Genomic DNA, 72,089 nt, shown 5'->3' with positions numbered 1-72,089 from the left:
TTAACAAACTGATCGAAATATACAAAGTATTTCCATTTAACCTTTTCCTATTTGACTAAAATTAGTAGCTTTAAGGGGGTTGTGTTGTTCTTTGGGGGTTGGTTTGTTTTGTTGGGTTTTTGTTGTGGTTGTTTGGTGTTTTTTGGGGGGGGAGGTGGTGTTTGGAACTTCTTGCTGTTGTTTGGGCATTTTGTTTGTTTGTTTTGGAGTTTTGTTTTGTTGTTTGTTTCTTTTAACCTGGCTTTGACAAGCAACCAAACATATGTACCACTGGCCACCTGAAACATCTGGCAGTGTTTTAGCAAGGACTGGAAATGTCAAGACCAAAAAAAAAAAAAGCCCAAACACACACCCAAAATAAAATCATGTTCCAATCTTTGGAACAGTAGGTGATGTCAACAAAACCAGATGTAATTTTACTTTTAATTCCAGAAGGTAACAGTTTCTCAGATCCAAATAGTTAGCAGTAAGGCTTGGAAAAGGGGTCCAGCCTCTCCAGGTACTTCATACCACGTGCACCACACTGAAATGGCACATCCAACCAACATCTAAGAAAACAATCAAGAATTTATTTGCTCCATCCTGTAGCAACAGGACTGCTATACATTAATATTCAAACAACAGTATGAGAGTCAGAAATAACCTTTCCATGAGAATATTAAACAAGTGCAGGAGAGATTGTGGGTAGCATCGAGAAGCAGAGGGCTCCCTGCAGACACAAGGGAAGAGAAGAGTTACTTCTGTGGCACTGCATTGGCTGGTGTTGCTCCTCGCTTCTTCTGTCTGGGAGATTTTGGTTTCATACCAGAAGACATTTTTAGAAAGATACAGAATAGGACCAGGGAAGAGATCCTAAACTAGACATCAGTTTGGTGAGATAATTTTGCCTTACTGCTGTGCACGTCAAGCTGGCAGAAAGCTTTGTCTGGTATTTGAGGCATGTCCCTCCTCACAGACCCTTCCTGTCCCACCTCCCCCAGCCCCCAGACTCGAGCAGAGCTTCCAGGAAGGCAGTCAGATGAATTATGGATGCTTGCCTGGCTACTGAGTCACTCAGCTGGAGGCCAAAGCCAAGACTGCAAACTGAGACTCTGCAAACTTTTCCCAGATCTGTTGCCAAACAGTATGAACAAATCCATTTTTCTGAGTCTCAATTTTCCCCACCTACTTACAAAATACTTTGAGAAATTTAGATGAAAGGCTATACAAGTCCTGCTCTCTTACCAGACACTTTTTCATCCTCTCTCAGGTTTTAATTTGCAACTGCTGCCTGAAAACGTGGGTATTACAGCATTTTTCATGGGTTTTTTTAGGTATACACACACAAATGCACAATGCCCAAAAGCGAACGCATTACTGGACCTGAATCTTGAAACTGTATCTTCAGCATTAGGTATTTTTGTAGTTAAGCTTCTATGTCTAGCCTCATTTCTATTATTCAGAGTGCATCTTGTCTTTAATAAGCATGTGTAGAATTCCATTTTGGCCACAGGATGGCAGGCAGAGTATAAAGGTACTTTTTTCATCTTCAGCTTCTACTCAGCAGGGTAAAGGTACACAAGACAAAGCACTTCTTTCCCCCCGTCTGTGTTTGCTCACGCTTTTAATTAACGAGATTAAATACTTTGACCTCTCCAGCAAATTACAGAAGAGAGTTTATAGAACAAACATTTGAAATTAATTTGGGAAAGGTTATTTCCAAGAAGCAGCTGAAGTCAGATGTGCAGTAAGGCAGCAGTTTGCAGGCACGGCTCTAAACCTAGAGATCTAGTTTTAGGGCCTTAGCTCTCACTATTTCAAGGTTCATATATATTCCTGCTTAAGTTGTGTCAAAATTCCTGTTAACTGCCTTTTCATTTAAAATATGTTTTAAGGTTGGTCTTGCAAGCAACCTTAAGTAATCCCCAAACAAATTTAATTACATTTCTTATGGCATATTTACTCAAAACATACTCAAGATTGCAAACTAAATTAACAGCAGACAAAAGGATATTTTGGGACTACCCAAAACTCACTCCTAAATATAATATGGATTTTTTCTTTTATTATTCTTAGTCTTATTATCAGCCTTCTGCCCCAACCTCTCAAGACTATATAACTCTTATAGCTGAGAGGTTTCTTTGAGCTTCATGGGTTACCATTTAGCCAAAGCACGACACACTGTAATTTGCAATTCAATTCAAAGAGTTACAGGGCTTCTTCAAATAATTTCCTGAGTACAAGACTGACTCTGGAAAGCCATTAGCCCATCACCTGTGCAAGTCTTTAGACAGTCCTAAACCTATTGCTGTTCTAAAAAGAAAAAGGCAGTTCTGTTTTGGCATTTGGTTTAAATATATTTACTTCTGAACCAAAGGAGGAATGGAGTCAAAGAGAGAAACTGGAGCATGGAGAAGTATTTATATTGCCAATAGTATTGGCTGTGTTGTTGGGAATGTTTTCCCCTTTACCACAGCACTCTACTAGAAAGAAAAACATACATCAATCAAAACATTGGAGGCTGGCAAGCTAGCTGAAAAGGATGAATATTCGCTTTATCAAGGTTCATTTTATACAGAAGGCTACCAATATGCCCAACTAAAGCCAGATGGGAATGGAGAAAGAAGCTCTGTATCTACAACCAGTTTCCAGGAATCTATGAGAAGTGAAATGTTTATTAAAAGTAGTAAGGAAGGACTGGAGGCATAGCTGTATTCACTTTACCAGTGGACCACAGGCATTTTGGAAAATACTGGATTCCAGATAAATTAGCATGAAGTATAGAGAAATGGCACATCTTAGTACTCTGCTTGGATCATGAGACTTTCCACCAAGCAATACACACAGAAGACAGCAGAGTGAAGGAAAAAAAATAATTACAAATGAATCAGAGTTATCTGAAAGTGTATGACAAAGAAGCATAAAAGTGAAATTTAAGATGGGAGTGAAGGGAACCCAAGTTTCTATTAGTTGCCTTATGAACAATCCTCAGTGTTTCAGCCAACCAAATGCAGTAACGACATCAGATATATTTGTTGTGGATTCAGAGTATTACAGCAGAAGATATAAAGACCACAGAGGATATTCTAACTTCTGACATGATCAATACTTCACTCTCCTGTATAGCTTGGCAACTGGATTGAAAAAAGACACTAGACAAGGCTATTTTTCTCATGAGCCTTAAACCACGATATGCAATGCTATTGCATCAATATTTCTATATTGCTAGCTTGATCAATTCCACAGTCTGGCACTTTTTCCCAAAACCCTTGCTATGCATGAAGATTAATAATTTCCTATACCATCACTTGGCTCCATTATAAAAAGAATTTTTTTTAGTGTCTTTCCTTGTGAAAAGCAAAACTGAATTCCCAACAAACTTTCCTCAGCAGTGTTTTTTCAGGATCTGCCAGCTTTAAAAGCAAGAAAAATCATTCTTAGGATTAAGCAATGAGTACTCATATCTCTTCTTAGATATTGTGAAGATAAAATTCTACTGAAGTTTTCTCTTAAGTTTTTACCATGGGCAAATACTCTGTGGAAGACCCTCAGTCCAAAAGTGCTTCCTTGGCTTGTCTTTGAAGTAAACAGGGAGCACTATAATACAGCATGCTGCAGATAAAATCTCCAGCTTGAAGATGAGCACATCAAAACCAAAAATGTAGAAACAGTATTTTTACATATGGGAAAGATAAAAGTCAACCTACACTTATAAAACAAGCCTAACTATACAGTAGTGGTATTTGTGTTAGAGAAAGATACTCTCACATTTGTTATAACTAAAGGATTTCTTCATGAAATAAGGAAATATTTTCCAGCCTTATGATACCATTCCTTTTGCATCAGCAAGTAGCTGCAGTTCTACTTTGTGCATATTTAACTAAAGATTCAGTTCTTGCACGTCAATACATTTCTACAGTTCTAGTGATTCACACTGCTTCAAGAACTGTATCAGTTTCCTTTATTCTCCAAGTTAAAAACAAACAAAATACTCCAACAAGCAAACAGCATAGTAGAACACCCCAGATCAATGCCATGAAGACAAACAAGTGAAAAACAGAGCACATAGAACCACAGAATCATTTTGGTTGGAAAAGACCTTTAAGATGATCCAGTCCAACCATTATCTAACTCTACCAAGTTTGGGGCAAAACCATTCCCTCAGCACCACATCTGTGCAGCTTTTAAACACCTCCAGGGATGGAGATTCACGCTACCAGTCTCCTCTCTTCCAGGAGCTTTGCTCTGTCTCAGGGCCTTTGTTTGGATTCCTGTGAAGCCCTGGTGTTATTCTACCAAAGCCAGCCTGCTCCTAGAGGTTCACAAGAAATGCATTAGAAAGACCTCTGTCTGGATTTCTACAATACCAAAATGAGAAGAGCTTCATTCACCTCTGTATACAAGGAAGGTGCCTTGAATTACAAATGATAAACCCCAGATTTCAGCATCCTTTGAGACAAGTCTTTCACTGAACAACTAACTGTCATCTTTATCCTAAATGTGGGGTTTGTCCAAGAAAACCAAGCAACCAGAATGGTGGACCAACGTCAGCTCAACCCTTGTTCATAGTGGTCTCAATATAAAATAGCACCACTTTCTTTGCAGGAAGCAGATTCTTTTGCATTTCAGTGGTAAGCATTTTGCAAACTGGTTAGCAGCCCTTGGGTACTTGAATGCAAAGAACGCTGAAGCCCTAAACACAGCTTTTGGCTGGCATCAATGCTGACATGGGCAACCTGCATTCACAAATGCAGTCAGTTTCAGTTCCTCCACGAAATCTGTTGAAAACCCAACTATTTCCACATTTGTCTATTTTTTCCCCTGTTAACTTAGAATAACTCACTTGTCATACAGTCTTAAAGCCAAGCATGGGACCTGGTAGACATCAGAACCACACACAACATTGCACACTGATCACTTCTCAGCTAAGGAATGATGCCAAGGATGAAAGTTTGACTGTATTTTTTGATAAATATGCTTTACTGGTATCTCTTACTTTTGGTTGTACATGAAGAGTCATCAGGAAGAAAGTCTGCACCTAGAAGCTTTTTTAGCTTCTTTTTTGGTAGTATTTTTAAAGAAAGTTAAATTTGTATACAAATTAAAATAGGTTTGCAGGCTGCAGTATTTTGATTACATTCCTCAGGGTTCTGGTCATAAAATACTCCATGCAAGGAAGAATTTTGTTGTCTTAATGGCTGCAAAGTTTCCCTCTCTTCTACAATATAATTCCCAGCATTTGAATGTTGATACAGCTTTATAATGTGCTTCTGTTCCCTTCAGACTAAAAGTAAATAAGAGTGAGAAAAAAACTTGCCAGGAACAGATACTTTTATTTGCTCAAACAGCATCTCAAGAACACCTGCACAGCTATTTTGGAAACATCCTGGTATCTCCACTCGGTCTTTCAGGCCTCGGTTATCCAGCTTCAGACAGATTATGTCTGCCTAATGATGAAAAAATGCACAGCATTTCCCACACCACTGTGTTCAGCTAAAGAACATCTCATATGCTAAAGAACATCTTGTATTATTTTGCAATCTGAGCAACTCCGACGGATCAATTACTTAACAGAAAGTTCGTATTCCCTTTGTGTCTGTGGTATTCAGAGAAAAATTAAGCCTTGCCAGGGCACTCTTCTGTGCACTATAATTTCTCAATAAGTAAAACACTTTTTTCTAGTCTGAGCAGCACAATGAGAAATTCTATTTGTAGAACAAGGCCAAGATACAGCCAGGCTATGGAAAAGAACAGGGATGAGTTTGTGTACGTAACACACACAAACTGATGGACTGAACAGCCTTCACCAGATACAGATCACAACAGTAAAACACTGCAGCAGTCACCTGTACCAATAGCCTCCAGCGATGATGCAGTTAAGGACAAATCACAGAATCTCAGAATTATTGAGGCTGGAAGAGACCTCTAAGATCATCAAGTCCAGCCTATGACCTAACACCACCACACCAAACAGACCATGTGTGCCAAGTGCCACACCCAATCTTTCCTAAAACACCTCCAGTGACAGTGACTCCACCACCTCCCCAGGCAGTCCATTCCAGTGTCCAATTACCCTTTACCATGAAGAAGTGCTTCCTATCATCCAACCTAAATCTCCCCTGGCACAGCTTCAGGCCATGCCCTCTCATCACAAGTTGACTGGGAAAAGAGCCTGACCCCACCATACAATAAGTTCCCTTCAGGTAGTTGTACAGTGTGATAAGGTCCCCCCTCCCGATTCTCCTCTTCTCCAGGCTAAACAACCCCAACTCCCTCAGCCTCTTCTAATAAGACTTTCCCCTGAGTCCCTTGACCAGTCTTGTTGCTCTCCTCTGGACCTGCTCCAGCACCTCAATAACTTTCTTGAAGTGAGGGGCCCAGAACTGTACCTGCAGGATCTAAGAACCTGCACTTGCCAGTAGCTCTCTGTACCCATCTCATCCTGCTGGCTGTATACACAACAATAACAAAATGTTAATAGGGAAACATTTTCTATGCTTTTCTATAGAGCACATATCTCACTTATACCACTGACATACAAATAGCTTCCTAGTTCTGGCCCTAAGGCACCTTTCATCACCACAGACACAGTAGTCAAAAAAATAATAATCTCCCTTTCAAGAACACTTTAAAATAACAATTCCTTGTCTCTGCCGCCTTTGCCCCTGCCTGCATTTATGCAAAAGCCAATCAGCCACCCATGTTCTTCTTTTTGTCCCTGCTGGAAAGCTGACATCTGGCAAACACATGAGACATGAAGGGGGCACAGTTTGGATAGAAAGTGACACGCACACAGATGTGTAAGTGACAGGGGTGCAGGCAAGGAGACTAAGAAAAAAAGAGTTTATACCTTTATGACCAAAATGCAGTCATGCAGATTAATGCATGGAGCTGAAGTACAAGAATTGAGTTTAGTACTTTGCTATCAAAATCATCACTCTACAATTCATGGTGACACAGCAAAGACAAGTCTGAGACAGATCTGAAAATTTTAAGGCAAAACATTGTTCGATATGCCAGAACCTGCACACCTTTTAGAGAATGACCACATGCCTGAAGAAGCTCCGTGCTGAATCGGTTTGCAAGAGTGATTCAGAGTCTCTAAATCTGGGTGTGCCAGAAGCTCACTGTTTCATTGTGCGTTCACCCAATATTTCAAGAGAAAAACTAGCTTTCAGTAGTTTACAGTTAACACTTTCTGCTTCAACTTCTCACACATTTGCTTCGTGCTGGGGAACCTCCCTTTTAAAACAGCTGATTAAGGGGCACCACTTATTACAGAAACACCTTCAGTTACCACCATGGCAAAGTCAGAAGCCTCTGTGTAAAAAAAAATAATAAATTAAGTTAAACCTGACATATTCTCATCTCCTGTAAGCTTAGACACTTGCTAGTATTCAGGATCTAAAACATCAGGAGTTTGTCCTTACAAAGCACACACTGTTTTCTTCAGACTCTTTATAAACATCCCATGGCAACTCAGCTGGATCTAACTACAGCAGCAAACCCCAAATTTCTCTATAAACAGTGTGCTGAGTGCAGCCAGCAACTGGAGCGGGATACAATTCACCCTTTCAGGTAGCCTCACCAGCTCCATCTCTTCATCCTCAATATTACCAGAGGATGGAGAAAGACTTAGTATTTAAATACTAACAGCAGTTAGTCATTCCTTTCCCTTGAAGAATAACAATTGTTATCAATCATCAAGTTACTTAAGGAAGAAAGACTTGAACAGTTCTTTTGCTAGTTCTGCTGCTGCATTACATGCAGAAGATAGTTTCTGTTATATGCTTGGAAGAATACACTTCTATTTAAAACTGAGAAATAAAAAAAGAGTGGCAAAGATGACTGTGGGTGACTATGCACTGTGAGTGGTTAGCAACTCTTGGTGCCATAGTCCAGTAGTCATGAAGTCTTGGGTGACAGGTTGGACTTGATGATCTTTGAGGTCTTTTCCAACCTTATTGATTCTATGATAAGCTATGATAAACTCAAGTCTGAGGAAGCTTGAAGCCCAATGCAAAGGGTAGGCCCTGACTGTCTTAAGGTATTCATGCTCTCTCTCTAGTACAGATATTGCAGTAAGGAAGTAGCAATACTTCCCTGCTCCTGCTGGCCACACTATTCCTGATGCAGGCCAGAATGCCATTGGCCTTCTTGGCCACCTGGGCACACTGCTGGCTCATGTTCAGCCAGCTGTCAATCAGTACCCCCAGGTCCCTTTCTGTTTGGCAGCTCTCCAGCCACTCCAACCCCAGTCTGTAGCACTGAATGGGGTAGTTGTGGCCAAAGTGCAGCACCTGCCACTTAGACTTGTTGAACATCATCATGTTGGACTCTGCCCATCTGTCCAGCTGGTCAAGGTCCCTCTGCAGAGCCCTTCGTCCCTCTGCAGAGCCCTTCTACCCTCTAACTGATCAACACCTGCACCCAACTTGGTATCATCTGCAAATTTACTGATGACTGACTCAATCCCCTCATCCAGATCATCAATAAAGATACTGAACAGGATGGGGCCCAGCACTGATCGCTGGGGGACACCACTAGTGACTGGCCTCCAGCACCATTCACCACCATTCTCTGGGCACGGCCCTCCAGCCAGTTCCTAAGCCAGCATACTGTCCAAGCCATGGGCTGACAGCTTGGCCAGGAGTTTGCACTACTTCCTTCGTCTCACTGCTCCCCACTCCTTAAAGACTGCAGAAACAAAATGGTGTAGTGACTGGTAACAGACCAAGTCCTTTTACAACTAAGCAAACTTCTGGAAAATAGAGAGGAATTCTGGTTTCAAGCCCAAAGGCTACCTCCTGAATAAATTTGTTACTGTGCATCTCCCTTGCCAACTTCTGGCATTCTGAGACATTCAACAACTGCAAACCAGTAGTAAGAGGGGCAGGGAAATGCAAAGGGAACAATATTCTGGACCCAATCACAAATGAGCTTTTTCAAGAGAACACTGATTTTGACTCATTAGGTGGCATGGCATCGCCCCAGTGTGCTGTTTCTGATATGGCCAATACACTCCGTGCTGGTCAGGCTCTCAGCTTTGCTACTTCAAGTTGCATTGATGCCAATAAAGGCTGTAACCAAATTAACTGAAATCCTACTTTTGAACTGTTGCCTTATTGTATTAAATGTCTTTAAAAGACCAGTTTTATGAGAAAGCTGGTCTGATATTTGATTACTGTGCAAAATCATCCTGAGGGGCACTGCTTGGTCCATAAAAATGACTTTCCAGAAACAGCACGTTAACAAGAGAAACAGAATTATGATCCTCTCTCTACATTTAGCAGCTTTAATTAACATCACACCAGGATAACAAACGGTTGTCAGGTCTCCTCCTGTTCGCTTACAATCAAGGTGCCAAAGAACACACTGTGCAGCTCTGCCAATAGGTGCAACAGGAGCAATTGCGTGGGGTAAATGTTGAACTTTCCTGAGCTTTGACCCACCCTGACCTCTTTTTGTGTCTTCTCTCCAGCCCTGAAAAGCACTACAGACAGCAATCATCTTGTGAGATGCATTTATACAGCTCTTAAAAGCTATGTCAAATGGGAAAAAAAAAGTAACAGGGGGAAAAAAATCCACCTCTTGCCCCCAAATAACAAATAAAGTATTTCACTGACAAAAACATTTCTTCCAAATTGTGATTAACATTTGATTTGTACACAAGAACAAGGTTCTTCAGTACTGCTGAGCAAGACTATCTGCTTTGTTAGACGCAGAACAGCTTTCTATATGAACATGCAGAAAGTATTTGGACAAAGTATTTGAGAAACCATGTTGGAAAGTCATTTGAAGTGGCACTTCCACCATTTGGGTATAACAAAATCCTGTACCATCAGTTCTCATTTCATTTTTACTGTTGGCTGGAAACTAATTTTCTGTCAGGACCATCTTTCTTGGCAGCAGCTAGAGGGAAGAAATAGAACATCTGGGACTTCCTGGCAGTCATAAATTTCTTACTTATTCCTGCAGCTCCACAATTAACTCCACCAGTAAAAATCTCAACTCTAGGAACTGCCTATATCAATTCCACAAATGCCTTTTCTAGAAAGGCTCTACCCTCTAATTCATGCTCTGCTATGGAATCAAAAAATCCCATGATTAAAAAAAAAAGTCATTCTTATACTTTGCAGCTCACAGTAAGACTGGAACATTAATCCTTTTGGGGGAAAAATTGCTATGACAAATACACACTTGTCATACAGCGCTATTAAAGATTAAGTATGTATAAAATACTACCAAATACCCTGAGCAGCTCTTTAGGAGTAGAGTTAGAATAGTTTATGGCTATGAAATAAATCCAAGCTACATTCAGTCAACTTTTGGTTAAAAATATTTTAAAAAAACCACTTGTCCATATACTGGTTTTCCTACCTCTTATCCACAATCTCTCAAGTATTTAACAGTGAAAAATGAAGGTAGAGGAAAGCAGAACAAATCAAATACTTTACAACATCTCATCTGTTGCAGAGCACCTTTATGTCCCTGTACTCCTAAGGTTTCCCCTACACTGCTGGAATTAAAGTTGCTGCTTTCTTCCTCATGCATGTGTCTTTTATGGCCCCAAACAAACTTTGCTAGCAGACACAGGAGTCTCTAAGCACTTTTAGAAATAATGAAAAGTTAAAACAGTTTCCTAAAAGTCACCACTCTGTTTAGATTGTATGAGCTCAGGTGCTCACATACCAAGAGTACAGCAAAGCTTTCAGAACTAATTCAAGTGAATTGTTAAGAATAAACTCTTCTATGTTATCTGTCAGTTCCTAAGTTAATGAGGACACTTCCATACACATTGCAGCCATCTGAAAAGCAAGTTAGCCTTTGCAAATACTTCATTTAAAGAAAACAAAATGAGAATGTTAGTAACATGAGCATGACAAACACATTTGCCCTTCCAACAAATATGCAGCACAATAAGAGCGGCATTGTGTCGCTACATGGAAGTGTTAATTGATAGCTGCAAACAGGAATTTAACAGTAAGTAAAGCCCTCATATGCTGAGGGGAAAAAGACACATTTAAAAGTGACTGAGTGTTAAAAAAATGCATTATTAAAGTTACAGAAAACAAAAATTCTGCAGAAGAGCTTCCCTGTGTGCTACAGGTCTGTATTCCTGTGGCTTTCTCCAAGAAAGATCCTCATAAAACTGTCTGTTAGTGACGCAGTGGTAAAAACATTGCTTAGCTCTGAGCTACTCTAAGAGATCACAGCCAAATGCACAGAAAAAGGTGATCAACAAAGGCTGCTTTCATTCTGAAAACCTGATTTTTTTTCTTATCTGTGAAGGGATCTTAAACACAGCCTATATAGAAAGGGACACTAAGGCAGAGGTGTTCCATGCCTGCCCATAAACAAATTTGAGGGTTACCAGTCTCCAAGTATTAGCCTGAAATGGAGAAATTTTGACAGCATAAAGAGAAAGAAATTAGAAGCAAAGAACTTCCTGTGAAATGTCATTCATTTTCAAACCTGCCCACTTCAGTGCATTCTTGAAATTACCACATTTTGATGCATTTGTCTCGGCACAACTTTAAGTACGGTTGCAACTCATTCCTCAAAACGGCAGAATGGGGAAATAAGCAAACACACTTCTTGCTTTTGGTAAAAGAACAATCTTTGAACTCCTCTCCCAGTCCTTTCAGCTCCAAATAAAACTTCTGTTTATGAAATGTAACATAAAGCTTCTTCAAATGCTGGCAGGGGAATTCCCATTTAGATCATAAAAAAGCTTCTACACAAAGAAAGGAAGGTTGGTACAGAAAACAAGACCCCGTCCTGCTGGGGTCGTCTGAAGGTGGAATGCAGAGTTAAAAATATTAAGGTGGTTGGTACACAGGCACCAATTCATTTAAGAAATCACTTCAATTACAACAGAGTTAACAAGCAAAAGACACTTGAAGAAACCTCCAGCCTAAATGTATCTACAGCTCCTTTAAAAGTATCCCTCAGTGAAGAGAGTTTCGGTAAGAACAATGGCAACATGCAAAGAAATTACTGCAGCCAAGTGAAGTTGTTATATTAACTTAAAATTACCCTTTATTTTTCACAAGTTTTTTTCCAACACACTGTGCATTTTGGCCTGGTAGACTTTGAGAAAGTTAGCTTCAAGTTTCTTTAAATTACAAACAGCAGATACAGTAGGAATATTTTAAATCCACTTCTTTAAAATAAACGGCAAGTTTAGACACTTCCGACTGTCATCGTTTCATTTTCCTGATACAAAATTCAAGTAATTTCAAGTAAGAGTAGAAAACTGTTCTTACAAAACATCATGTCATTAAAATTTACCAGCATTCTGAAAATAAACATTGAATTTCCAGTTGGGTACAAGTACACATTTAGAAAAATAACTCATTTTAAATGAAGGTCACTTGGTGAAGAGAAGTAAATTTTCCAAGAGGATGAGTTCTCAATGCGAATCATCAGCCATTTTCCACAGCTACATTATTTAGCTCCATCCCCACAACTAATTTCTTTTGTCTTCTAAAGGTGTGCATTTCAGCATTGATAACAAATTAAGCAAACAGGCTACTGAGACGTTTTCCCTTCACTGTATGCCAACACACAGAGTTGTTGTCCCCAACAACCCTACGCTGAAGATTCACTCGATTTTGGTTTTACCATTTGGCTGCCACCAAATATACACACCACGGAAAAGCTCAGCTGTGTCCCTTTACTAAATAAAAGCCACAGTAAGTGTTTAGATCATTTTGTATCTAGGGCTGTTTGTTACCTTTTTTGGTTTTTTGTCTTTCAATATACGTTTTCCAACAAAGAAATAGATTGTTTATAACATGCCTTTGCATTTTCCCTCCTTTTATGACTGCAGAACGGAAAATCAAGCAGGACATGTTAACTTTATGACTCAAGGCTCAGAGCAGATAATAAGAAATCTTTAATTTTAGACCTTTTTCCTTTTTTCATTCTTTTAGCACAAAGGGAGTTTGCTATCTAGGAACAGCAACTTAAAAGTTTCTTTTATCACCATCTTCCAGAAGGAATCTATAAATAAATGTTTATGTAAAGAGTCAAACACTGTTTTTCGAAGAGGGAACAAATAAAATAAAATTAAGGGTCAATAAATGATACTGCAATGTATCTTGTGCCATTCAAGATAGGAAGTCCTTCATGTAAATGAGTAAGTCTTCCTGGGTGCATGAAACTCCATCCTTTCCTGGGAGACTCAATGGAGCAGTTGTACCTAAGAAATTTACATCCACCTCCCTGTAGTAAAAACACAGCAAAATAAAAACCCAAACATGTACCTTGTGCTATAATAAACTTCCTTTTTATGCATCAACAACTTAAGATACAGTGCTACTATTAATAGATCAATAATTTGTTTTTCTTTTAATATCCATACTAGCAATGTTGATTAAATGACACTCTCTTCAGAGCAAAGCATCTTCAGACACATATTTGCAGTCAAAGATTTCTTTTTGCTTTGCTTTAGCACTCCCTGGATAACAACTAATTTAAGCAGCAACTCTGACAAACAGCTCTTCAATAACTTTATGTAGATGACATGAGAGAGCAGCAAGTCTTATCCACAGGTTGTTCTCAGGACTGCGTCCCTACCTAAGACAGCATTTAACACATCTTAAATTTATCTGGCTCTTCCTTCCAAATTGAAGGTGTGGGTTCTAAAGTAAGTTTGATGTACACATTTAAGGATGTTAGGAAAGATTGTGAATAACACAGGCCTAGAAATGAAATAAGTTTCTCTGAACATGACAGCCACTGCCCTACTTTATGCTCTGGGGACTGCTTTATCTGAATCAATATCAGAGTAGACGATAAATTATCTCAGGAAAAACAAACAAAAAAGAATGGGAACAACACTTGCAGTTTTTCATTCTGTGGCTAAGCTAAGAAAGAATCATTTAGAAAAAGACTTCAAGAACAGCCATTTGAGCCAACTGAAAGTGTTTTGAAAAAAATGACTAGAAAGAAAAATAAGCATTTCAAAATGTTAAAAATAAAACTGCTAACATCTCCAGTGCTTTGCCTTAAATCCCTTCCCCCCTACCACCTGCAATCATTTTGACTAATTCAGCTTGACTGCATCAATAGTTCCAGATCTTGCAATCAAGCAAATGTAGAACTTGTCAAAAAAGGCCAAGTAATAATACATCTGTTTAGCACAATCATGACAATCAGCTCTTTAGCATGATCTTTAAGTATATCCCTTTGGGCTCTGGTTTAGAAATGTTATTAGGCACTCAAAAGACAACACATTTTAATGAAGTTTGCCAGCTTACTTGAAAGTCCTCTCCTACTTTGTTGAGAGCAATATTGATTGTGAATGTAGAGGAGTCATGATGAGGTCTGAGAGATCGTTGTCTGTCAGGGCTGTATTTTACAACAAAATTCAGTAAGGCATACCCCTGAAACAAAAACCAGTCAGATTTCAACATAGGAACTTGCCAGTCACACACAGGGTCCTTGGGTTGGTTTTTTGGGGTTTTTTGTGATCAAAGCTAAGTTAACCATTACATATAAACTATATCACATCACATATAAACTATATCACATCACATATAAACTCCCTAACCAAACCAAATCAAACAAAATGCTTAGAATTAGTCACGCCATACCCGCAGAAGTTATAAACCCATACCTTGGTATAATAGCCAGCAAACACTTTGAGCGTTACTGGTGCAATGAACTCTCTGATGAAATGCAGCCATTCATTATCCAGTCCAATTTGCTTCATATGAATATCATCAGTGGGGACATTTTCATAACCTCCAGAAATACGGCTGTCCTAATGCAAACATCATAAACAGCCTTGAAATATGGACATGGAATACCTCTGGCATTTCTATGAATATTTATTTGAAGTCTGCAGAATCACAAAACTGCAACAAAGCAGTGCTTTAGTGGGTGAGTGAGGTCTCCCTGTACCACACCTTGAGCACTGTGTCCAGTTCTGGGCCCCTCAGCTTAGGAAAGATTGCTGGAATGTGTCCAGAGAAGTGCAACAAAGCTGGTGAGGGGTTTGGCACACAACCTGTATGAGGAGAGGCTGAGCGCACTGGGGTTACTTAGCCTGGAGAAGAGGAGGCTCAGGGGAGACCTTATGGCTGCCTGCAACTACCTGAAGGGAGGTTGTAGCCAGGTGGGGGTTGGTCTCTTCTCCCAGGCAACCAGCACCAGAACAAGAGGACACAGTCTCAAGATGCACCAGGGGAGGTTTAGGCTGGATGTTAGGAAGAAGTTCTTCACAGAAAGAGAGATTTGCAATTGGAATGTGCTGCCCAGGGAGGTGGTGGAGTCACCATCACTGGACATGTTTAGGAAGAGACTGGATGGGGTGCTTGGCGCCATGGTTTAGTTGATTAGATAGTGTTGGATGATAGGTTGGACTCGATGATCTCAAAGGTCTCTTCCAACCTGGTCTGGTCTACAGTAATTTCCCTACAGTAATTTCACAGCTAACTGCTGTGAAAGGAAACACCCTGAGCTATCAGATGAGCAAAACTTGGACATTTTTTAAAAGGTGAGTCAATATTTGGATGTGTTGGCTGTAATAAGGCCGTCCTGGGGTAGCAGTTTTATTCACCGAGATGTAGATGCAACTGAAGTAGTATCAGATCAAGAGAACAGAGGCCCCAACTTCACATGCTATAAACTCTGAAATAATTTGAAGATTAAAGTATGTTAAAATGCCCTCTGGAGGCTCTTCCCCGAGGCAAAATAATGACTTTAACTTATCTTTCTTTCTAAGAAAGGAAGATAATTTGTGAATATGACAAACATTCTTCTGATTTTAGATGATGAATACCTTTATCTTTTGCACACATAACATTTGTGACTAACTTCTAAGGGAACCAATCTGACAAATTAGTACTTAACAGGTAAACAAGGAAACCTTCTCTGAACAGTTATCAATAGCTATCCAAGATCCAAGCCATGGATAGCCATCGTCACTGTTACTGTCTGAATTTGTTTATTTTGGGTTTGTGTGGCAGTATTTTGGTAGTGAGGGGCTACAAGAGTGGCTTGAGAAGCTGCTAGAAGCTTCCCCTGTGAGAGATAAAGCCAATGCCAGTTGGCTCCCAGATGGACCCATTGCTGGCCCAGTTTTAGCTGTGACAGTAACTGATGAGTGATCTTTCTCTGTCCTTACTGAAGCCATAACCCTCTCATATTTTATCTCCTTTGTCCAGTTGGGGAAAGCAGTAATCAAGCACATTTCATGGGCACCTGGCACCCTAGGTCAGGGTTAACCTACCACAAGTTTAATTGAGGAATGTCTCTAAATCCACTGAATGACACAGACTGTGTGGTAGACTAAACCAAGCACGTTATACCATGGAGCAGATGTCTCTGCTCACTAGCAGTTTTTGGAGTTTGTTGCAGTACACTGTGACATTATTACAAAGGTACTCACTCACTAAGGCCATGTTTGTATAGGCTGCTACTTACTTGGTGTTTTCCACCAGACCATTGTCCAAAATGTTCCATTTCTTCTACCAATTCATCACAGGCCGTGTCAGAAAATATGGGAAACCAAAACACATCTGGACATGGCTACAAAGGCACATCAAAATAAGTTAGTTAAAAAAAAAATCACATTAATCTTTTTCAGTTCATTTAAACTTTAACAGCTATCTTTTATTTTCAGCTGCTAAAAAAGGGCATTCACTTCTCTTTAGTTCTGATGCAAAACATATCCAAGAGCTGTTCAGCAACAGACCATTGGCATGGAAATAGTTCTGAATGACAATTTATTATCAGGCAGTCCCTCCAATTTTAAGAAAACTACTTTTACCCACCTGTTCCACTATGTTATCAGTGAAGATCTTTGAGTAGTTAGGATTTATATAAGTTTCCTTCCAGTCCTAAAAATATGATTTTAGAAGTTAATTTGGTTTGTTCTAGCATTTTAAGAGACAAAGATTAATTACAGTAATTTGCTCTACTGAAAGCATTTGAAACAGTTTACTGGAAGCAAGCTGCTTCTCATCATATCAGAAGTCATGAAACCTGTTACACCAGGGACATATCCTCCAACTCTTTAGTCTTCAGTTGGCTTGTTGACATGATATAATATCATTGGATTAAATGGGTGGTGGAGAACACCATTTAGTACACAATGAATATTTAGTGCATGATAAACAGATATTCTACATATAAAGTCTTCAAATGCCAAATAACTTATAATAAACATTTTTTTCAAATAAAAAAGAACTGTTTCATCAATGAGCTGCATACCACAGGATTTTCAAATATCTGCCAGAGGTCATTGTTGTAGTGGGAGGTATTGTAATTGGCTGTAGAAAGAAGTCTTCCAAATTCATGTCTGTTGGTAATGTACATGAAGACACCCTATACCAAGCAGAGAAAATGCCATTAGCAAAACTGTCCATTTTAGCAAAACAACTGTGTTTTAGAGAGGTCTTTTTAATGCCTGCATTTTCATAAGTAAGACACTTGTCCATGCATATTATACATGTGCTGTTCATTTAGCATCTTTTAACTTCAAAATGGTTGATTCTAGTTAACAACTAGTGTTCATAATTTGAATTTATTTTCTAAACACATTAAACCAAACCATATGCTGTTTGTAACATAAACCCACACACAGTTGTAGAAAGAAGCAACAAAAAGAGAAAAAGAAGTGAATGGTTGGTTTATTTTCCAGATAGCCTAAGCAAATTCACTGGGAGCATCTGTTCTCAAGAAAACCAACCTTTGGGACATAGGTTTCTGATCAAAACCTGGAAAGAATAAGCTAATAATAAAAGAGCTAATGGAAGTCAGAACAAGAAACTTAGTTCAGAGTATTCACTACATGATCCTTCTGGTGAATTGGCCTGAAATAAAAAAAGATACTGGCAAAGACAACTTATAAAAATATCCAGATCAGGTATATACCAGCTGAGTACTTTGACATTTATTCACCTAAGGAATCATTGCAAAATATGTGCAAGGTATCATATGTGTTAATATAGAGCTTTATTATCAAGCTATTAACAGAAAATATTAACAAATTTTTCTTAATTAGAAGTAGTAGCAGAAAATAGTCTTTGGTAAGAGAAACTTGGGTTCTGTGGGGGTTTTTTTGTTGGTTTACTGTTTTTCAGACTAAAACTTAATTTTTAAAGGTGTTTGCGACTTTTGGATTTGCAGCAGATTTAGACATTACCATTTGGGTACTTGGGTATTTCTGTCTGGTTTTGTCTGAAAAAGAGTTAAACTGTTAGAGAGAATTATTATGTTAAACATATGCCCAGTCTGGGCACTTACCAAATCATAAAATAGCTGCAGCAGGGAGAATAAGGAGGATCTGGGTCAAGAAAAACAGCTTAAAGTGACACTGATTTCACAACTGCCCTGAATTATCACTGAGGAGGCCTGGCAGGTCTCCTAGGGCTTTTTCTTTAGTTCTTCCTAGGACTGCTGAACCAATGCTAGCTGAAGCAGCACAGCTTCAGCTCACCTTGATCTCAGAATTACTGAAAAACCTGCCTGTAGAAAAAAAATGAGCCTCTAAGATGCTTTTAGATGGTCATGGAGAACCACCCCTAGCAAAACAACCTGAACCTTTGGAAACTGAAGAGAAAGGTAGAGCAGTATTTCATCAGAGTAAGTGGACAGAGAAGAAGTATCTTCTTGTGGTAGAATAATACTGCATGTAATAATAACTAATGAATAAAAAAAAACATAAATCAACACCTTTGGGGGTCTGAGCATATGGAATGTTTCCGAAGAAGGGGAGTCTTTTTCCCTTTGTAAAGTCTAAAATGAAGGAGAATCATCACATCAGTTTTCTGATACATAAACTTTCTCTTTTTCTGACGACTATTAGGTTTCCACAGTTACATTAGGGAAATAGCAGCCTTTGATCAAAAGCTGATATGCCTTTACAGACAACATGCATCTCCAAGCAAAGCTCACAATAGACATGTCAAAGCTGTTTCCACCAGCCCCTTCTTATCTGCTGCAATACAAAAACAAGCACGTACCAAACCATCCTACAGCACAGACTGATAGACAGGAAAAGAGAAAGCAGTTTTCTGATGAGTCAGTCAGATTAGTTTAATGAGTACAAGGGAAGCACAAGTTTGCCATAACTGACACTGAGAAGGTTTGAATACCACAGAACTGGAAGGGAATGTTCTGAAGAATCAGTACAAATAAAGGAGATCATGCCTTGTTATGAGGGAATACCAAAAAAAAAATGAATACTTGCCAACTTTTCTTGTTCAACTCAGCAAAATTATTTTTCAGTGCTATAGTATCTGGAAATAGGCCTGGTTTAGGTCTTATTTGTTTCTGTGCTGAAACTAAGTGTAAATATCAGTAGAAATGTGGATGTACATATTCATAATTTTACAGTATAAGAAAGTCCTTTCTCATTACTTACAGCTTAATGAAGGTAATAAATTTCTGATACAGTTACAAACTATCTGGAAAAAAAATGGAGTCATTCATGCTCCCTAAGAAGATTCTTACCATCTCATAAATCACATAGGCTTTTTATATCAACACTGCCCATCATTAGCTTAAATATGAAATTGCAAAATGTTCCAACTTAGCCTGCCAGAAATTTCACTGCATGAAAACGTGCATAATAGAAATTCTTGAAATGCACTGCTAAGTTTGAAATAATGTACAGCAGAGAAGCTCAGCCCTTTTTTCATCTGTTGAGGCTGTGCTAATGAGGAAGGTATTACATTAACATCAATAGGAATTGCCAGTGAATTTAAATAAAAACCACCATGCAGCCTTGTAAAAAAACCCCTCTGTTCTCAACAACTTAGAGAAACACACCTGAAACATCCTAGGTCATAAAAATTGGCCAGTACTTTGAATTAGAAGTAAAAATGCAATATCCAAGATCAATCAAGTGAAGCAGTCAAGTGTAGCAGGATACAGAAGTCCGTGCATATTGAAAAGCAAGCTGTGGGATACACCTTACCATTTCCCTGACATTCCTGCAGAGAGCCATGTCAGGATCCAGCTTATCACGCATAAAGTAGTTCTTTTCTTTCATCTCTGATCTGAGAGTTTGTCCCTTAATTAAGTATATATTAGCCATATAAGGAATATTCCATACTCCTCTGTTGAAAAAAAGAGCAAACCACACAACAAAGAAACAAATACTTTAAAGCTGTGAAAACTGGTTTGTTGCCTATTACATGAAATCAGCACCCCTGTATTTGCTGACCAGATCAAGGAAGTTTCCTAAAAATGAAACTGAAATGTTCCCAAAACACCCAAAAAACTACAGCTGGGCATCATAGAAATCTCAAATGTAGGCATAGGCAGTAATTCAACTTTTCAGTGAAAGTTAAGGAAAAAATAAATAAAGGAAAGGGTCAAACTCTCCAAGAAGTTTTAACTACAAATGTCCTTTGTTTCCATAGTTAAGGCAGGCAGTTCAAAGTCTTTTATAATATTATTCTACACTACCAAAGAGAAAAAGTAATTCTAAACTAGGTTTTGCAGCGAGCCAAAAGACTTCACTGAGGCTTCTCGCAGCCAGTCTGACCTCCTTACATAAACACACACCAACTACAGACGACCATGTATTTATGGAGTTGGGCAATATCAACAAAAAAATATTGCTGTCACAATGCTCACTCTGCAGACTTCCTCCCTCTCACTGCCACAGGCACCTCTTTCAGTGTGACTGAAAACAAGCCAGTCCTGTTCAAGCAATCAAACTGTTTCAGACCTTTTTATTCTTCCAGGGCAATGAAAAGGCATCACCACATGGGAAAGTCAGGCTTAGAACAACTTACATTACATTAATTTAGGGAAAGGACAAACTCAAGAAGGCTATGTGACAAAAGACCTTCCTTAGGATATATCTGACATCATGAACAGGAAGAAACACATGAAGAAATTATAGCTGCTTGGTTCATTAAACATTTGCCCCAAAGAGACGAAGTAGTAATTTGATGAATGCAACAATCAGTTCTTTTGACTGCGGTTCCTGAGATACAGAGGTTTGGGGCTGCTACTTGCTTGCCTTGCCATTTTCTGTGTTACACACTGCCAGACTAACCAAACACAATCAGACAGGTACCAGCAATGACTGTACATTACTAACACCAGCTCATCATGCTAAGTGCTTTGGGTTTTCATCCGAGCTGTGAATGGAGAATAAAACAGAAGGGGGGGGAAATGCTTTTCTATTACATAGAAAAAGCTAAACAACATAACTAACCAAGGCTCTTCAGAGATAATAGCATATTGCATGAAAATGTCAGAGTATTTTGCTAATAACCATACAGTCAGTATATTGACATTTAAAATTAGCTTACAATTACTTACACTCTATTCCCTTGAACAATATCAACATAATCTTCTGATCGAGCATAATAGCCATCTGGGCTCAAAGCACCCCAGAAGTTGGACCACAGCTTCCCATGACGAGTTACAAGTGGAGCAATTATCTTTCTGTGAAGTGACATATTGAGTAAGAAAACATGAACTGTTACACAGAGACTGCTCATCAAAATATATCAACTTCACTCAGTTTGGAGCATAGCATTGTTAAAACAGCTGTCAAATTTTGGAACTGCTCTTCTGGACTTCAGCTGCAAGAAACAGCGTGCAAGCATCTACTGGCCAGGAACAACATCAGACAGAAGCAGATTTCTATCAGAGGTGGCTTGATTTTCAGTCAAGTCTTAATGACAGAAAGTATCACAAAGTCAAAGACATGAAAACAAACAAAACAGAAACACAGGAAGATTTAGATTTGGCTTACCCAAAATTTAATAAGAGTCAAAAGATAAAATCTAAGTTGATCAGAATAAAAAGGCCCTTTCCTTCAGGGGGTGCCTGCTGTTTCTTCTACCTTGTGCACCTGGCTTTTAGCCTCTTTCTACATTAGTAAAAGTTACAATGTAATACACTGGGCAGCAAGACTTTTACTTGAGCTCCATCCATTCTCGTTAGTAGGTAAAAATAATCACTGATAATTTATCTTTTTGCAATACACTTGAGAAATTCCACAATTTGTTATGAACAGGCAAATACTACCTACCTACCCACCCACCCACCATGGCAATCTACAAATTGGCAAGCATGAAGTGCATAGCATGCAAAAGGGTATACACAGATGGAAGTGGCTGCTAATAGTCATACCCTTGTATAGCTAAAGAGATCCAGCTAACACAAGGTGATACTGGCCCTTGCAGCTGCTTCATTGACAGTACCTTTCCACTATTTTACTGCATCTATAATTTTAAAAGAATGCAATAATACTGCAATGCCAGAATAGTAAGCTCTAGGGAGTTTTTTTAGGGGTTTTAGGTTTGTTGTTGTTTGGGGTTGGTGGTATTTGGGTTGCTTGTTTTGTTTGGGGGTGGTGGGGTTTTTTTTGTCTTGTTTTGTTTGTTGAAGTTTTTTTCACATTTTGGGGGGGGACCAACCTTGACACCACTGGTCAGTGAAATCTTAATTCATTTCATGAAACTTGCTTACATTGTACCACTCTCTTCAAGGAATGCTCAAGCACTCAAAATTCACATCAGGAATTGCCACTAGACAGGAACATAATGCTTTGTGAATTGTTGGCCTCTGAGCCCATTATGAACTAAGGCAATCAAATACCACAGGTAAACAAAGAGGATTCAATTCTGCAAAAACAAACAGGACCTTATTTTCTCTGGATGGGACACAGAGAATCCTTTCGAGCTTGAGGAAATCCCATAGAATCAAGAGATATACTACACCTGTTCTGCTCTATAAGCAGCCTTAAAGTTTTCGGGTTTGTCAGCACAACATCTGCATCTATGCTGAAGTAATATTCACATGCTTGATCCTGGCGACAAAGGTCCCTAAGGAGACAAAAAGGAATGGTTAATTCACACATGTCCAGAAAAGATTCACCAACAACAATAGGTCAAAAAGACCCAACCACAAACAAGTGCACTCATGCACTGCATTAAAAGCCCTCTGCAGCATAGCACTGTAAAAGAAAGTAGTCTAGATAAACCAAAGGAAGATTTGCAAACACGGATCAGATGCCTTCTATTTTTCCTTTGAATAAACTAAGTGAACTCTAACTTTTACCAAGTTCAATAAGAGCTGCTATGCACTGTCCTAATAGTAAATGAGGAGGGGAGGGAGAAATCAAACCACTAATTTTTATAGCTGGTTACTCAGTAAGCTGTAACACTGTCCTTGGGGAAGGATACTATGGATGTGATATGATCTGCTGATCTGAATAGTAACTGACATCTTACGGAGAATGTAAGACACAAAGTATACAGAAATATATATTTAAAGATGCTTTCTTAGTCTTTTTGTGACCAACAAGAATACAGCTAGTCAAGGGAAATATCAAACAATACACCAACAAAAGCCACTAGAAAACACTTCAGTTCTCAGATATACAAAAATATCTGTAAAAGTTGCTGTCAAAATTAACGAAGCAAGACTAGTCTTCAGAAATTCACACACCACCTCTTTATTGGCTCAAGGAAATAGAATTCTGGATAGTCTCATACTTTAAAGTATTAGCATCTTACAGTGTATGCTAACCTCTCCAGATGCAGGAATCCCAGATAATACGTGGAACTATTTATTACGTATATTCAGGAACTTGTGAAAAATACTTTCTATAGCAATACACATATCTACAGTAATATACTTCCTAATCAAAACACAATGGCTAAAACCTTTAATCTTTACAGTCCACTTGCTTATAAAGAACAAATGTTGAAAAGAAAGCTGTATTTTTGTACATAATTTAAAGCCATTTCAGCGCAGCAAACAGCAAAAATTTAGTTGAAGATGAAGACTTCTTGTTGGAAGTGTGAAATGAAGCTCAGCAGATCACTTTAAAGTATTTTGCAATCAGAGGGATGTTTAACTTTGCTTTAGAGTTATAAACCCCATCTGGAACAGTGACCTCATCTGAAAAGGGGAAGTTTCACTGCTGTTCTTTCAAGCTTTCCACTGAGATCTTCCAAGGGGCTAGCTGTTTATAGTGGTAAGACAGATGGTCTATCCATTTTATTTACCACTGAGTCACATTTTAGTTCTTTAGACATTGTTTGAATTTGCAATTAATCAATTTATCATTTTTATACTGCTCAGAGTTTGCAAATATAATTCCAGATCTGAGCTCAGAGAGCACTTTTGTACCATCTGACAGACCTAGGAAAGGTGTCTTACATCCAAATCTGTAATGCATATTGAAAGACTGGCTGACATTGCCTGCCACTTGTTACACTTCACATTCCTCCTGACAGCCACAACGGTATAAAGTTTTATCAGCCATCACTAAAAAAACAAACAAGTGTAGCCACAAAACAGATAAAGCACTAATGTTTAGTTTTGCATCTCAGGCTTAAGTACTTGTTACCAGTCACCAGACCTTGAAGCTACTAAAATCAGATATGGGTGGGAAAGTTGTTTTTCTTCTGCAACACTCCGAAATGTTTCTCCTTCATGTGAGGCTGAAACCCAAAGCTGCTGAAGTGTTCATTCCAAGTTTCCAACAGAAATCATTTCACAACTGACAGGCAGAGACTTAGTCCCTGCTCTTGCTTCAACCACAGCCAACATTTGTCCTACTCCAAGGACTGAAATGGAGTCCTCCTGTGTCCATGCCATACTTTATCTATACCAAATAGGAGGTTCGAGACAAGGGCTTAACATCCTCTTTCAAGGAACACAGACTCAAAATTCAACAGGGAGGTCAATAAGCTCTGATTCCAACCTGTCTACTATTCCTGAAATTTTTGAAGGCTTTCAAAGTAAACTTGCATTAAAATGCACATATTCCCACAAAAAGCTAAGCTAATTCAGTTTTAAAAAGTACAGGGAAAATCCTAGATAGTTCTTTTACTGAAGTCTTCGGGGGAAGGGGGAGAACACACACACCCCCTACACAAAACCCACAACCAAAACCAAAAGGAAATCTCCCCCCCACAAAAAAACAAACAAACCTGAAAATAAGCTTTTTTTAACTAAAAACTCAGAGAAGTGAAAGAGATAAATTTCCATATTTCCCCACTTGATTGCTTGAAACATATTTTACATTTTCTGTCATAACAATGACCTCTAATAGCTTGCTGAAATTTCATCTCCAAACCAGGAAAAACTGCAAATTAATTTTATTTAGGGGGGGAGGGGGGGGAAATAATTTAAGTGTCCCTTTTTATTCTGTTTTGTGCCACAATAATGAAAGTTGTGCACTCCTGTTTGCCAACATTGTTGAATTGTAACAGGTTTCTTGTTGACTGCACAATGTTAGGTCCTTTCCAATACCTATCCAAGTTTCACAAGCACAGGAGAGGGCTTTTCTTACCAGTAAGAAAGCAAAAGCTTCAATTATTTTTATGTGAATAAGAAAAGTAGGCAGGAGCTTGCTGCATGGCTATGGGTGAAATTTAAAACAGTTATTTCTTCACATTTGTCCTGACAGTCTCATTTCCTGAGAACACTGTTATTTATCACCACTTTTTACTGAGCTACAAAGGGAAAACTGATCCAACTCACACTCAAAAGTACTCTGCTGAAAACAAAAGAGGCCTTCAGTGCTTAAGTTTGCTATCTGTATTAACTAATGTCTGTTTCGATGCTTCAGATAAACAGACTTTGTATGAAGTATGCAAGTAAGGAGACCAATTCTAAGTCTACTGGAAATCTACAGAGAGGTACTAAAATAAGATAATCTGGGGGGGAGGAAGGGAATGATTGAAGCAGATGGGAAAATAAACCACAACAAAGCATCAGCCAATAATACATATAAAGGCAGAAAGACTAAATATATCAGTCACTATAAAGCGACTCATTAAACAGGTTTGAAGAATTGCTCTTCTAGAGTCGTGGCCATTGCAGTACCAGCAGGAAACAAAGTTACTATGCTGGAAGCCAGCTTGGGCAAAGTAAGAAGATGAACTGAACCTGTTTCAGCCAAACTGAAAGGAGACATCAAATGATAGCTACATTGTCCACACCAAAGAGTCTCCTGTTAACACTCATACTTCCTGGATGAGTCTCTGTTCTAACACAGACTCATTCCACATGCATTATACTGTCTGTGCTAGAGACCTCTGTGACAGAATCTTTATTGAATAAGCCTTTCAAAGAAGGAACCAACATGGGTCAAACTGTACTCAGACAACAGACAAGACAGCAGCACAGTGTAATGTACAAGGCGGTACACATCACCAGTATGACTAACTCCCTCCCTTACATTAATAGAGTTTGAAATTTTGCACAAATATACACTTATATTACTATTTTTTTGTCCACACATCAAGCAAAACCCAGGTATTGTAACAACTTCTGTCCCAAGTCTGCAGGCTCTATCAAAAGATTACAGGCCTGAAGAGGTTTGAGTGAGATTTAGTGACAATGCAGAAATTAAAGGCCACTGCAGAAATATCCACCTCAGGTACATATAACATATACACTAGTTCAGAAAGCTAGCAAATGTGGCACATTTGTTGTAAAGACTATTGGAAATAAAGAAAGAATGATTTATAAACATGTGAAAAGTTGCTTACACTAACACTGGCCATCTGCAGTGTTTCCTAGAAAGGCTATGGGAGAGGCTTGGACCTCAGTCAAATATCAGTTCCCAGTGGCTTCAGCACAACAAAACCCCATTCAAACAAATTTCCAAGAACACCACAGAGACCCAGGACTAGACCTTCATTCTTTCAGTTGATGTTATGAACAGTCCACGATACAGCTGAATATATGCAAGAAAAAGGCCTTGTGAAATTAATTTCTCTGCTCTGACACTCATGGAAGACTTGGGAAAGTACTCTTGTTTCAGAAGATACCTTCTAATTCCAATTTCTATTAACAGTTGCACCTGCTTCAATCTTTTTCTTTTCAATTATTGCTACATATACATTTCTGCACAAACTTCAGTTACATTTTACCACCTATCTAATTCCAATAGATTTTTTTTTTTTTTAAACTTATTGAAGTTTTAGTTTATGCTCATGTGGTGGGTTAATGCCCATCCTGAAAACAGGGTGGAGGGCTTGCTTAACCCCCAGTTAAGGCTCAAACCACCACAGCTCATTATGTTTTAATGTATGTCCATGTTTAAAATACCTGTAATGTACAAATAATCTGACACATTTCTTTGTAGCCTACTTTCGGCCTCTTCTCCCAGGCAATCAGCACCAGAACAAGAGGACACAGGCTCAAACTGCACCAGGGCAAGTTTAGACACAAGGTGAGGAGAAAGCTCTTCACAGAGAGAGTTGTTAGCCCTTGGAATGTGCTGCCCAGGGAGGTGGTTGAATCACCATCCCTGGAGGTGCTCAAGAGGGGATTGGACGTGGCACTTGGAGCCATGGTTTAGTAGTCAGGAGGTCTGTAGTGACAGGTTGGACTTGATTATCTTTGAGGCCTTTTCCAACCTTATTGATTCTATGATACTGCTGTCTACACCTCCATTGGAAGACAAGATGACAGACTACCAAAGCAGTCCAAACCAGAGATGTTTTCATAATGACCAACAGCTTTTTACATTAGACACAAACCATAAAATACTCAACAAGTCATACCCTGTATCTAAATCTTTTTAAACCACAAAGGCTCTCTCTTTTGTGTCTTCAGACAACAACAACAAAAAGGTAGTTTAAGTGCATGCATCATTTGAACAGATTTATAAATAAGAATTTACATTCCCATGTTCCGGGCTTCCGCTTGACTCAGATTTTCCTCCGGTCCAACAATTTTGATGTTTTTAATAACGTTCTTGGCCTTTTCCCAGAATTTCTTGATGTGCTTTTCATGGTAAACCTCCTGCAATCATGTTAACATTGTTTATAGCCAACGAAAAGTACAAGTTGCTGTGAAATCATAAACAGTGTCCAAGAGCACATTGTATTCCAGACCAAACAAACAGATGGTATACAATATTCGAAGACATTCCAGTAAATCTGTCATGAAAACTGTCTAAACTTTTAGCAAAAGAATCCCAACACCACAGAAGTATCAATCAAAGCTCAATCTCCAAACCAACGATACAGGAGTCAGACTGTTTATGCACTATTTTTTTAGTATATTTATCTTGCAGTCTTTCATCCTACAACATCAGTGGCACACAGGAGTTTATGCCACACCAGAATGGCTTTAGAGAAGGAGCTGTCATCTGTACCCAGATAGACAGTCATAGTTACTGTTTCTTTAAAATGTAGTCACCATGACCGTTTCTTTAATGTCTAATTACCTTGCTTCTAATTTAAGAGATCTGAGCTGCATACAACACTTCCAACCCAGTGTCACTGGTAGCTTTTCCATATTCTGGCTGACATCAGAATAATTAAAATATGGGGTAGGGTTTTCCACCCCCTCTATGATAAAAAAAATACCACATGACTTCTGGCTGAAGTCTTAAAAGCCGAGTAGTAACTCAGGCCTTCTGTTCTATAATGCATGCCAAGTGAAAAAAGGCAGGATTACACATTCCTCCCATTTCTCTTCCAACTTAGTGTTTTTCCAAAAGACACACACCTCACACTTCAAATCAGGAATACTGATGTCACTGGTGAAGTAGCAGCAACATCAGATTGCTAAGTAATTAGCAAAAAGCATTTTAAGAAGTATTTAAACAAATAAAAAGAAAACACAACACAACTTTTCCACACTGTCATTCAAAATAATACCTGGGCACACCAGTCTTTCCCTTGGCACCCAACAGCAGCACTAAAAGAAACATAAATACACATGCTTTAACTTTTGATCAGTCCTGAAGCATTATGGCAGTTGGCTTAAATGATTGTTGTAGGTCCCTTCTGCATATGAAATTCTGAAAGATTTTTCTTCCTAGGCAGTCTATATGCCCAGAGAATCCATATACTCCCTCACACACTCATTCATACCATAATTTCCAAAACTGAAGCTTTGCACAATAGAAACATCATACTCACATTATTATGAATGAAGATACTGAGTTTCTCCTTTGGATAGTCCAGAGTCAACAGTCTGTCTAAAAATCTAGGTAGGAAAGGAGTGGGTTGTTCAATGAAGACACCCATTTTTACTCTTGGATATTCCTAAAAACAAATAAACAAGAAGAAAAAAACCAAAACACAAAAATCTTTGTGACAACCCTCTTCCTAAGGTTAGTTATATTAAAAAGCAACTAAATGCCATGTTGTAGTAACTTCGGCCACATAGCTTTCAAACAATCCAAATCAACCAGCTCAGAAGGTCTGAGGAAAGGTAATGGATTAAGTATTACTAACAAACTGTGAATTCCAGTAACATAAATTGGATGCAAAAACAATTTACTCAGGCATGTTACTTTCTTAATTAAGAAATAAAGCCAGCCAAAAAAGGAAGGAAATACACCTAGAACTGCACAGCAAAGGCATTTTTGAAAGCATCCTTGCAGCAGTCTGGGCTGGGTGCCTCCTGCTGCTGCCATACGGGGTGCACCTCTGGTGCCCCGGGTGTCCAGCCCAGTGGGTGGACACAGGAAGCTGCGTATTTCATACCCATAATGTCCTGCTCCCTATAAATCCCTCTGCAAGGTCTCACACTTCCTCTTTCTTCCCTCACCGCTCCCACTGGAGATGCTCCCTATGTGGTAATGGGAGTTCTCAAGGCCTCTTGGGCCTGGCTAGGCCTAATGCCAGGAGGAGAAGGGGAAAGGGCAATCTCAGATCTGGCCAGCTGAGATTAGCCTAACAGTGGAAGGGGGGGAAGGGGAAGAAAGAGCCCTGGGGGTTTCAGGTGTACCCTCAGGTGCAGAGAGAGACGTGTTGGGATGCTTCAGGATCTCCTTTTGTCACTGTGCTCATGGTTCTCTGTAAAACATTCACTGCTTTTCCATTTAAACTTTCCATCACTTCCACAATCCATTTGCTTGAGTCTTGATTTTTTTTCTGCCCCGGTAGGAGGCAAGTGAGGATCTGCCCTCAAACTGGGACAATCCTATAAAACTAGGGTACCTTTACATGAAAACATAGGGAAGACCAGTTTTTAAAAAGTATTTAAATACCACTAAACATTTCACTTATCTGTACTTTAAGCCAAAGACTGCAATACCTGTCCATGCATTATATGGGCTATTTCCCCTTCACCATTGTAAGCAGGCTCTGCATTACCTCCCTACTCAATGATTTTTATCAAGACCTTTGACTAACTAGAGCCTCTCAAGTACATACAAGGATACTGAACTTTCATCCACATTATTTTCATGTTAATTCACATCTTTTGAACAGTGGTATCAATTCCTGGTTTGTATGTGCTGAATACAGAGCCTATGACCTATAAACCAAAGCTAGACAGCCTTTTATGTATTCCTAAAATATTTTATTACATGATGTGAGAAACAGAAATTTAATCTTCAAAGGCCTTGATTCTTACACAAAGAAATGCACTAATTACAAATTTTTTCCACCTCTATAAACAGACAATACAAGGCTTGGAGTGAAACCTTATACAAGTATAGAAAGCTGCAAGATAGCTTTCCTTAAGCAAGCCAGCATCCACTTGAAAAGCATCTGGATAAGCCATCAGTGCATGTTGAGATTTTAGTGACACCGTCTGTATGGGAAATCCAGGAACATACTGGCAAGTGCACCACACTGGAAACATTAGGCACCAGTTTTTACTCCGACTGCCTCTTATGCACAACTTTGTCTGCAAACTCATACATACTCACACAGGTGTCCCAATAACATCAGAACAGGTAATGAAGACAAGTACACCGACATGCCATCAGAAAAGCAACTGTGATTCTATGGCAGCAGTCCATTGAGGCTGATGCCACAGCAACTAGTACTGCTGGTTGCAAGCATACAAGGAAAAGAGCCTGTGCCATTGGGCTTCCTAAGCTGAACATGCACAAGTGCTACGAGAACTAGAAATGCTGCAATAATTTCCTTTGCATATTTCCCTAACTCTAAGCCATTTCCCCCTTACTCTCCAGGTCACAGAGAAGTATCAGTTTAGATCAGCAAAGGTCATAGGACAAACAGGAATTACTAACACTCCTTCAGCAGACCCAAGCGTGAACCACTTGGCTCTACACTAAAATCTCGAAGAGCCATGTATGAAGCAGAGTTCTGTGATACATCTTCCACTGCATCTCCTCAAAGCAGCATTCACCAATATAGACCCTGATGGACCACACTATGAAGAGCTGTCACTGGATAATCTGAATCTAGGTCACAACGACCCATGTCACCTATGGCAGTGCTTCCATCTGCCTTGCATGCACCTATCCCAAGCTTCACAAAAGGAATGAAGTACCTATGCTCATGAAAGAAAACACAATTATTTCACCTCCTCATTCTACAGCACAGCTTATCTGGTATGCAGTGCTAAAGTCAAGGTCAGTAGGTAAGGCCAGCCTAGAACACTGAATCAAGAACACCAGGATCCATCCACTCACGTCAGAATTCATCTAAACAAATTCAAAGCTCCAGATATAGCTAGCACCAACAAATCATTGCCTGCTTGCTGACAAGAACAACAAAAAATCCTCAGAGAAGACATGAGTCTATCAATGAAAAGAGTTAAATAAAACCATATTGGAAGAATGATTACAGGTACAGAGCTGGTATCGCTCTTTTCACTGTAGATTTTATGTTAAGTAGCAACCAGCCAGGCCTGAACAGAAAGCACATTCAGAAAATTAAATACTGCCTGTGCTTAGAAAGGCCTGAAGTAAACACTTCCACTGAGGCCAAGGAAATGTTTGTTATTTCTGCTGGCAGAGTCAGTGAGGTACAAAGTCCAAAGAACGAATTACAGTAAGGAGGACACATTCCAAGTAAATGCACATAAACTATAGCAAGCTGTGCAGTAAGTCACTGTCAGTGACTCCCCATTATTGGCTTTAAAATGTAACTGCTCCTCAACCACCAGGAAAAAAAGACCACCTGTTTTTTTCCAGGTAAACCCCATGTTGGGAGTGCAAGCATTATTTCAGTAGAACACAATTTGAATGTTGGACCTTCAAAGCAACATTTAAATTAAAAACAAAAAAAATTCAATCTGAACATCATTAGAATTCCAGCAATAAACTTCATTTATACTAGTGCTCATAATTATTGTTGAGGAGTTCTTTCACTTTGCCTGTTCATTAAGAGACAACAAGCCACTACTCTTCCAGGCTATCCTCAACATGACCTTCTAAGACCTCTTATTCAAAACTTCAACAAAGAACAGAAACAAACCAGCTTGTTAATAATAACCAGAATGCTCTTCTAAGTACATGCCTTACATTTCCACATGGTAGATCTTAGTATTTGCTCTGCCTACAATGTGTTGAGTAAAAGATGAAATAGTCATAAAAGACACTAAATAAATCACACTTGGAGCCAAACAAAATAAGTTCCCAAATATTGGATATTCACGTTTACATTTATGTTTCTCCTCTAAGAATTCTCAGGCCTGAACTGATATTTTATCTCAATTACATGAGATTTATTGTACAGAAACTCATTTGCATGTATAGTACAGGTACCTATCTTTTACAGTGTAAAGTGGTTTGGAGTATTTATTTGAATCTCTCAAAATAGCAACTGTAACCGTGTTACAATTAACTGTCAACCTCCTACTGGTAACAGAAATTTTCAAACTGATGTATATCAAGTGTTTTGTAGGTCTGCAGTTAAAACCCAGACATTTCTAAAGAGTTTTTCTACCCCCTGAAACATTGTAATTATTCCCTCGAATCTTGCATGATCCTAATTCGTTCACCCTCAGAACAGAAGTAAGGATCTGAGGGGCTTTTGATGATGGGATCATTTTCAGGAATACTGGTGAAACCTACATTAAAATACATGGATAAAAACATTGTGAGAGGTATTGATATTTCTAATACACTTCAAAATTCCACATTTACAAGTTCATATGCCAGGAAAAATTGTCCTGAGATGCCTACAAAACATAGCATTGCACACTGAAGACATTCTGCCTGCCATCACTATGTACATCTATTATCTACATTCAAGAGGGTTTTGTTCTAGTGAAAAGTATTCTTACCGTTACTGTTGACAGGTCCAGTAAGTCTAAATCACAAACACTGCAACCAGTTTCTCGTGTCCAGGAATTAGGAATATAGTTTCCCAAATAATTCAAGTGTATCTGGTAAACAAATGAACAACTCAGATTAATTAAGGGTGAATGTAAATGGTTATTTGTATCTATTACAGAATTCACTTATTGAATCTCTCATACCTAAAGGCAATTGACTGTCATCTTTTTTTTAATGTTAGATTTTAAAACAACCCAAACAATAAATACACAGAAGTAGCTGGTAAAATCTTTTCCTCCTTTTTATTTGTAAACCCAAGATTATATTCTCCTAGCATCTACATTCAGTGCATCAGCTAAATGAAAAGTTTGTATACCTGTCAACCAAACGTTTGTATGATATCCAAGACAAACTCTACATTATTCAGCGCTCAAAAGCTGCTAGGCATGATTTCAATGATGCCCCTGCTTACTGCACAGGGGGCTGGACTAGATAACCTTTGGAGGTCCCTTCCAACCCAGACCATTCTGTGATTAGGAAAAAAAAAACCAGCACCACACAACCAAAAAAAACCCCACCTAAACACCACCAAAAAGCAACCACAAACCACAACACGCAACACCCATAAAACCACAACTACCAAAAAAACCCAACAACAAACCACCAACAAACAATAAATTTAAAAAAAAGTATCAAAATATTACCATTATTTTCCTAAATCTGAGAATCACCAGCACTTTGCACAACACAGAGAATGACTGCATGAAAATGACACAGAAAATGTAGAAGATGGACGCCCAGATGATGTTTTCTTGACAAGCTACACTAAGATTCAGAAGCCACCCGGGAGTATCCATTTTAAAGCAGCATCTAGCTCATTAACACATTTGGAATTAGCACTGAATGCAATGAAATATGTGCTCTTCCTGTTGATGGACTGCCCTATATTTTTGGATTCCATGGGAAGTTTGTGCAGAATTTCACATTTTCCTACATCCATTCGCAGTGGTTAAGGGATCTCCTCTATTGCATAAAGTCTGCCTGAGGCAAGGCTGCTATTCATTCCTCCCCTACCACTCTCAAGAAAATGGAATGATGTATTACTATTTTCCATACAAAACACACGCCAGACCGATACTCAGTCTGCACTTTATCATATTGTGGGTGTTTGTTTACACATATTGAAAATCATTCTAGACAGATCATAAGTAGAATTGCTTGAACATAATTTCAGAAACCTAATAAAGTCTACAAACCCAAGTCTTTCACAAAAAAGACACTGCACTTGAGGGGAATAAAAAGAAGCATTACATATCAGGATAATTTGAAATCCATTTCAAAGAAGTGTCTCTGACTGATGCTATTTACTAATCTGCAAATTGAAGAGATTAAATACATAGGAGAAGGTTCTTATAAACACAAAGCTTCTACTGTTTGGAGTTAATTCTGGGATTCACTTTCCTGGTAGGTTAATTACTTACAAGTGAAAACCTTCTCCAATCCTATTGTCCTCTTAATTCCATTCTATGTTTAAAACAGAAGAATCACACACTGACAAAGTGATACATAACAAGAGTTTCCTCACACTGGCATATCTTTCTCTCCCCCTGAAAACCTCCTCTTCTTACCATTTAATAACCAGGCATACATTCTTCACAAGCTTCAAGAACTGTTTTGTGACAGTGAGTAAATTAACTTAAGCTTAGTCATTTCTAATATCCCATGCTACAACGGCTCTGGAAGCAGAATGAGCTGCTTCAGCAGTGACACCAAGTTACAGTAACAGTAGAGTAATAGGATGGAGAGAGGTATTAGAAGGGAGCTTTTATCCTTGCAATTCTTAGTAACATTAATTGAAAATGAGCAGTTATGGTGTGCTGTGCCTGTTTCAGACTCTACTGTTGGTTTTGCCTCCATTAAAATTGCAGTCTTCACACAAAAAAAACAAATCTCACTCACTTTAGTTGGACCATTTCCATGAACAGTGACTGGTAATGTGTCATAGGCTGAATTTCTTGCTCTTACTTTTCCTTCTTCAAACTTTAAAAGGACTTCATCTGCAAACCGAAGACGGCACAGTAATAACAGTTTAATAACAAAAGCCAAAATGTCAGAGTTCCTCAGGATATTGCTGCTGCAATATAGCTTGCTGCTGTTATTATTGTCAATGTTACTTATCTGGAAGCTTTTGTTCAACAGCCAGCTAAAAAAAAAAGAATCCTAAGCTCTTTATGCTAAACACAGTTACATCAAACTTCTGAGTGTGCCATCAGCAGCCCCCAGTGTTTCAGTGAGATTTCTGCTTTGAAAATAGAATTGTTTTGTGCAAAGACTCTTTACAGAGAAATCATATTTGTTTCAGATACAATCTGACTATAAAAACATTGTTCTGTAACTGGAACATAACTGGAAGTTAAAGGTAAGAAAGCATGTTTGCATAAATGCCATTTCTAATTTAAAGTCATGACAGTTAAGTAAGGGAAATTCTATGTCAGTCAGCATTCCATTTCTTTTCTATGTGGTCACCTGCTTCGGAATATCTAAAATGGAATTTTAATTACCAACCTTACTCCTGTAATTGAGTTTGTGAAAGATAAATGGAAAAATGGTTCTTACCTTTGCATTTTTTGCTAACTGCATTCATTGATAACTGTTTTTTCTATTTTAAATCAAATACTGTATCAATGGGAGAAATCAGTATTAAACCCAGAAGATCTGCAATCTGGTAATCAGGTTAACTCATTCAAACACTTCTTTAAAACAAGTACATGCTCAGGGAACACTATTCACAGTTAAGTAAAGAAGTGGGAGCAACACTTAATAAAATGCATAATATGCAAATCATGCACTTACCAACAGCTCCATTCAGGGTCTGGAAAATTGTGCATTTGTGGTCCAAAGTAATGTTGATGCGTTCCTGAAATAGGAGTACCAAAGAGGTTGCTGTTATACCTGCAGTGGCAGCAAGTAATCAGGCAAAACTAAGTATTTAGGTCTTTAATATAATTCTTAATTTCATATTGTTAAGTTTTTTCTATATTCCTGAATTGTGCAGCTGCATAGCAATCAGTTTTATTTATGCATAAACTTTATTTAAGCTTGAAAGAATAAAGGTCCTCTGTTTCAGTTTCAAAAATATAGAAGACAAGTTTAAATACCATGTCAGCAGAGAAAACACTGGTAGTTCTAAAATGAGGTCTTAAAATTGCATTTCCTACTTAGATTATTATTTAAAGTACCATGTTTTGAAGTTTTAATATGTTGATCCAAGTACACAACCTTTAAAACAGACTTAAAAATCCTTATACAGATAATGGTATGTTTTGGTCTTCCAAGATTTTGTCACATATCCTACAGCACTACACATCACCATACAAAGAATTAGTGCTAATGGATAGTGCAGTATCCCAAACTAGGTGCCACGGAAACATTTTGAATCACAGGACAGTAGTGGACTGTGCAGAGGTATATGGTTTTTTGTCTAGAAGACAAAAATCTGTCTAGACAGATAATTAGATGACTTCTGACATTGGTGCAGAGTCAGCTTTAATGTCTCTATAACCTGTCCTTTCAGTTGCCTATCTAGCATATGACAACTTCCATAAAATCAATTCAAACATTAAGGGCTGCAAGGAATGCCCTATGAGGAGCAGCTGAGGACACTGGATTCATTTAGTCTGGAGAAAAGGAGGCTGAGGAATGCCCTCATTTCTCTCTACAACTTCCTGAGAAGGGGAAGTGCAGAGTGAGGTGCTGATCTCCTCCATGGTATCCAGTTATAGGACACGTGGGAACACATGTTTGAAAACAGTTCAGCACTGTGCCAGGGGAGGATTATACCAGACATCAGGAAGCATTTCTTTACCAAGAGGGTGGCCAAATACTGGAACAGGCTTCCTAAAAAGGTGGTCAAATCCCCAAGCCTGTCAAGTGTTTAAAAAGCATTTAGACAATACTCTAAGTAATATGCTGTAACTTTTGGTCAGACCTGTATCAGTCAGGCAGTTAGACTAGATGATCATTGTAGGTTCTTTTCAATGCACATAGTCTTTTTCTATACCTGTATCTAAATACATCTGATGTTCCAGGCATAACTTAAGGCAGATAAGTTTCTGAAACACATGCACATGTTTCCATTAAGCATACAAATGCTCAAAATTCTGCAATGTGCTTCTAAAACATTAACTTTTCTAAGCTCTATTTTTTCAGCATCAGGGCCACATCTCTAACATCTATCATGCTTTAATGCTGCTACTTTGTTAAGCTAGGGCACAGAGACTTCACCAAAAATTTATGCAGCTTTATTGAACATATCTGCTCAAAAGCTGAAGAGTCAGAGACAGCTGCAGGCAGGATCTGAAATGGCAGCAAGCCAAAAATATAAAACACTGGATCAGCAAGTAGTTCAGTGACACCCTGGAAAAATGCCACATTCTCTGGCCATCAAGTTGCCAAACACATGGGACCATCATTAAGATGAATGTGACTGATCATATACCTCAGAGCTATTATTTCTAACAACCAAGCACAACCTGTCTGGATCTGCAGACAGCCTGAAATGATAGATGAAGTCATGACTCTTTGGAAGCCTGTTCATCACTCCAACAGCAGGAACCTCCAGAGAACAAACAATTGTCAATACAGCACTCAGGAATAAAGAGACAGCGTTCCTTTTATTTTTATCCCCTGATGTTTTAAGAGGAGTAGCATGTTATTTCAAGCAGAAAGAAATGAGAAAGACAGTCACTACCTACCCTTGCCAGTGGGTCAACATAGATCTTGGTGTAAAACAGCTGGTCATCATCATTATCCTGCAGATTCCATTGCTGCACTATATGATTTATATTTGGAGCGTAACCAATAAATCCTGCAGTATCACACACACAAATGAGTTATTTCCACAAAAAGCATTACTCTGCCAATGCTGTCCACCAGACAGGAACTTCATGCCAGCAAAGTATGAAATTCATACAACTTGGCTCAAAATTCCAGTTTTCTTCCTGTGATATGAACCAGTTATGTTTTGAGCAGTTCATAATTGAGGATTGCTTTTACACTGATGTTATTTTAATAGAAAAAATAGGAAACAGACCAGTTTAGGATGGTCCTGAGAACCACAAAGCAAGAGTTTCATTTTCAGCAACTACCTTTTGCTAGAAGCCTAAACCTAGTTCTGCCCAAACTACAAAGAGAATTCAACTAAAACCCAATACATGTTATGTTCAAGCCACAAGAGAGGGCAGGTAAGTGAGGTAGAGAAGGTGGGGGGAAGATCTGCCTGTTGTCCAGCACCCTATACTTGGGAGAAGTGACTTCATGACAGCACATGTATACTGCAAAATTATTACCAAAGCTGACATTTAAAGGAGGGTTCCAGAGTAAACAAGTCATTGAGATAAACAGGAGTAGCATACTATTTTTGTGGAATGCACTGCTGCCATGGCTTAGACTTGGTCAGCAGCTGAGCCCCACACAGCCACTCACATGGTCGCTCCCCACCTCCACCCCCTGGCTGGGATGGAAGGGAAAATCAGAACCAAAATGCAAAATTCTGTGAGTTGAGATGAGGCAAGTTTAACAGAACAACACAGGACAATGACACAACAGGAATAACAATAATACTACTAAAGTCTATTATGAATTGAGTGATATAAAACATAACCTGCTTGCCAGACCCCACTGGCTCCAAAAACTGCCACCCCTGCTCTGGGCCAGCCCTTCTCTTATACAGTGGGCAGTAGGGTATGAAGTCACCCAGTGGCTGGTTCAGATGGCCATCCTGATCATGGGCCCTCCCAACTTTCTATGAGAAAATTAACCCTATCCCAGCTGAACCCAGGATGACCACCTAAGCTACACTGACAGGCCAGGCTGAGCTATCTACACTGTATGCAGAGACCTCCCTAGAACAAGACAGCCAAGTCAAGAAATTCTGTGACGCAGCTAAACTGTGCCTAAAAATAGCATGCAAGGCCTTGCCTGGGCTTGTACACTAGATTGTTTCTGAAGTAGATTCATCTGGCAGCAATTGGCTCATCCCTGCACAGCACTTCACTGCAAGGCAGAGTTGCTTGCTCGGGCTGTTAGTTTATCTGCTTTTTACAAGTTACTGGCAACAACCACTACGTAAGTTTGACTGAAAACTATTTTTGAGTACAGAAGAGGAGCTATTCAAGTGTCAAGGAGAGGCAAAAAGGACACCAAATGCTTTCATACTTGGAATATTCAGGAACAGTTCCACACACAAATACACAAAACAGACAACAGAAGCAAGTCACGTTCGAGTTCCAGAGTCTAATGAGCTCAAGAGTCACACTTGCCTCCTGAGTTCAGGAATCGTTTTCCGCTCCGGACAACAGGATACTTATCAACCAGCTTTTTGTCTGGCCAAATCAGTCCATCTGCTGCAAAGACCACTTTATGATTAGCTTCTTGAAATTTCTTTAGCAGCTCTTCAGGGCCTCCCGCAAAGATAACATCATAGCTGAAAATAAGGAAGACATATCTGTTAGATTAATTTTAATGCCTTCTGTGTTCAAAGCAGGTGGCTGGATGATTCCAATTTTAAAAACAGACAGCCCTTTTATTAAAAAAAAAAATAAAATGATTCATTTGATCCCATTTTATCACTATACAAAACTCCTATACCCTTCTAGGACAAAAAAACTTCAATCAATACTATTTATCTAATACAGTTTCCCCTTCTATTTGCAAGGTTTTTGCTCCTTCCACATTTTGGACATTCTTTTTCCTTCGGAATTTGTCAATCTGAAACAGACTTTCATATTCCATGCACTGTGACTAAAGAAAAAAACAAACCAAGTACTTTCACATTTAGAAAGCTGTGTATGTGTTTAACAACAAGAACAACAAAACTCAAAACTGAGAGAATAAAATAAGAGTAGGACCAAAAAATGATGCAGGCAGCTCCTGCTGGGAAACTCTAGATGATCTTGTTCCAAAATACAAGATCACCGACTTTCTTCTGAAAAGTTTTATCAAGAATATACTTAGGTATTTCTCAATAAAGTTTATTTGCTCATGAACTTAAACTTATGTCCTGACAGTATATAAATTTGTCTTTCTACCCATTTAGTGTGTTGAAGACTTCAGAAGGCTTCACAATATCTACTTATGCAAATCTTCACCTGTCTTTATCAGTTTTGCATTTCATCTTAGTTAAGGACAAAGACCTAAAGGTGGAGGGCTCATCTCTAAAACTAGCAGTTAACCACAGTCAAAGATCAGTGCTCTCAAAACAGGAAGAAACATGCATGGGTTTGGCAAAGGTTATGTAAGAATGTAGCACCACAAGCCTTGTGGTTTCTTCTTGTTGAACCATATCCCAATCAATGCCTCTGGAAGGAAAAAACAAACCAAACCCCAAAGCCAACCAACCAATCAACCAAAAATAAAAATACAATACAAGTTCCTTTGTTTGTATTTGAGATCTACATATAAATGTACAAAACACTCAAAGAATCATTTCACACAACATGAAACTATGATACAGTAATACTAGCATCATGTCATAGATTAGTCTCTGGGTGGAGAAACAGAATGTTTGGGTTTAATGGCAGCATTGCAACCTCACAGCTTCCTCATCTGAATGGAGGTATATTCTTAATCCCCACATCTGCCTTAGTGACTGATAACCATCAGCCCTGATATAGCACAAAGGAATGGAACAGCTACCAAAAAGCAAAAGGTTTAACCTGCAGTACACAACTTTTTACCCAGCCATAGTGCCAACAAGATCAACCATTACTGATTTCTGGTACTTCATTACAGTTTTGAAACTTAAGAAAGTCTCTTCTTCTAAGAGGATTTCATACAATTGGCCTCAGAACTGAAGCACAGCTGGCTTACAAATGCAAAAGAAGATTCCCACTGCAAAGCAAAGTATGAATCCTGGAGAGGAAGTGTGTTATGTAGTCTTTATATAGTAAGTGGATTTCTGAAAATTCTCAGTGTTTTCTTTTTCTGTATCGTTGGCAGAAGAACGCATGGGGAAGGAAAATAAAACCCACTGTACATTTTGGAGCTTCCCCAGTTTTGCAAAAACTGCCTGTTTCTGCCCAGATATGAAGGGAGACACTTCCCTCCTTTTTCCATTCAGTTGGTGTAGTCCAATTCAAAACCAGAATGAGCCTGAAAGACAAGCAAGAAAACAGGAGACAAGCTGAAGACAGACAAAAACAGAGATTTGTCTGAGGCTTTAACTTAATAGCTTATGGCAGGCTGTGCTTCTCCTCTTTGATCAGGTCAGTGCTGCTGCTGCAATGACTTACAGCTGCAGGAAGGAACCAAACACCCATGGAACATCGCTTCCAAGAACTGTATTCTGTAAAAGAAAGCCAAAGTTGAGCAACATACTGGGCTAGCCACAGGCTCTGCGTTTGAACAGGATATAAACTGTGCTGTATGCAGCAATATAACACAAAGCACAGAGTGCCTAAACTGCACTGTCAATTACTGTAAACTTTGCAGACTACCAGATACTATGTAGGGGTATGAATCCTGCATGGACCTACATTTTCCACTAATTTTCACAGCCTTCTATTTTGCCAAAAGGCAATTGATTTACTGCCACCACACCTCCACCTGAGCAGCACCTCCACTAGCCTTCCACCTTTTACTGTTTGTTTTCCCATCAGCTGCTTTATGGGCCTCACTCCAGGCAACAGGAAAACTTCCAGAGTCAAATTATGAGCTATAAATCCATGATTTGCCTTGCTGATGTGCTATGTTAGACTGCATTCAGTCTATCCAGCAGTCACCTCAGATCCACACCACTAAAGACCATCAAAAAACAGGTCCAAGCACTATCCTTGATAGTTATGTTGTTATTATGGTCAAAGCCCATGACTTAGTTACAGGGCTTCATAATTTGACAGGGAAGAAAAAGTGTGTATACATTCAGGAAGAAGCAGGCTGCCTTGGCAGGCTGGGAAAAGCTCAGAGACTCCTATTTGTTCTTTATAAATCCTTCCAATTAAGTAGAAAGCAAAGTGAAAAGGAAAAAGAAAAAAACAAACCAAAAAAACCACCCCAAGAAATCCAGGAAATTTCTATAACTTCAATCCCATTTCCTGAAGCTCTCAGATGGCAGATGCTTGGGGCTGGAATCATAGAATGGTCTGGGTTGGAAGGGACCTCTAAAAGGTCATCTAGCCCATCTCCTTCTGCAGAAATCCACCCAGCCCTTCTCTTTTGCAGCAGCACAGCATTCCAACCATGTACCCAATACTCCCAGCAACACAGGGAAATGGAAATGGTGGCTTGGGTCCTCTAGACTTGAGCATACAATTTTGCATCCATGACATTTAGAATAGAAAAGGCTTGCTGCTATTGGAGTTGCACAGTAAGAGCTCAAAAAAGCAAATGAAAGAGGGCTTACTGGCAACCAGCAATTCAGGTCCTGTATCTCATCTTATTTAACTGCAGTGTTCAGCCACACAGCCATTTCATCATTTACACCATATCCCTGCTGGGATGACACCTTTGTATAAGATGTAATTCTCTCTCACTTTCTAACAAATGTTTTAAACAAAACAACAACAAAAAAAAAAAACCAACAAAAACACCCACCACAACAAACAAAACCAAACACCAAAACTGTAAGCCATCGAAAGTCTTTTAAGACACAAATAGAGGGCTGTGAGAATCCTGGATGAACAGTAACAGCATCAGCTGGCCATCAGCCCGCTCAGTCTGAAATGATCCAAAGTAAACTACTAGTCAGCTTTTGCAAAAACATGCCTAATTGAAATAGCATTCCATATGCAGGCAAAGCATTTTACTTTCTGCACCTAGACCCAAGCTGTCCACAGAAGTTCAAGCTATTTCCAGAACTGTGAGCCATATAAAAAAAATATTGCTTAAAAAAAAAAAGGACAAGAAAGTAAGTTTAAGTAAACAGTTCACTAGAAATTATTTTCCCTAGTTACAGTAAGCAAAGCAGACATTTCCTTTCCCCATCTCCAAGATTAGTATTCCAAATGCTTCACAAGGAATATAACGGGGAAAACAATGAAAGGATGACGACTACATTGGTCTTTTCCAAACTTACATTGATCAGCACTTAAATTGCAAACAGGATTCCTGGGAATTAAAGAGCTCATTAGACTTAAAATATAATGTTAGAAGCAGCAAACTAATTTTTCCTCTTATCTGGAATCAGTTCCACCAGCTTCAAATCAATAAATACTTGGGATTATGGACAGCAAGAACTCAGGAGGCCTTAAATCCTGTGATTATTCATTGCAAGGATTATGGTATCTGCAGTTTCACACACATGGTTCTCTGTACTCTCTCATCCATGCCAGCAGACAACTGGCATTGCCATTCGGGAAAATAGACTACATTGGAGAAGAACTTGATCTGTACCAAATTCTAGCAACAACTTCAGGTATTATACCATACAGGGAGAAAACATAGTAATGAATGAGAATAATGAATTTGAAAACAGAAATAGTTAAAACTGCTACCAGTTCAATAGGCTACTCCAACTTTCCTAAACTAACTTATGCAAAACAACAAATGAAGTTTCCAGTAACTACCACTGTCAAAACACTCTCTCCTGTGACTGCTGTACAAATCCTGCCAAAACCTGTACTTTCCTAGCAGCAGTTCTTTTTGGAGTGGTAACACTGCTTTAGTTAATGCTAGTAGGGAAGAGCTTGGAGGTTACTGTGAACCATATTCTTAGCTGCTCTGTTCATGGTCTTGCCAGGGGAGCAAAAGAAGAGGGAAATAAAAAAATACAGTAAAGGGGGAAAAAAGGCAGAGGGAAACAAGTAAAAAAAAGCAGGATTTGAACAGGTTTGAGCAAGCTCCCTCTTCCCTGTGACAGGGAGAAACCTGTCCTCCAGTGAGGATGTTCAAGAATAATTGTGCTATGAGCAATAATCTGGCACCTGCAGCAGTACTGCCTCTCCATCCTTCCATCACAGACAGCACAGGGATACATTTGGCACCAAGGCTTGTCTCAATCCTCTAACACATAAAAAGAAACTCTTCTAAGGTTCTAAATGTTTTTCTCTAGGGTCCATTTTTCCAGCTTCCTCTATATTGTTTCCTTCATGGAACAGTATCACGCTCCAGCCCTTACCAGACACTTTACTTCTGGAGTTTCTTTTGCTCCCCTCCCATTCCACACTCCCAGCCCGCAGCCACGTCCTGCTCTCACCACAACTAAACAGGGAAAGGACAAATGTTTGCCTAGAAGCCTGTCAGTTCCCAATAACATTTTTTCATCCCCTCGAGGGAGCAGAACTATGAACAACCCTTACTTGCATTTGTAAATCCATTTAAAAAGTAATGATGGCTCTAGGAGCACTCTACTATTTTAATGAATGGAGAAAAATGGAAGCAAACTCTCCCAAATAAACCATGAGAGGGAAAAGCAGCATGCAACTTTCAGCATGTCACTGCAGCTACTTTTGCATGCCCACAGAGACTAAAATGTAAAGGCAACAAGCCAGGTTTGCTCACCATTCAACAAACATCACAACCAAGTCCTCTTGATCAGCATAGCTTTCTATGGCTTCTTTCAGCAGTCGAACTTTCTGCCCTCCACCAATAGAGTTAGGCAGCTCACCACCTTTCCACTCTTCACCTTTTCCAAGTACCTGAAATAAGGAAAAGGGGATAAAAGAGAACACAAACCCGCCACTTTTTCCTAGTACCCCTAAACAAGAGGCTTTTTAAAGCAGATCTTTTATTGAAAGCAGATGTTAAAGTAACACATTAAAGCATAGCAAGCCAGCACTTCCAGCATCACTAGTTTTCCATGTCTGAAGTTGCATTCAGCACAATGACATCACTGCAAAAACATGAGAGAGACATTTCTCAACCAAGAATTGAGCAATTCACTGCTACCACCATTTACTCAAATTTGTCTCCTTCAGAAAAAGGCCAATAATTGTTTAGAAATTTGTATTGGAAAAAAAATTCTACATGAGACTTTTAAAAGTCAATAGAAACACTCTAGGAACAGAGACCTCAGTGGAACAGGGTTATTATTACTACAAGTTGCAAGCTCCAGTCATTCTGAAATTCCTCCATAATAGTTTTGCACCAAGGAAAGGATAGGTTCCCAATATACAGCTAGTTCCTAAAAATCAGCTAAGCAAAACTAATCCCTAGCCAAGCACTAGAACAAATTACATCAAAAAAAAGTCTCTTAGGCTCTTTATGGTTCTTAAAGATGCTGGGTTTAGAACTTTTTAAATGTGGAAAAATTACATTGCATGATGTTTTGGACAAATTTGGAATGCTAAAAGATGTAGCCAGGGGTTTAGGCCCTTTGAGTGCTTTAGTATAGCATTATCATATTAAGAAAGGTTTCTCCAGTCTGCCAGGTTCAGGAGTAGAAGTCAAGATTTAGAGACTCAAGACATTTCCTATTTATGGTGTAGGCACTGTGGCAATTAATCAGAACACTTTCACAATACCATCTGGATTCCTGGATTTTCTCTTGCAGAATCTTTTTGGAGAAGGTTTAGAAGGTTAGTGTCCTCCCTCTTTCTCCAAGGTCACACAGAGGCCAGTCTCGGTATGCAACATACGCAGGCACAGAGCAAAGCAGAAAATGCTGGCAGGAATGATAGAAATGTTTTGTCCTCAGAAATTCCAGGCTCCTGGGAAGATCTGTGAAACTTTCAGTTGTGACCTTCCCTCCTGCACTGCAGCAGGGACCTAGCCTTCTTTAAGGAGGAAGGAGACATCCAGAACTTCAAAGTGCCATGCAGCTGCCGCAAACAGTCATGCAAATAAAGTCAGCCACACTGAAAAGCAAGGTTATGTGATAAAACATGACAGAACCTCTAAGTGACTGAAGATGCTGGTCACAATTGCTACTAATCTTAAAATAGTTCCTGAGGCAGTGAAAGAAGCACCCTTCTATGATCATTCAGATGGGGCCCGCAAGTCAGCAACAGCACCAGCAGCAGGGCCATGTGTAAGTGCCCTACTTGCCCCCAAGCACTGCAACTGTCTTACTTTGCCCCAGCATGCAAGAAAGCTAATGCAGTTTCAGCTACTATTGCTCTGTTTCTGTCTTAAAGGCTGCACAATGTGACTATTTGGTCTGAAAACATACAATACCTTCACTGTGTAGTTGAAGTACTTTGCAGTTTGCATGAAACGGTGAAAGCCATCAGTTTCTTTAGTTGCTACAGTAAAAACTAGGAGTTTGTCTGAGGGAGAAAAAGAAGGAACATGTATTAATGTTTTCAGGCCAGAGTTTAGAACAAATAAATAAGTGTACTGAGCAGTGGGCTTTATTACTTGTCTGCCTGTCAAAGAAGAGGCAAATACACTGTCATATGACAGGCATAAGCCATAAGGAAGCAAGAACTGCTATAGAAAATAAGTGATGTGAATTGTTCTCAGGAATAGGAGGTAAAGAAATCTATCTATTCTGCAGGCAACTAGCTCAAGAGATGAAAATAAACTTAGTATGACTACTGGGCAGGAAAGAATCTGCAAAACAAAAAAAGAAACACATTTTTCAGCCTGACCTAATGCTATATGAGATTTCAATCACAGGACTGAATGGTACCATGGAACTCCACCTAATCTCAGCAGCTCATCTGAAAGCAAGCGGGAGAAGGAAAACAAAAATAAAGTCACAAAAAAAGCCCACAAAACCAACCAACACCACCACCTCTGCAAAAGCAGAAACCATGGGAACCAGCCCCCCAACAGCAAACATTTAGTGCTTTTAAGTCCTTGGGCAGAGACAAAAGAGCAAGTGTTGCTGTTTATTTATTCAGACTCTCTGTAAATGAAGTTCTTATTTTACCCTCTTGCTGCATGCCGGCAAATGACCATGCAACCAATTTTCTTTTCATGTTCAAGGGCTGAACAACATTCAGCAGCCTGCCACAATACACTGCATAATCAAGACACATAATTCAAAGCTATGATAAAAGTGGTACCCCTATCCAACATCAAATATTTCAAGCCAGCTTGGATCCCAGAACACACTGAAGTTCCCCAGTCTGGCATGAGTTCAAGCAACAACTGCATTCACAACCACAGACTTGGTAGCTCACAGACACCATAGATGACATCCTAAGAACATTCAAATCAGTCACCACGTGCCACTTGGTTTTACTTGATGCCATCGAGCTTAGCATACGTGATGATGACCTGCTTCCCACTCTGTGGAAGAAATGTGCCTCACAAATGCCATATGCAATGCTCAGCAGCCAAGTACCAGGGTACTTCTGCCCTGTCTTAGAGAGGAACATGAAAAAAACCATTTATTTTAATGAAACTCAAGTCTGTCAAAAATAGCTACAGCAGGTAAACTACAGAGACTAGTCTCAGGAACCACTCATATTTTTTCGCCCCTTGAAACATGGGTTAGATTCAGCCCTGGTCCATAGGTCACTTCTAACAGGTCAGTGGTTTGATTAGTCTGTCTTCAACAGCAGCTGTAACGAAGTGCATGAAGGAAGAGCAATGATAAGACAAACATACATGATGTTGTCTTTGCTTTCTCTCAGTCCCCAGTTTATAGGTTTTCCTGACCTGGAAGGAGTTTCCATATATTCTGAACCATCCAGTCCACTCCATGGCTTTGCTCTTACCTGGTCATTCCTTGATGTAACCTTTAAGCAGTGACAGCACTATATAGGCCCAGAACCTACTGCACAAACCCTAATGCTTAACATCTTCTGTGCCTTACACAGGGCTCCTACATTTCTTAACTGACAGTGCCCAAGCATCTCCCACATTCTTCCACAGTTTTTTTGTTGAGGTTCTTGGGTTTGTTTGTTGTTTGGTGGGGGAAGGGGGGAACAACTAATTGCCCTCAGTAGACCTAGTAAAGATTTTAACTGCCTGCTCTACTGAACCAGACTTACACTTACAGCAAAGAAGAAAGTGGAAATACTTGAAATTATTCAATCACTTGAACTTAAACACATACACACAAAAATGGGGCAGACAGCTTTGGAAGATAATTGCTCTAGCTTCTTCCCCACTTCAGTACTGTGCTAGCAGTCTTTTGTACCCAAAATATCAAGAGAAAAAACCCACAAATACATCTCAGAAGGCCAGGAAGATCTCCAGAGAGGATTTCAGTGCAATGCACTCACAGACACACTGACTCACGTCTACCCTTGACACAGCAATAATCATTTATTCTGAATGTCATCCAACCTAAAGTAATTCCACAGAATTCACCACAGAATGAATAAAAAACATGGTATCTCAGACTATGACTAAAACAGAACTGAAGACAGAGGAAAGGCTTTTTCTCTATGGAACAGATTAGGTTATGATTAATTTTTGTTCAAGCACTGTGTTTTTAAATGAGAGAGAACTAGAAGAACTCAATCATACCAAACTGCATTGCCAAGCCAAGCAAATCCATTATTGAACACGTCCTAGGTGACCAGTCAAGCACTGACTCTAACCATGGAATTTGGTCTGGGATAGACATATTTCATATCTACCCCTTCCCAAGGAATGCTAAGAGCAGAGTTTTCAGAATTTGTACTTGACAACATGATGTAAATGGTAGTGTAGGTGAGGCTGTGGCATATTCCTTTCACAGTCACTAAGTCAAAGCACTATGTAAATCTTTTGTCACAGTCCTTCACAACAGTCTTCTCTCTTAGATGGAGAGATTTGACAGGTGGACTGTCCAGTGGATAAGGAATTGGTTGGATGATCACATCCAAAGGATAGTGGTCAATGGCTCAATGTCCAGATGGAGACAGGTGACAAGTGGTGTCCCTCAAGGGTCTGTACTGGGACCAGTGCTGTGCAATACCTTCATCAATGATACCAACTGTGAGATTGAGTGCAGCCTCAGCAGATTTGCAGATGATACCAAGCTAAGTGGTACAGTTGGTAAGTCTGAAGGACAGGATGTCATCCAAAGGGACCTGGACAGGCTGGAGAGGTAGGCCCAGGTGAACCTCATGAGGTACAACAAAGCAAAATCTAAGGTCCTGCACCCAGGTCGGAGCAATCCTCAATATCAATACAGGCTGGGGGATGATGAAATTGAGAGCACCCCTGCAGAAAAGGACTCAGGGGTGCTGGTGGATGAGAAGCTGGACATGAGCCAACCATGTGTGCCAGCAGCCCAGAAGGCAAATCACATCCTAGGCTGGATCATAGGACATGTGGACAGCAGATTGAGAGAGGTGATTCTGTCACTTTGCTCTGGTAAGACCTCACCTGGAGTATTGCATCCAGCTCTGGAGCCCTCAACAGAGGAAGAATACGGATCTGACAGAACAGGTCCAGGAGGGCCACAAAAATGATCAGGGGGCTAGAACACCTCCCTGAGGACAGGCTGAGAGAGCTAGGGCTGTTCACCATGAAAAAGAGAAGGCTTCAGAGAGATCTTAGAGCAGCCTTCCAGTACCATAAGGGGGTCTACAAGAAGGCTGGAGAGGGACTGTTTACAAAGGCCTGTAGCAATAGGATGAGGGGAAATTGTTTTAAATTGGAGCAGATTTAGATTAAATGGTGGGAACAAGCTCTTTATCATGAGGGTAGTGGAACACTGGAACAGGCTGTCCAGGGAGCAAGTTGAGGACCCATCCTTTGGAAACACTCAAGGTGAGGCTCGACGGGGCTCTGGGCTACCTTATCTAGTTGAAGATGTAACTGTTCACTGAAGGGGGGTTGGACTGGAAGATCTTTGGAGGCCCCTTCCCACCCAAGGCATTCCATGATTCTATGATTCTAAATGAATGTACCAATACAGTTTGGCAAGCAAAAACCCACCAAACAAAATCTGCTGTTCTTTATGTGGTATTACAGCTCTCTTTCCATGGAAGCTGCAGTAATTTCACCTACCCACTGTTCATGTATTTCAAGATTCACTATGAAGCCTCATATGTTATTTCAGTTTTGTGGAATAGGAGGATGTGCCAAATCATAAGGGATTTCAGCCTGAACTATATAAAACAGAGAAAGCCAAGCAGACAAATAATGCAGATTACATTTGCATGAAACTGCAAAAGAACATGTATTATACTCACGGCCAAAGCAGCAATCTAAGTAGGCTGCCTGAGTTCAGTTTGCAGTCACAAAACTTGAAGCTAAGATTACTCCAATTCCTGCAGGCTCCTGTGACTATTTAGATGTGACAACTTGCAGTACTCTTACTGGCAGAGCTCCACTAAGTGTAGCATGGAGATACTTGTTTCCTCTAGTCAAAGCAAGTGAAGAAAATGCTTCTGACCACATACTTCTGCTTCTTTTTAACCTTTTAACTTATTCCCTTTGAAAAAAAACTACTCCTTGTTTGCTGCATTTAGGTACCAAAAACTCTTCTAACACCTGTCCTGTTTGTGTCTAGTAACACCAGTCCAGAGTGACTTTCACGAACTCCAGGACTGTCAAGTACAACGCAGATTCCAGAGAAGTAAATTTATCCAAGTGCCACTTCCATTTCAGGATGTGCTCAGCTACATCTATTTTAACCACAGCCATCCACATATCCCTGCTGTGCAGAGCAAGTTTGGTCCCACAAAAAGCCTTGCTAGTACAGAGGTTCATTGAAGCACAGAGCCCTTATCACAGGTTGCATCACTTCTAAATGTTGCAGAGAAGTGGAGGGATTTGCCCAGAGTCCCCAGCAGCATCACTGCACTGGCTCCTGGGCACCACTTGTTTCCAGACAGCCTGGGCTTAAGACCAGAAAGCTCCCTGCAGTTACTCAGCTCCTGAGTTACCACTGTGGCCCCTTACTCTCCAGGGACCAAGGTGCAAAATTATCAGTCTGCAAAAATGCCATGAAGTCTCCAGCTAGCATTGTCCCTGTTTCACCATCCACTTCGGCACAAACTCTTGCCTTGCCCTCTACCCAGGTGTCTATGCTATGCAGCTCTGCTTTATAGTCTTACACAGACAAACTATCCAGTTTAACTCCCTCACAGGAGGGGGATGTATACACACTCTCGGTAATGTTTTCCAACAAACGGTAACAGCATCCTCAAAATGCAAACACACATGAAGCCAAGAACACAGCAGGTGGTCACAGCTCTCCACACTTGCAGGGTACTGGGACACCACAGAGGGTATGGGCTGCCACAAGGCTGGGCTCCCCCAGCACACAGCCTGCCAGAGGCATCTTGGCAGTCACTGGAGGGGATTACCAAGCTTGGCATTTACTTCCACAAGTCAACTCAGTTTATGTTAAAAGGAAATGCAAACCATATACTGAAGTTTGACAGGAAGGTGTGAAAAAAAATCTCTGAAGAGCTTCATGCCAGCTACAAGGGTCCTGAAGTTTACTAGAGAGCAATTATTTCAGAGAGCTTCCCAATAGTTACATTCAGAAAACAGCTGTTCTGTTTTGAAAGCAAGCCCAAGAGAGCACGTGTTTGGCCAAGAAAAGTATATCCAGTGACAAACAATTCATTTTTACATGCAAATTTGGAAACCCTTTGGCACTCAAGTTGTGAAAGACAATACTGCATGGAGAGCACACACAATGTACTAGTTTTTATTATTTGTAAAAACCATCTCACTCGTACTCAGTCTTTTGTGCTGCTGCTATCAGGGTTCTGAGTGCATCATAAAAATTTATTTCCAGGAATAAGAGCTATAATCTATAGCCTTTGTCTCCAGTGATTTGCTTGGCAAAGTCTCCACCAGAAACTGCCATGGCAGGACTCCTTTAAATAGCAGCAACCTCTCTCCTTGTCCCTTGGCAGAGAAGTACACAAAGAACTGCAGTCATTCCAGACACACCCATTTATCTTGAATAAAGGCTGACACAGATTACTACATTTCTACCAGGGTTTGCAGGCATTACTACAGTGGCTTTAGGGCACCTAAAACTGAGGATAATGCTCAGAGTCACGTGGCAGCTCGTATCTGGGCCTTGGATTCAAGTACTGTGGACTTCTCACAGTTTCACAGTAACTAAGGTTGGAAGAGACCCCAAGGATCATGAAGTCCAACCTGTTCCAACAGACCTCACAACTGGACCATGGCACCAAGTGCCACGTCCTATCTCCTCTTGAACACCTCCAGGGACGGCGACTTCACCACCTCCCTGGGCAGCCCATTCCAATGACGAATGACTCGCTCAGTGAAGAACTTTTTCCTCACCTCGAGTCTAAACCTCCCCTGGCACAGCTTGAGACTGTGTCCCCTTGTTCTGGTGCTGGTTGCCTGGGAGAAGAGAAGGGAGCTGCAAAATCAATGGATATCTGTGCATGGTACCACATTATGCCATTAAAAGGTACCTCTGTCTTTAAAACTGGTGGTTTATAATGGTAAACAAATGATGGTTGGTTCCTGGAATACATCTACATTAAAAGGTCTACTTTCCTGTGTGCAGATTACATCCCACCCAGAACTGCTCAGAGTAACACCACGAAATAAGAATAAAGATGTACAAATGCTTGCAGAATAACTCACCGGAGGTTTCAGGCAAGCAAATAAATTGTTAAAGACTGTGGGGAAAGCAACCATATTAGGAATACTTCTGTGGATTTAAAATTTTCAAGTAAAAAACACCCCACAGACACTGTCAAAGGTCAGATAGCAACCTTGGCAGTGATCTGCATGATTAAGGAATAAATGAGACAGACCAGGCAGATGCCTGGAAGAGAAGATGGATATCTGGAAGAGTTATATGGATGCATCCAAGCCCATTATTTAAGCACCTATCATACTGCATCTATTATACCTCCCACATCTCTAGAGATGCAAGTTGTGGGAAATCAATAGTTTCACACACACCTGAAAAAGAAATAATCCCACACCAAATAAAATAACAACAAAACCCCCACAACCAAAAAACCCACCCAACTTCAGTACTCAGCAAGTAAAACGATGGTGACCTAGAAGAATAGTCCTCAAAACAATCCATAACTGGGACTGAAGATCTACAGTTTCTCTTAACTTTCAAATAAAACTGGTAAATTCTGCAGGAATAAAACTTTGAAGACTATTTAGGAACACAGCTGCTACACAACTAACCCCCTGTAATGTCCTTAACTTGAAGATATCCTGGAAAATGTAAACTACCCTACAGTACCTTCTGAGTAAGACAAAACTTACTGAGAACCAGAAAAAACAACTGATATAAAGCCTGTTGGAAAATATCCAGCAAAAACCAATCACATGCAATGCCACCATGATTACAAATTATACCTATATATATATACACACACTAGGTTAATGTAATCCAGCAGCAAACAAAGATGTCAAGTACACAGCATGAAATAGAACCACGAACTTTGAACATCTGTATCTACCCAGTATCAGTTTATATGACACACATTGTCGAAGCAAGCAGTAATCTGAAAGAGGAATTTCTGGTTAAAGAAAACTTCTGGCATAAAGAGGGGAAAAGTCACAGACACTCAACAACCATTCATTTTCCCCCAGGATTCCTTAGAAACAGAACAATGTGCTGAAACAATAAACACGGCCATCCTCTTTGCTCAGAAAAGGAATGCACATTTCACTGCAGGAGGAGGAAAGATGAGTGGTTCATAGACACTACCACCTCATATATGTAAATTCTGGGGACTTTTTTTATTCTGATATTTGTATCATACAGTCAATTTCTGTTTCACACAGAACACTTTGCTGCATGCCTCCACTCATCCTATAGCTTACTGCTTCCCAGAGAGGCAAACTGGTTTCAAAGCTCCATTAACCATGGCCATGATCCCCTGTAATAATGGATCCTCTGCAATTCGATACCATGATTACATTGCTGTAAGGAAAAAAAAAAATCCATGCTTGAAAAAAAACAAAACAAAACATGAAAGGTTGAAAAGTAACAAGATTTACAATAAAAGATTCAATTAGAATTAACAGCAAGTTAAGAAGAGTCACGGGGTGCCAAACACGTAGTGCACACTGATTTCCTACCCCTACTCATGAGAGAGACATGGATTTCTAAGAAGCAATGCTTTAAATAAATCTTAAAGGACAGATTTTGAATCACAGAGTTACTGAGGCTGGAACAGACCTCAGAGATCAAGTCCAAACTATGCCCTAAGCTCCACATCCAATCTTTCCTTAAACACCTCCAGGGACAGCAACAAGAAGCAGACCTTCTCGTACAGACCTCTCCTGAAAGTTTGGTCTGTATCACAAACCTCCTGTTGATCACTGCACTTCAATACACACACATTTTACTGCAAAATACAAAGAGCAGCACAGACATTATTTATTTAATTTCCCAAAGTAATACACTCTTCTTGGACAGCTATTAGTACCTTAGGCTTGACAGGATGCTTGGTTGTATGGTTTAGTTGATTAGGTGGTGTCGGATGATAGGTTGGACATGATGATCTCGAAGGTCTCTTCCAACCTGGTTAATTCTATTCTATTCTTTGTATATTGTAAAATCCCTGTATTTGTTGTGTTACATATAATCTGTTTCCTTGTAAAATATACTCTCATTTCTCTGACTGGGTTTAGCCGTGGTCTCTTTCTCAGTGGGGGAAGGAAAGCAGAGCCTTTCCTTTCAAACCACCACACTCTGCCACATTCAACCAGGCATATTAAATTAAAGCCAAGTAAATAGAAGTCAGTCTTTTGATACATTTTGATTAGTCATTGCAGAACTAATGTAATTATGTGGGTATCAACTCTGCTGCAACCTGATTCTCAAAATGATTCAACCTGCCAAAAAAAAATATATATAAATAAATTACTGCTGCCTTTCAACTGCTGCAAACAGTTTAGGACCACAACTGGCATTTGTGGTTATCAAGGGAGGCTGAATGCATGGGCTGTCTGTGGATAATCCTTCCTCTGTCCCTCTAAGTAGACCTTGCTGATGTTACAGAGCAGTAATTACTGGTATCAAAAGTCCCAACAGTGTCCTGAGCCAGTGAATGGAACTAGTACAGACAGGAAGTTTTCAGAATGAAAATGTCAAATTTGCCACTTTCAGTTCCTTTGCATAGCTGGGAATGTTGCAACCTCCTCAGCCACAGTAAATGTTACCTGTTAGAGGGCCTTCCATCTTCTCATGTTTTAAAGGAGCAAAGCAGCTGGGCTAGCAGAAATGTATGCTTATATTAAGCAAGAGGTGCTCTGAATTTTCTCATAATATATCATTTATGTTAGATTAGTATCTGCTAACATACAGGGCTTGGACAGGACACTAAAGTTTTCAATTTTGTTTGATTTGGGGGGGGGTTCATAGTGATTTGTTTTTTCCTGCTAACTGAATCCAAATTGACGTTTCCCAAGGAGGGAGTCTCATTACTGTTAAATATCTGCCATCTAAACCTGTTTATGAAGAGGTGAACAGTGCTACAGCAATTGTGCATTTCAGAATCTGAAGTTTATGAAGCTAGTGAGGACTTCTCATGCTAAGAAATTCTCTTGCGTTTTAAGTCACAGCCCACAGGGATGTGAACAAGCATTTCCCTCTTCCACGTGTACTGACTCAAACAGCAAGCCTACTGAGCTGCTGCTTAATGCCTGCCTTTTACCACATCATTCCTGATCTCAGATACAACATCTAAAATGATTACATGGAAATCAACTGCTGAATTGAGCTAGTTCAAAAACAAACCAAAAAGAATAAACACCCACAGAGTATATCTGTGTAATTAATCTTTGTATATGTGTATATATATATACACACACTTCCAAAGATCAGCAGTTGCTGCCACTATTAAATAGACAACTGATTTCAGAAAACATTTGAAAGTTGATTCAGTCTCTGCAATTAAATTACTTTCTTTTAATTTAGTAGTATTGAACATGCACTCAACAAGAGCTCATTAAGACCTGTATGTGCACTCATCAATCACCCATGCCAGTCCCGGGTGCAGCACTGGCCAGTGCTCAGGCTGCACTCCTTCTAACACATGATTTCCTCATTTTGATAGCTGAACAAAACCAGATTTTAAGCAGCAGTAGTCAAGACTTTTTCCACCAGCTTCACTGGATTTGGATGAGACTCTGTTTAATGAATCAGTAAAGCAAAGATATGTTCCTTATTTCCCAGATAAGAAAAAAATTTAAATCAACAGTTAGTCAATGACATCATTGCCATGCATGAAGCAGCTCCTTGAAGGAGAGCTGCCTAACTTCCTGACAAGTGGAGAACAGATCAGGTTACAGCTGTTTACGAGTGCCTAGATACCAATCAAACCACAAAAATCTTCTTGAGAGCGGGAGTGGATGGAGTCATGGCACAGACTGGTCTTGTTTGAACATGCCAATTGGATGGCCCTGCTATAAACTGTCATCAGGGCTGTGCAGCTGAGAGTGGGACACAATTAACATCAGCTGTCTAAGTGAGAAAGTTTACTCAGCTTCTGCCTTTTCATGGACTTGCCCTCTCTGTCTCTCTCATAAATATGTATCTAGAGAAGAGCATGCCTCTTCTTAAGCTATTGTTTAGAAATCCAGCTGTTTAAACAGAAGCAGTCACACAGCACCAGGCATTGTTAAAGCCTGCTTTCTAACAGCTAATCAAGCCATCAATGAAACTTAGCAGCTAAGATTTGCAATAACAACTTCTCCTTAAACTAGTCTTTGCTTTAGAAGAAAAAAAGAAAAGAGACTAGAGCCAGAACTGGAGCAATCCTGAAGAAGTGTTTACTGTTCTTCAAGCAGACACCATGGTTGATGTTGTCAGTAGACACCAACATCCCAACTGGTCAGTTCACTTGGAAAAATCTGCCCTACAATTTCACATCTGAGCCTATGTCCAGATACTGGACATGTAAAATCCTCCAAACAGAAATGCAAGCCACAGAAACCTAGAAAGAGGAAAAAACCTAGCCTGTTCCAATATGCCTCTTCTGTGTGAGCAAGCAACTTAAATTCCATTTGTGCGAGACACAAGCAGCGCCCTTCCTTGAACCACTCAATCCTTCCAATCACAAAGGAGCACTGAAAACATCTGTCCGACTTCTGACACAAGACACCGTGACATATCACATAAGACACATTTAAAGATGCTTTTAAGATCAAACACTTGACCCAGAAAGTTCAGATATTAGGTTTATAGACCAATTTTGATCCAACACAGATACAGTTGCTTTACATTAACATAAAGCCAGAATTAATGAACTACTTACAAGGATAGCCTAAGGGAACACTTCTGATGGATAAAGGTTTCATGTGAACTACAAAACTAGAGGTAAACAATGCATTTTTACTTTTTGGGGTGGGGGAATTATAAAATATTTAAAGAGCAATTCTATCAGATACTGATTATTTTCTGCACAGCTGATTTCAGCAGAAACCCCTACTGGGCTCATTCAGTGCACTAATACTAAGATCCACAGATATATAACTCATTCTCAGAGGAATGGCACTTAAATCCCAAAGCCATTTTTGTTTAGCATTCTTCTGGCATTTTCTTTCCCCTCCTTACAGTTTGCTTGTATTAATTACAAATACTGCATACATCACTTCGATACGAAATGACTGAGTCACTTTTGTTTAAGAAATCAGTAGTGAAAGAAAAAACAAAACACAGGAACCTGATCAGAAGCAAATCCTTACTCTCCAGTATATGCTACTAATATGAAGAAAACTTTGAGAAATGATCTGTTCAGATTCTTGACAGGAATACATGTCACACAAAACTCTCCCAGGGTGGGGGAACCATGGTGGTTATTCCACAGCCTCCTGTACAGCAATTTACAGCATCAAATACTTCTGATAAATGTCACAACTGCTCTTTTTCCTGCTTTAATTAGAAACGTATTTCACAGTCAAAGTTGCAGTGATCTTATCCAATACCACTGCATATCACAGAGAAGCAACATGACATCCCCCCCACTGTGGTCTATCTACACAACTTGATTATTCCCTTCTTATTTCCTTAGGAAAGATGAACAGCCTGGCCAAAAATAAGTCTACTTTTTTTTTCGTTTGCAACAGAGACTGCCATTGTGCAGCCTCTAAACTAGTTGCCACAAAGAACTCAAGACAGCCAACTTAGGTTGTCTTCAAGAACAAGTGTTTTCAAGGGGAAAAAACTAAGTGACAAAAGAATGACGTTGATTCTTTGCACCCCCACAGCCACGTTTGCTTATTTTTAAGTAATTTCCAAACACACACTCCACCTACCACACACTGCTTGTTATTCACCATTTATTTCAGAACTGGAGTCTAAAATATGTGGGAGCTATTTTAAGTGGTGCACACAAATGCTACATGCATTCCTGCATAATCCCCAGAAACTCAGAGTGATGGCATCCCTGGGGACACAGGTACACCAAATGCTGCTTCCTTCTGAGTCAGGTGCAGAGTATGTTGTTCTCTGCCTTTACCTCTCACCTCTAAGAGGCAGGTGGCAGCTTTTTCATACAGTCCTCACAAAAATGACACACAACTCCCAAGAGACCTAAAGGGTTTTTTCCCTCAACACAGGTTTATATAGCAGTTCTAGATAACGTAGTAATAGATGAGAAAATGCAGCACCAGTAAAGAAACAGAAAACTGGGCAAAGAGATGGATGCAGACATAGAGCACAGCACTTCGTGGCCTCTCCTTCACACCAAAGCAGGCTATCATCACTTTTAGTAAGCATGTTCAATTGGTTAAATTACCTAATTCCCTTGTTTGCACTCCAAAGGTGCCTCAGAGGGAAAGACCTATCAATCACTGTCACAGCAACCATTTTGGTTGAGCTCCCCTCAGAAAAGGCAACAGTACATCTTGCATCTCCAAATGTGTCCTTACACAGCTAGCCCAGACAGAAATTACTGCTTCAAGCATTTCTGACCAGCATTTATTGGTCACTGGGGTGGAGGAAAGCCTGCTGGCTTGCTGGCTCCCACAGCCTGCTAGGCTGCCCACATCTCCCAACCAGCCTGGCTCTGTAAAGCCACCCACATCGCCAGGGACCTCTCCACAACAAACCCCCTCATGACCCATCCTCCCACCCCTTACATTTCAGGAGCACACAGTCAGCAATAAACCATGGGGCTCACCTCAAAATCTGCCCATTTGACACCGTTAAAACCTGTGACTCCCAACATTTCAGCACAGCCACACACCAGCCAGCCAAGTCTCTACAGCTGCTGTAGGGAACAAACTCAAAGGTGATGAAACCATTCCCATGCGAACAAATGGCCAATGAAATATTTTAGGTGGGAACATCATTTACATCTGTTGCCAAGATCAGCGTCTGCTTCTACAACAATGACAATTATCTTTTCCACTTGCCTTCTGCACGTCCTGGACTGCATTACAAGATAAGCAACATTACAAGATAAGCAAGAAGAGCACACAAGAACTATTTTAACTGTTGTTTTAACACAATAAACTGTTGTATCTGCACGGCTCAACAATGCTCTTCTCTGACTGCTTGAAGCACAAAGCTGAGGCAAAGGAGCACAGGAGCGATTTCTGCAAATATGGTTTGCCACAGGGCTGTGCTGACTGCTCAAGCAACAATTGCTGTGCAACAGGCACTTCTCTTGGTAGAACTTTTCCAAGCCTTTACGAGTAAAGTCGTATTAAGAAAAAAAGATGCAGCTCGGGAATCAGTTCCAGGCACTCTTGTTACAGCTTACTTCTGAAGCAAACAATGCTAACAGACTGGCTTTGAAATCCGACAAGCAAATTATGTCTTTGAGTACTGCCTTCACACCAAGTTGCATGAAGCGTCAAGAAACTGAAGTCTGGTATTCATCAACACCTTTCTTCAAAAATAAAAGGAAAATAGTATTTTATAGTAGTTATCAACCAAGTCAGCAGTTTTCCTATTAAAAATAGAACTCGCTGACAAAACTTGCTTCTCAGACAAAGAGGCTTCCTTCTGTACACTAGAAGAAAATTAAGCTAGACATTAAAAATAACTTGATTATACTCTTGGGTAAGCAAGCCAAGAAAGAATCATGTGGTAATAATCTAGTGGGATGAAATATCTTTGTATGCCTAAAATAGAAGTCAGAAGTAGAAATTCCAAAACGCTATTAGCACAAGAAATACGTTTTGGCATATAGTTAGACATATGTGTGCTTGGCCACCTCTCCCTGAAGAAACTATCCTGTATGCATTCTTGTATTTTACATGCTGGATATAAAACTTCTGTCTCCCTGAAGTTAAAGTGACTACAAAATACAAAGAGCAAAGAGCAAGCAAGCCTCTGCGGGACGAGAATGGGCACTGAAGTCTTCAGCTATGTTCTGCACTAAGTAGGAAACTTTATCGGTGGTTGCCACACATCAGGGAAGAAACAAAATGACGCTATGCCTTTCCCGGCCTTGGAAGAACATATTCATCGCCACCTTGTACCAGGGAAAGAAAAGCGGGGGGGAGGGAGGGGATAATGAGAAAGTCAGGACTCAATTCCCATTAAGGACTATTTCCTTTTTCAGGGAGGGTTATGCATCTATTTCTGTATGACTCACTCCGTGGGATTAAAACACTTCCAGCCAGCGGTTCCTTTCGAGGGCAACCTGGATAGCCCAGCCCAAGCCAGCGCCGCAGCCCCCTCCCGCTCCGGAGCCCAGAGCGGCATTTTAAAGTGAGAAGCGGAAAAGGGGGATGGGGAGGGGGCTTAATAAAGGGGGAAAGCGGTGGTTCCCAGCCCCTACATGGGAGCCGGGAGGGTTTTCCTCTCCTGGTCAGCGTCACCGAGCCGGCAAGCACAAAGGAGACGGTACTGGCCGGCAGCGCATCCCCACCGCAGCCACCCATGCCGCGCCCAAATGCAGCTTCCACAGGCGGCGGGGCCGTGGGGCTCCGCCATCGCACCCCGAACCCCCACACCGCCCCGTGCCTCACCTGCGGGCTCGGGGCGCCGCTCCTCCGCCGCGACCAGCAACGCCATGGCCAGCAGCAGCGGCAGGAGGAGGCGCGGCGGCCAGCAGCCGCTCCACGCCATGTTCCCCCTCCACACCCGCTGGCCTGCCGCCGCTCCCCGCGCCGCCAGCCCCCGAGAGGGGGGCGGGGTAAACGAGAGTGAAAACCGGTATCTGAGGAGCCGCCGCACCCCGGGGCCCTCTCCCTCCTCCGCTGCGGGTAGGAACGAAAAGCGCCGGCGCCTGCCCCAGGCTTTATACGGCAGTGGGAGGACCCGGGCAGCGGGGGCACCCGGCGGCGCAACAGGAGCCGCTTGTGGCCACTACTCCCGGGTGCACGCTGCTGCCGCCGCCGGGGGAGGGACGTGTGGCCAAGCCCCGCCTCGCCCTCCGCCATAGGTGTGTGGCGCTGCGGAGGCTCGCCCGCTGCTGCAGCGGAGATGAAGCGGGGCGCGTCGGTCCCGGTCGCACGGCGCGCTCGGAGGTGTGGGCCCCGCAGCCTCGGGCTGAGTCTGGCTCGGCTCGACGGGCATAGCGCTGTTGGCATTGGGACCACGCTGCACATCTGACCTGGCTGTGAACGATGTCAACGTCCCATCCTTTAATCATTCAGATCTTCATAAAGGAACGCCGTTTGTTTGCCTAATCTTAACACACGAAACTATTACACTTTGATCGTTAAAGAAGCACACACTAAATCACCAAATTACTGAAGGCACAGTGACAGGAAATGTTACTGACCCACCTCCACTCTTTCCTCTTGCAAAACAAAGATTAGGAAAAAAATACTGTAAGCAATACCTTAAGTGGTTAAAAGTAATGTAAAATTATAAAAGCAGATGGCAGCCTATTGGAATCAGTGTGGATTTACACTTTGGAAATATTATTTGAGGACCAAAGGACCAAAAATTAGTGCTGAAAGCAGAATTCATGTATCTGAAATCTACCTAATACAATCGTGAAATAGACACCTAGTTTTTTATCCTACATGTCTCTATCGGCCTAACAGATGTGCTTTTTTTTTAGAGCCATATTGGAAAGGAAGGGAAAAAAAATAAAAATAACTTGACATTGGCTACTGCAGCTGTAAGAACTGCATGCTTTGGTTGTAACCCAGAGCAGAAATCAGATCCTACATTATGTGCCCAGATGCTTTTGTGGTTAATTGGGAGAGCTCATTCTGGACCAGGTAGAGCACAAACAGTAGGGAGAGAGGTAGAGCAAACCAAAGAAAGGACTAGGTCCTCAGTCCCAAGGAAGTCCTAGACTCAGGAAAGCAGCAGTTGGGAAATACTGAAAATGCAGCGATGAAGCTGCAGTTGTCAGCTATAGGATAAACTGAAAAGACTCTTCCATTCATGGGCAATTACTCATGACCTACTTTTCCCCTGACACCTCCGTCAGGCATACAGAGATTCACCAGAAAACAAATATCTTTTGAACACAGACAGTATGAACACATTTTATGTGTATGTCTGTTAATGGCCTCTCCTCACTCTTCTAAAAACCAGCACTATTGCTTCGAATCAGCTTACACAGATATATAGACTGCATGAGCTGAAAAGGAGCAATACCATCTGCAAGTACTTTTGTCTTCATGTTTTTTAAAAGCAAGTTCAAGATTTCAAATAAGAAATTTAGCCTACGAAAAATGAAGATAGAAAAAATAGTTACTGTACTATTGCCATAGTTTTAAGGTAGAAAAGAGAAAGACAAGCATTGTAAAAGAGATCCTCAACAGATCAAACCTCATCTTGGATCCAGAAGAGCTTAACAGTAACACCTATACTTGGAGACACAAAGAAAGTGTAATTACAAAGCTGGAAAACCAGGAGCTCATCAAGAAGAAATTAAATTGCCAGACACATGTAGAACACAATACCATTAGCCACAAAAGAAACAACAAATTACTCCAATAAAGTCTTGAGCGGGAAAAGATGGGGCCGTTGGGCATCATTTCAGAATACCATGGAGATGATGTCACAGCTACCACAGATGGGATGGGAAGCAGATGAAAATTCAGCCCTGAGAACTGAAAGTAAAATCAGCAACTGTGTCACATACATAGACACCTCTTTCAGAAGCAGCAGGTAGATTCATCAGAGAATAACACGCAGGCCCTGATGTAACACTGTTAGGTGGAAACCAAGGAGCACAAAGAGGAGGGAGTATCCAATAGAAACCCTAAGAGGCATTTTGTTATCAAAAAGTACATGTAAACAGTAATGGGGAAGAATGAAAAGAATTAGTGAAAGAAAGTTGTAAATAGCTGGCCAATCCTGATTTCTAATGTATGAGACAAGTGGGTTGAGGGAATGGTGATAAAAATACAGCTCACACCTGTAAGTGCAAGCCCAGATTTTACTAGAAACTTTTTCATTTTCTTGTCATTTTCCTTAGTCTCTTGAAAGCTGATTTCATTTTCAACTCTTCTTAGAATATGCAAGCTTTGCCTGAGAGAGAAAACAGGGCTGAAAGCTATCCGAAACACACTGCTTTCAAAGTGACAGACTTAGCCAAAACATCTCCTATCCCCAGAGGCTTCACTCAGACACTGGCCGATGGAAGGGAAAATACTTCTGAAACTTCACAACTGAGGTCTGCCAGCTGCACAGCGCCCATGGGCTCTCTCTCACCCTGCCTCCACAGACATTTGGGTTAGAAATGCTACTTTTGTCCAGAAATACCAACTTCAAGGCCTGAACTGGTGGCTGCAGGGTCTTCAGCCCTCCTGGTGCTGTTGCAAGCTGGTTTAGTATTGTATTAGTTGTAGTGTACTCAACACTTAAATCTCTCAACTGCTAAATAAGAATTTACTGTCAAATCAAGATAAATTAAATTAATAACATAATGTGTCATGTGTGCACACTATACTACAGAGTTTAACTCCATAAACAATTCCTACAAATGTCCCAAGAAACAGTCTCACATTGTTGCTGTTGTCACTAATTTCTTCTTTGACTTTTGACTTTATCAAGCCTTTTCAATAAAGAATAAAACCTTCCTTTTCCTCTGCAACAAGGCAATGACTCAGTTTGGTTAAGTAGCCATGAAGGAAGGGAGGGAGTTCATTAGTGTTAGTTGTGGGGCTCTGAACATGAGAGCCCAAGTTTTCTTGTCCTGCGATCCAAGCAATGGTGAGCAAATTCAAAAAGGAGCGACCGCAATCAGTCCTCACTTTAGAAAGTCTCCATGAAAACTGATTTTCTGTAACCTCACAATCAGTCACCAAACTTTTTTTTTTTTATATTCAGACCCAGCACATTTTCAACAGATCAGCAATACTATATGGAATTCAGCTGGCAGGTATTTGGGCAGAATTCTACAGGATCTCTGCAGGAGACAACAGCTTCCGGAATTCTTAGCAATCTGCATTCCTTCAGTGCCTTTTCCTCAGAAGTCTAGATAGTTCTTTTGCAGCCTCAGTACCTCCCTGTCTGCATATGCCTAACTCCCTTTTCCCTGTCTCTTTCCTAATTATCTACAAGAAATCATGAAGGGGTTGGCAACTTCCATCTTCCCCAAACCACTAACAGTTTTACATTTCAGAAAGCATGTAGCTAGTGCCACATGGAATGGAAACGGACATAGTTCATTGCATCACTAGCCCATCACTGCAACCAGCCAGAGCTAGGTCCTGTCATAGGAATTTGCCTTCTAAACTACAGAAGCTTCTTGTAAGAAACCTTTCTCACGTGCTCTGACTACTCCTCCTTTCACTGTCTTTAAGAACACAGCCTGCTGTGCTTTGCCTGCCCTTGAATTCACCTCACCTTGCATCTAGGCCTTAAAATCTATTCTATTGTGGAGTCCCACTAGAATACCTTCCCTTAGATGCTAAAATGGAGTAATGTTGATCACAGGAACTTCTTTCCCTAATCTTGCAACACTGGAATTGTTCATTAAACAGTAATAAAATCGAAAGGAAAGAAAAATAGCAAGATTGGTCTGTTGAATTCCATGGGACAAAGGGAATTGCCAGCAATTTATCAGCAACAGTATTCCAAGAATAATATTCTTTTTAAAAATAAAGAGAGATCATCATGCAATTATCCTAAGTCCCTTACCTCAATAAAGACCATAAAGGGTCTGCTAGCAGATAATTAATTTGACATATAACAGTCAAAAGTCCATTTTGTCTGGGGAAATATCAGTCATTGCCCATGTATTTTCAACAGCAGCAGTCATTAGTCATTTGTCATGAAGAGAAAAAGTTAATGCCTGTCCCATTCTTTCCTAGCTCATCCCCTCAAATACTTTTCTAGTTTCATAAAGTTTGTCCTCCCTTTGTGTTACAGAGGTAATACCATAGCCCTGTGATCAAGTGTATAAAAACTATCGAATTAAAAACAAGTTTTGGTCCTCATTGATTATATCACTGATCTCATTTATTATAGCAAAACGGAAATCCTGAGTTTAGCTTTGGGGTTAGATTATTAAACCACCTTTGAGTTAGTAAATCATACTTCATGGGTTTTTTTTCACTTAATTGATTTACCTTGTCTAATTCATAAAAACAAAATACTGGTTCTGAATTATGAATTAAAGCTATAGCAGTAGTTTGTATGTCAGTGGTACCTGAAAATAAAAGCTTGTCATTATAGAATAATACTAATAGAAATTGACCTTCCAAAGTAATAGAAAGCTTAAAAATCCCTTCTCAGTTGTAGGAAAAAAAATGTTCTTCGGATAGATTTTGTTCAGATGCTCATGGCTGTTTTAATTTGATCTCCAGCCAATGAAACATGAGAACTAAACTAGAACTTAAAAAAAAAACAGAAAGTATGTATATTTTTTCCAAAATACATCAATATTAATGTAAAGGCCCATCTGGGAATAATATAGCATTAAAACATGCATCACATTGCCTGCCTTTGTGTAGAGAAGCCTTTCATAAGAACCGCTTAAGACGTTCAACCTTAATTAGAATTCTTCCATAGACATTTGATTTCCAAGAAATCAAGCTAAATGTTACTGAAATTCTACTCTCGCTGTCTGAAAATAGTTTCTCTTTGGTTGCCTCCCTTTAATTTATCCTCATCTTCAAGAAGAACATTTCTTTGAGTTGCTGCCCCAGTCTTGTTATTATGGGTGTGATCTAGCCCACTGCCAAGATCTGCACAGCGCTCCTTAGGGGTGCTGAGACCCCACTGATTTCAGCAGATGCACAGCACCTTTCACTGCTGGGAGTCAAGTTCATCCTTTGGGGTACAATCATAGTTTCTTTCCCAAGCCACCCAATCAGAAATTACTTTGATTCATTCCCTCATTTATAATGATAGTTATAAACAGCCAATATGAGCAAAAGATTAATAATGTTAGCGAAAATTTCCAGGGTATAATCAGCTGTCATCCCACAATTACTCAAGAGATTGACTGAGTGGCTTTGAAATTACAAGGAGAGTTACATTCCTTTACTGACACTAAGCAGCAAGACAGGAGTGCCCATGCAAAGCCGTGCTAAGTTTTTGTCTGTGATCCATCATTTGGTATTTATGACATGATTGCTCCAGCCGCAATGTCCCATTCTGTCAGAGAGCATCAGAAGAGAATAAATACCACTGATCTGGCCTTAGACCCAGTGCTTTAGACCTCCATCACTGCTACTGGTGGATACAAAGGTCTGATCTCCATTTTTTGCTTTCATTGCATTCATTTTCACAAAGATTTATATAGGCACAATAAACTGAGAATTAAATCCTGCGGAGTGTATCTTGTAAACCCTGTTGATCAGGGTTGATCTCGTAAAGATTTCAGTCCTATCACCCAGTAAACTATAAAATGCTTCCCAGAGCCTTAGATGAGAGCTGTTGAAATGGACAGTTAGGCAAAATGACTAATTTAAAGTCTTGCTTTTGTTATAGCTTAGGGATGCAGAAAAGTATATAATGGAAAAGGAACTGACACTGAAGAAAATTTGACTAAAATATTATTTTGAACATTTACTGCAGGATTAATAGGAACTAGTGGGAAAATGTGTTTATGGAATTGTCTGAAGCTGGGAGTCTATGTGAGCATTTGTGTCTAAGTCAACAAACCATCATAATGTAAAAAATGTTCCTCTGAAGTCAGCCTGTGGTATTAAACAGACTGAAGTGTGTCACGTGTATGACCAGTAGAGACGGAAAGGTCAGTATCTGTTTTAGAGCAGTTGCCCTAAAGCCTACAATTTTTGTGATTTCAGAAGCCTAGTGGAGACTCCTAGAGTGGCAATTTGGGAAAACCGCCGGAGCAGAGGAGCATGTCCCACAAGTATTCCCCTAAGGGAGGACATCAGCTTTCATATTTTCTGCTACTGCAATGGTTTTGGTTGAAATTTCTTTTCCTGCCCTTGCTCTGGGAGTTTTATGACTGTTCCGTCTGTCCACAATGATCTCATTCCACCCAACTTGTATATGGTAAATCTAAACTGCTGTCTGACAAAACCTAATTTTGACAGGTAGATCTTTTTAGTAATTTTGTTTGATTTGCAGCAAAATTGTTGTTAAATTAGTCTTATTTCCTACTTCCTGTATGATCTAAATGAGGAATCCCAGATGGCCCCAGAACAACTTCTGGCAGCATTTCTGGAGTGCTGGATTTGAGAAAGCAAGGAGATGGGCTGGCCATTATTTTGCTGCTGCTAAAGTCCCCTTGCACAGAGCCTTCTAAGTTCCATTTTTCAACAGGCATTGCATGAAAGGGCAGCCGCAGGAAAGGTGAGGAAAAGCTGAGCCACAAATGTTACTTAATTTAGTGGCTGTCTGGTTGGTCAAAATATCATATGGCTTTGCAATACCTAACTATTTTGCCTTCTGACAAGAAAACCTTTTACAGGGAAAAAGAGTTGGCAGCCAATAAAAACAAGGCATGGAAAGTAAAAATACTACCTTTAAATGAACAGTTAAATACAGTTACCAGGAAAGCTGAGGTTGTGAGCAGTGTCCCTGAGAGAAGCAAGAAAGCAAGAAAATCTTCGGAGTGAGTGGAGGAGAATGTGCTTTATAGCTTAGGAATATTTTAGGAGCTAAACACTGCCTTTGAGAGCTTTGTTTGCTTTGTTTTGGTTTGGTTTTTGCTCATCCTCCTCTCCATCTTGCATTGCATGTGCACTTAGGTCTATTTAGTAAAAAGGGATATGAAGGTGATTACATTCATATCACTACTAGAAAACTGCAGAGCAGGGCTCACAACTGCTAACCCACACTAGCAGATTTAATCACTTAGTGAGTGATAGGGTGTGAGATGAGATCAGATTCATAGCTTTAGCACTAATATGGCCAGAAGTTTATTGAAGCAATGGAAAAGTTCTACTTTTCAGGCTGTGGGGAATACATTCTGTTTGGATGCTGCTTCTTGATTGTACTTCTTAAACCAATGAGCAAAAGCATGTGTGCCTTCTTTTAAAGTTGGGAGCTTGACTATTCTCAGCTTATACACAAAGGGGCACAGAGGAGGCAAGCTTTGAATAGCAGCAAAATTTTGATAACTGTAATCTGCCCTGCATTTAAGACTTACCTATCTGCTGGTCAGGGAGTGACTGGAATAAAATGAGAACTTTCAACAGAACGTCAGGAGGGCTTTTCTCAAAGGACTTTGAAATTTAACTAGTCTTTTAGTACATCACTCAACAGAAGCCAGAAGGATGGCTACTTTGAATATTTGGAATGATTTCTTAGAGACTGCAGTTTATACTGCTTTAGCTTGGATGCTCAGAAAGATGAAACATCTAGCTGAGAAAATTCTGATGACTTGTCAAGATTGGCAAAACCTAACATTGGCAGTACATCTTGCTCCGGTAGTCTAGGCGTTAGGAGGGTAGTTTCAGAAGTGATCTGGCTGCTTCCCTTCCAGATAATCCAAAGCCTGTGCTGTTCAAGGCAACATACAGATTGATTCTACATTAGGGAATGTGATGGAATTAAATTCCTTCCTGTTTAAAGAAAACTAAACAAATGATGTATCAGAAGGCGGCAGTGGAAGTGACCTCCTCCGAAATGAAGAGGAACATGATGATGAATAAATAGCAGGAGTCCCAGGTAGCCCAGCAATGCTCCTTGTAAGATTCCAACCAGAACTAAGAAAGTGGCCAAAATTGTACACAGCCTGAGCATCAAATGTTGACAAGTCTGGGTCACTGTCTTGTTCTGCTCTTCCCACTTCCTCAGCTTTTCTTCATTCCATCAAGAGGATATGCACAGTTATAAGGCTGTAGCTAAAATCACTTTTGTAGGGTTTAGGAGAGTAAAAATCAGAATCCTCAACCTAACAGTGTCCTTAGATAAACTGTGCAGGCAGCCAGTAATCCAGGGAACTTAAAGGAGGGGGGAAACTTGATGGGCACAGAGCACTCATCCCCAGGCTGCTCCTAATAATGGCCAGGTAAAAGCCATCCTATTGTCATAACAAAGGAAAGGGGCAAACCCAAGTTCCCTTTCTTCATATCTCTGTACCAATGTAAGGATATTCTTGCCTCTGAGATATTTACATGTTAACAACACTATTTGAAAACAAATAAGGAAAACATTATAGCCACTATATCTGACTCTGGCAGGCGGCTACCTAGCAAAGTATTACCTCTGCAAACCATTACAGGAAAGTCTTATTAATATGGCTGTCTCATTGTGCTTACATTCTGCCTCTAGAATTCATAATTCTACTGAAATAAGGCCTGCAGAACTCACTATGGCTCAACTGTACTGCTCCCCACATATAGTAGAGAATATCAATATCACTTATTCTTGCATTCAGTTTCCCAGAGTGGAATTTTTACACTTGAATTGGGGGTGGGGGGAAAGTAGTAATACTACTCTTGTTACTCTGCTTTAAAAGGCTATACAAACATTTGTGTTAAGCTACTAAGTTGCTTCTAACCAGATAATTTGATACAAATTATGAACAACAAAAAAAACAAACCAACATTATGCCAGTCACTTTCACATTGTTTCCCTTTTATGTGTCCTCATCCTCAAGATGCTGCTTCTTCACTTCTACTCAAATATACTCATGCAACATCACCAGAGCTGTATTAGTGTTGTTGTAGCCTAGTCTCACTATAAAAGCTCTGCATGTCCACACATATTTCATTCTCTGTGTTTCATGACAAGATCATGAGACTACCTTTAGCTCAGTCCCCTTTTTTGTGTGTGCATAATCTTCTGTTCAGCCAGCTCTCCATGGAGATGACTCAATCATCCCTAAGTCCATCATTCTGCTCCAACCTGGAACAGCACTGAACACATCAACACGTCTTTCCAGCCTTTTGGTAAATGCATTCAGCCATGAGTACAACATTTCCAGTCATGTGGGCTTTTTTTCTTTTTCAAGATCCTTTTGAAGCTGTTGGTTGGTGAGATACAAGAATCAGATCCCAAGACTGTGGATCACTTAATCCTTTCACTTTACGTTTAGCCAGTTGGAGTGTTTGTACCTAAACTGAATGCAGACCAAGGGAGCTGTTGGATCAGGCCCCTGGAGCTTAGTGTCACCTGAAAGATTTAAAGCTGCCAGACAACATAAAAGCCATGGTTTGCCGCTCTTAAAATAGCATCCATGAGAGTAACTTTGAAACTGTACTGTGTGCAAGAAACTAGGAACTACTACAAACATTATTAGTTTCTCATCCAAAGGCGAGGCATTTTTATTTTCAACCTTTCAACAATATGGAGTACATCCATATTGTAAACATCTTTGAAATTTTCTAAAGATAAAAAGTGTTGAAGTGAGCATCTTTCCTCAGACAGGAGCATTAAGTAATCTCAGTATATTAATTTTATTTTTATTGCCGTTATCAATTTGGTAAATTTGCTGTTGTTTGACAACAATGCAGATGAACATTCTAAATCATAGACATTCAAGAAAACTCAAGCACAGCTAAAACCAGGCTTCTGCAAAATCTCAGCTGCAGACTCTTTCTTTTTTTGGTGCCTAGTGTATCTTTTCCCAAATCAATGTCAGAATGGCTGAAGTTTCTTGTTTTAGTAAGAGTAGACCATTTAATCCTGCTCTTTGTATCTTCTCTCTGCTGTTCATGAGCAGCCCAAATAGTTCTATATCAATATGCATGTGTTCTGTTGAATTATTACAAATTATTATCTAGTTCTTAAACATAGTTCTAGTGCTTTATTCTCCTTCTGCTCTAGGAATATAATGGAGACAGCTGATGGTGCAGCTGAATGTAAGCTTCCATAAACAAACGCTGTGCATTTGAACTCAACTGCACGTATTCCTCCTACACATTTTTTCCACTCTGGCTGTTTCTCCCTGCAGCTAATTGGGGAAGATGTTTTGGCCATGACTCTGCTGTAGATTACTCCACATCATACCAACATCTGATTGGAGCAAGGAAAAAGCTGCTGGTTAAATATCCATGATTTTCAGCCAGCATGCCAAGAGCCACAGACAAGATGCGCTCCTTCTCGCTTTTGAAAAAGGATCAGTGCTTCCAGGCTGACCTTCAAAGCTGAGCTCTGTTTGAGGGAATGAGTGCTCCTCACCCCTTAAAGACATGGAATTTACTGCAGCACTTGAAATTTTACTGTCTGTGTTTGCTTTTCACATAATGCAGACAAGGGATATTCAGCAGAGATTTGCTTTACAGTCACCATTTATATAATTTACGCTTTTTCTTTTCATCCCAGAGAAAGAGTAACCTTTTACCCATGGAATTTATCTTAAGTGAGCCAGAGAAGTCAACTGTTGCCCAGGCACTTACAGAAAAGATGGATTTACATTTTATGTGCATTTTTAGGAACACTTTTCTGTCACGCCGTACATCTCAATGACTAAATCAGGTCATTCCTTTTGCTTTTCCCCTCTTTGCATTGTGGAGAAAAAAGACATGATTTATCAGTCTGTCATTATGAAGGAGGCTTGATTCTGAGTTTGTCCATCCACTTCTAACTCCACGTAAACCTCAGTCTGTGATTCCCATCATTTTGGGGCTCCATAACTCGGGAGCATGACTGGGCAGGGAAAGGCTTTCATACTTTGGTTATTAAGCATTTAGAAAACACCTCATTGAGATAATGGATGGATGGATGGATGACGTCAAGGAAGCAGCATCTTTCTGTGATGTTGCTCCCCCCTACTCTGCTGAAAAATACTTGCCCATCAGCAAGGATTCAGAAAACAGGCACTAGCAAAAATGCTTTGTTTCTCCACAGACACTGTGCCTGAAGTGGCTGTTCATGACAAATCACCAGAGGACAGCTTATGTCACTGGTAACAGGACCTACAGCCACCCTTCACAATACCTTGGTCCTCCTCAGCTGCTGCAAGATTGTACCCTGTAGCAGTGCTATAGGGAAACCTGTGCCTTTTCAGTGGTGATAGACGAAGCAAATACTGCTTTTAAGCAGATAATTCATGTGAATGCATTTCTGCCATATACAGATTTTAAACTTAGGGAATAAATTCTTAATCTTACACTAAAACTTATT

At 40.1% G+C, this 72,089-nt stretch overlaps 1 protein-coding gene across 1 annotated transcript; it reads right to left on the bottom strand.

Moving 5' to 3' along the window:
• Positions 1–12,730: 12,730 nt before the first annotated feature.
• On the bottom strand, positions 12,731–61,216 carry PLOD2 (procollagen-lysine,2-oxoglutarate 5-dioxygenase 2). The gene is given in 21 exon segments (XM_054175547.1): positions 12,731–13,209; positions 14,247–14,372; positions 14,606–14,752; positions 16,417–16,521; positions 16,767–16,832; positions 17,206–17,319; positions 18,670–18,732; positions 19,916–20,057; positions 21,277–21,402; positions 22,686–22,790; positions 27,614–27,735; positions 28,863–28,988; positions 32,935–33,036; positions 34,886–34,983; positions 35,780–35,843; positions 37,681–37,793; positions 39,247–39,410; positions 44,423–44,559; positions 46,037–46,128; positions 60,653–60,890; positions 60,893–61,216. Coding segments are annotated over 21 exon segments (2,730 nt in total). The 3' UTR covers positions 12,731–13,053.
• Between the last annotated feature and the right edge of the window lie 10,873 nt (positions 61,217–72,089).

This window comes from Dryobates pubescens, chromosome 32 (genome assembly GCF_014839835.1).
Source record: "Dryobates pubescens isolate bDryPub1 chromosome 32, bDryPub1.pri, whole genome shotgun sequence".
In the NCBI taxonomy this organism is placed as follows: domain Eukaryota; kingdom Metazoa; phylum Chordata; class Aves; order Piciformes; family Picidae; genus Dryobates; species Dryobates pubescens.
The sequence above is the reverse complement of the archived record's forward strand: the minus strand, read 5'-3'. Positions and strand labels throughout refer to the sequence as shown.